Here is a 57,744-nt window from a genome sequence, read left to right as displayed (position 1 = left end):
AAATATGTGCTCTCTGTTCTGCTCTCTCCTCCAGTTGCCTCTTTGGTGTTTTGTAACGCTACTAGATATCAAGCTGATGTTTCAGGGGAATTGCATATCATAACCTCATTATTATGTTCTGATGGCAATTGAGAAGCTGTCTTCTTACATGCAGTGTTAGCATAATTTTTCCCCTGTAATGAGTTTCATTTGCTGTTTGATCACCCAGGTCTTTGTGCAGTTCTTTGTAGTTGGACCTAAATGAATAGCTACTGACTGAGTTGTATCCCACCCAGAATTCTTTTCTGAAGGTCTGCAAATCTGAGTTAGTTGTTTCATCACAGGATCATAGGAGAGGAATTTTACATCAAAATGCTCATGAGCAGGGTAACTGAGCACCTGAGAGTGTATAGCATTTGCTTTCTAATATTTAAGAAGTAAATAATCTGTCCATAAAATACTTTCATAGAATGTTTTTGATCTAGAAAATACCAGCTTACTGGGGGGCGGGGGGGAAGTGTCCTTAGAAATACACAAGTCAGATTTCTGGAAGCCTCCCTTGAATCTTTTCCGGGGGTTCTCAATCTGGAAATTTTCCTGGGAGGTTCTTGAGAACCACTCCCTAAACTCCTGCTTCTGTGGCCTCTCAGGCTTCAAATTCACTAACTAACGTGTTCTGCAACACGTGATACCTTTAACATCATGTTACCCAGTATCAATGTCTCCATGACAAGCTGTCCATTGTCTACCCTTATCTTCAACAGACACTTCAGAGCAGTGAAGGGGGAGCTGGGGAAACAGCCTGAAGTACTAAAATGTCTGTTTCAGATGTTCCAAGTGGATTCAAAAAGCCATTTTACTATGTAGAAAAGTTCATTTTCAACTCTTCATTTTCCATAGTCTGCATTTTCACAAATGCAAATCTCCTGGGGAATGAAATTCCAGGCCCTGCACAGTTGCAAGCAGCATCGTGAGCCTAACGCTGTTATAACATTGTAGCCTCTCCCAGTGAAAGATACAAATGTAATGACAAATAATACAATGACAATTTCCTAAAGTGTGTGGTGTGTTTGTTTTGATGCCCACCTGTTAAAGTAACAGCATTTTGGGTTTTTTTCACCCAAAGACAGAAGTAAGAGGAAGGGGGAGGACACAACAGAAACTCTTGCATAACACTGGTGCTTGTTGCAGGTATGTAGGATGTAAAGCCAAATGACAAGTAACTTAAATGATGCAAGGTGAGCTAGCTGGAGATAGTTCTCTTTTTGAAATGTTACAGGAATTCGGTGTTCAATTAGGCAGTCTTGTAGGTTCCAAATACTTGCCATAGAGGGGTGAGCTAGTTTGAGCTTGCAGATGAGGACCACATCAGGAGCCAGTCAATCACTAAGCATTTTTTTTCTGATTATAAAATCACAGAACCACAGGAGGATTTAGGTTGGAAGAGTCCACTAGAGGTCACCTAGTCCAAACCCCTACCCAAAGCAGCACTGACTTCAAGGTTGGGCCAGTTTGCTCCAAGCTCTGTCCAGGTCACTCTTGAAAATCTTCAAGGACCATCACTGGACAAGCTCTCTAATCCTTAACCATTCTCATGGGGAGGAAGCTTCTCTGTATGTACTCTGGGGAGATCTCCCTGCTGCTACTTCTGCATGTTGGCTGTTGTCACTATACACCTTTGGGGAAAAGTTTGACTTCATCTTCTCTGCAACCAGCTTTTGGGAGGTTAAAGAGAGCAGCTGAAACTGCATGAGAATCCTTTCTCTAGGCTAAACAAACACAGTTCCCTCCTCCCATTCTCATTCATCCTTTGCTGTAGCCTGTTAATCATCTTGGTGGGCCTTCACTAGTGGGCCTCTCCTATTTGGCAGATTTTCTAATGGGGGACCTGTCCTGGACACAGTACAGCAGCCAGCCTCACAAGCAGTGGGTAGAGGGAGTAATCACAGCCCTCAAACCTCCAGCTACTTCCTGACTGTTGTAAATATCAAGAAATGTGTGCTGCTCACTTATTCCAGAATATTCTCAGTGGTTTTTTGTGCTTTATAACTTCAAACTCTAATTTTTCAAATTGCTTTTCTTTTGACACAAAAAAATCTGTGCAGCTGTGCAAAATGTGCTGCTTTACTGAACAGCAAGAAGATCTAACTAGCTTTGTGCAAACTGCTCTTGAATACAAAGAGAGAAAATGAAATGCAAAGATTTCTTTTTTTCCCCATTTGGTGGCGTGCTCCTGATGATAACGTACATTATTTCAAATGGTGATTTAAAAAACAACCCAACACACACCATATTTAATGTATGGATCATCTTTAATGCAAAGATAAATACCTTCAACTCAAAATACATACATCTTCATGTAGAAAGAGACTGAAACTTGTGGGAATGCCTCATGATCGCCACGCTGTACACCAATAAATTATGCTTGAAGTATGGGTTACAGAGACAGCAAATGTTTCTCAGCTTTGCCTGCAGTACAGAAGAAGGCCAAAGGGCATGACTACATCATGGTAAAAAACCCCAAAAAGAACAGCTAGAAGCTCTCAGCTTCATTCACTGCCTACACACATATGTCCTGCAGGCAGAGTGTTTGAGCACTTTGAGTTTTGCTTCCTTGGTTGGTGTATAGTGGGCCTGCTTTTGGGGGCAATCTCAAAGTACTGTGAAACAGCAGTGCAAGCTGCTTCTCATCCCCTCACTTGAGGTTGTGCCTGAATTTCTAAGGAGGACTGTCTGCCATAGCTTGAAATCTTCTTAAACCTGGAAGTTAGGATTTTAGATAATGGCATTTCTGACCCCAAGGAGGTTGAATCCAACCAGCTTCTTCCCACACCTAGAAAAATCAGCTGAAAGGGTAATGATGAAAAAAGGAAGGATGGAAGATAATGTACTCAGCAGAGCCAAGGTTTGGTCTGTTGCTAAGAGGCCTCTAGGTGACCAGGGTGGCCAGAGAGCATGCACAATTTTGTGTGAGGATCTCACAAAGCTAGCAGGTTTCTCTGTAACAGGTTACCTATCACACTGATCAAAACATTCTCTAAATACAGAGCAAAAGGAGCTTTTTTCAAAAGTCTCTGAACTTTTCCCACAGATAACAGTGGGGGGCTGAGTGTTAGTGACTCACAATAAGAGATCCACATTTTCAGAAGAAACCTCCCTATGTTTTCTAGAATGTAATTTCTTAGTTCCTGTAGGATCTTAAGCACGAATCCATGGAAACAATGATTGACACCTTCCTGAATGGCTGTTTACAGGGACAAAAAGAAACCAAACCTCCGCTTTCCAAAATGGTTGAGCATTGCTGTTACTCTTGTGCAACTTCAATTGCTCCTATGGACATTTTAACACCATGTCAAATTTTGCAGTCTCAACCGGTTTGTTCTCCAATTTCAAGCCTGTCATTTGTATAAGCACAGACCTTGTGTTGTTTATAGTAAACTTTTTCCCCCCAATATGTTTCAATATCCTAGCATTTTCTAGAGTTAAAAAAAATTTAGAGGGACAGATGCACTCATAGATTAATAAAATGGTTTATGGTTGGAAGGGACATTGAAGATCATTTAGTTCAAATCCCCCTGCCATGGGCAGGTACACCTTGCACTAGACCAGGTTGCTCAAGGCCTCATCCAGCTTGGCCTTGAACACTTCCAGGGAGGGGACATTCATGACCTCCCTGGGCAACCTGTTCCAATGTCTTGCCACCCTCACTGTAAAGAATTTCTTCCTAATACCTAGTCTGAATCTACCCTCTTCAAGCTTAAAGCCATTCCCTCTTGTCCTATCACTACAAGTCCTTGTAAAAAAAAAATTCTTTGATGGCTTTCTTGTAGTCCCCCCTTTAGTTACTGGGAGGCTGCTACAAAGTCTCTCTGGAACCTTCTTTTCTCCATGCTGAACAGCCCCAACTCTTGGAACCTGTCCCCATAGGGCAGGTATTCTAGCCCTCTGATAATATTCTTGGCCCTCCTCTGGACCTGTTTGAGCAGTTCAATGCTCCTCTTATGCTGAAGGCACCAGAACTGGACGCACTACTCCAGGGCAGAAGAGGGGAATCACTTCTCATTCTGGTGGTCACAGTTCATCTGAAATCACTCAATTTGGCTGAAGTTCATCTGTATTCTTTCACCCCTTAGTAATTTTTTTCCCCTGCAAAGTAATCTGAAATTATCAGGATTTATATATTTTATTATGGCAAAAATAATGTAGAGCTTGTGAAAGGTACCAGATTGAGACCCTAGAAGTTAAGATGATTGCTCCATTATTCCCCAGCTCACATAACTCCGTTTTTCAGATGTGTCTGAGAATGAGAGCTACTCGTCTAGGTATCCTTATATGATCCTTAGCAGGCTTATCGATCTTGAAGATGTCTAACTTCTGCCATTAGAGAGTAATGAAATAAGTTAGACCTATCTCATTCTTTCTCTGGTCCCTGAGACCTTTTCAGTGATATTATGTGTATAAACAGCTTCAGCTCTTTAAAGGGATAGTTCATCTTTTTAGATAGATTCATCACTATTTAGAGAGCACAGATTCAAAAGTAGTAATAGGCAATCCAGCTTGAAACCATCTGCTCATTCCTTTCCCCTGAATACGTTAATCAGTGTTCTCTTTGGGCCATTCAACAAGGTAAGAACAACACACAGAGAATGATCTCTTGTTATCCTGTAATTCTCTTGCTAAATTGAATCTCATTTTGCACATATTTCTTCCTTAAATGCACATTCTTTTACATTCACTTAAGCAAACAGAAGAATCTTTCACTCTTGAGTCCTTTTTTCAGCTTAGAAGTCCACCAGTGAATGATCACCAACATGGTTAGAAGCCTAGATCTCATGTCCTGTGAAGAAATGCTGGGAGGGGTAGGTTTGTTCAGCCTAGAGAAGAAATGATAGATGAGATCTAGTTGCTATCTTCCAGTAAATAACAGTGGCTATAAGAAAAGACAAAAGCCACTTTTCAAGGCAGAGTGGCAGAAGGGATTTACTGCAAAGAATGAAGATGCAACACGGGAGACTTCAGTTGGACATGAAGAAAAAAAAAATATTCCCTGCAAGAGACAGAGTGCTGGGGCAGGTTGCCCAGAGAAATGATGGATCACTATCCCTGGTGATCTTCAGGACTTTGCCGAGTGAGGCCCTGAGCAAGCTGAACTAGCCAGGAAGCTAGCCTTGCTTTGAGAAGGGGGTTGGACCTGCTAACCTCTGGACCTGATTGAAGACTTAATCTTTTTTCCAATTCTAGGATTGCTTCCTGGATGAATGCCTTACATGATGTACAGACACAGCCCTCAGACTCTCCTGCTCAATACACCTTCAGCTACCATATAGCTATTGAGACACTGAAGTATCACATTTAGGGATTTGGGAAGCACATGCATGTTCAGCTCAGGGTAAAACAGAGTAATGGTTTAAACAAGAAAATCATTGGATCCCCTCTACTGACTCAGTGTAGTACTTCACTATTGCTAGTTTCATTTATGGTAATTCAAGTTAATTCAGTGGAATCTGCCAACACATCATAGGAATAACTTGATTGTTAATTCAATTATATCATAATTCAGATCATTAAAGAGGACAGAATTGAAACTGCTAAAATTGTTGACTGCTGTGGTAGAAGTGAGCTTCCCCTTTGGCCTTTTGTATCACCACACTGTACTCTTACTTCAATAAGACCACAGAAGCAACAAGGCTGGTGAATTGTGTCCTGTGTTTCAAAAAGCTGCATTCCTAGGTGGAAGCAGCTGTGGTACACGAGTAACGAGAGGCATCTACAGATCTGAATTGTTTCTTTATTCATTAAGTCATATGTCCATCTATAAATGTTACATTTTCTCTAGAGGCAGACGATGCATTGTACATAATGACTATGAATTTCAGATAGAAAGGGCAAATATAAGCAATTTTGGAACAATTTCATTTCCTGAAAAAAAAAAACCTGAAATGAGGGAATTTATTATCTGGCTAATAGAAAGCCCAGAGAAGTCCATGTTCCCTTTGAGTTCCCAGGATTCTTTTCTTCTTAGAGAAAAGCATTTCCTATCTGTAGTCAGCAGGCCTGGGAGTAGCCCATGATCAAAGAAACCAAAATCCTGCAAATGGCACCAGTCCTGCAACCAGACAGTAACCTGCTGGAAGTTAGATGTTAGGAAGCACTTCCTCACAGTAAAGGTGATTAGGCACTGGAATGGACTGCCCAGGGAGGTGGTGGAGTCAGTGTCCCTGGAGGTCTTTAAGAAAAGATTGGATGTGACACTTGGTGGCATGGTTTAGCTGATGTTGTGGTCTTAGATCATAGGCTGGACTTGATGATCATGGAGGTCTTTTCCAGCCTCAACAATTCTGTCATTCCACAACATTTCTAATAAATTTTAATTTGGAAACAGAAAGAAGAATACTAACTTATACAGCTGTACAATAGAACAAATAATCGCTCTTTGCTTGTGGTATTGAATTTCCACTTACTCCATTTTCAGCTACTCCTCCAACCCCAGACTTGGTAGTTGGGTGCTAGATTTCCAACTGAAACAATTATATGATTCTATTATAACAAGTCCAAACCATTTCTTATCTTACCACAGGATGTTAGGAGTTGGAAGGGACCTCCAGAGACCATTGAGTCCAACCTCCCTGCCAGAGCAGGAGCATAGAGTCTAGTGCAGGTCACACAGGAATGCATCCAGAGGAGTCTTGAGAGTCTCCAAAGAGACTCCACAACCTCTCTGGGGAGCCTGTTCCAGTGCTCCATGAGCCTTACAGTAAGGAAGTTCATCCTCATGTTGAGATGGAAGTTCCTGTCCTGTAGTTCATAACTCAAACTGTTCCATCCCAAATTATCCATCTCCAAGCTGTGCAAGAAGCATTGATGAAATGTTTGAAAGAAAAAGAGAGCAGCTTGGGCTCTGCAAGGAGACTTGTGACTGAAAACCTCAGCTGTCACTTTGAAGAGATGCTAGAATACAACCCCCCAGCCCTTCCACATGGGTACAAACTCTGAACTGCAGCTGCAGAAAGGCCAGAAACACAAATTTGTAGTGATAAAATAGTTCTTATTATATCACAATGCATGTTTCATTGTGACCTCACTGAGAAGAGCTGCTAAAAAGGAGGCAAGTTAAGTAATTGTTCTTTTTTACATATTCACCTTTATTTCTTACAAAGGCACAGCAGAATTCAACAAGTTGTTCATTTACAAAGGCAGTTACCATTTTTCCAGCTCAGAAGCCAAACTTGATTTTTGAGGTACTATGAAGGCTTGTAAAGGAAATCTGTTTAAATATCAGACTGAAAATTTTGAGGTCAGCTGATGAAATAATCACCTTTAAAATATTACATCAGTAGACACAAGAAAATTTATTTCCATATATTTCAATGTGTTTGGAAGCAAGCTAGCTATTAACAAATACCTGTCACAGAATCAGGAACTGGAAGGGATTGGAAAGGACCTCTGAAGATCATCTAGCCCAACTCTCCTAGAGTATCCTTCCTACCCTTTTTCTAAATCAAAATTTATTGAGTCCGGCTGCACAATTAGGCATGGATTATGGAATTTTCTTTCTGGAATGACATAATATATTGGGTAAGAAAGAATTTGTCTTTCAGTTATGAACTTACTTCAGCGTTTCCACTATCTACACTTCAGACAAAGACTAACTTTTGCTGAGCAATAATATTGAAATAGCCAAACCCTTTCCACAAATTCTGGGGGATTTTAAATGGTTCTTATGCACTCTTGAATTTCACATAATCATTTATTTTATTATGTCAGCATAGAGAAGACCTTATTTTCAAAATAAGGTAGCTTCCAATCCAAAATCCACCAGTTCATCATAGCCACCATATTAGCTTTTGATTTCTCAAGAGTGGGAAAAAAAAAGCCCTTAAAGATGCTGACTTGGTCTAGTGAAAGGTGTCCCTGCCCATGGCAAGGGGCTTGGAACTAGATCATAGAGTCATGGAATCACCAGAGTTGGAAGTAGCATCTAAGGGCCATCTAGTTTAACATCCCCCTACCTCCCCCACTACAAGCCTTCATCTTCCCAAAGCAGTCCCTGCTCCCCCTACACCATCCTCCACCCTGCCTCAACAGCTCCTGCTCCACCACCACCATTTTTGTGCCCATCCCAGAGCCAGAGGCAAGACCCTCAACCAACCAAGATACCACACAGCAGAGTTCAGCCCCAGTAAGGAGGCCCATCCAGCAGCTATGAATGATATTGGAGTAGTCATCAACCCTATTCCTAACAGCCGGGGGGCCACCAGGCCCCCCGGCCTTTGTAGTCACCACCACCATCACCCAGTGTGCACCATAGGAACTCACCAGTGATGAGAGGAGGATCCTCAGCCCATAATGGGCTCAGCTTGGGGCTTCTGCCTTCCCTGGTGGGGATTAAATAGGGGAGTGGGTGGGGAGGGCAAAGTGGCCACACCTGGGGTGGGAGGAGACTCCAACAGAGCCCAGGTGCTCTGGGATTTGATGGGAAAAAGGGGAAATGGGGCAGGTGGGGTGGTAAAGGGGCAGATATGGTGAGAAAGGGGAGGTGGTGGTGGAAGGAGGGGATTTTGAAATAACATTATTTTCCATAAATCTTTCCTAATGCACAATTGTAGTTCATAGTTTGCTTTGCCTCCATGCAAGAACAAACCTATCAATACTTCATTAAAATAAAGCACAATGGTGGCTAAGGTCCATGCTTAGCACTCCTTGTGTCTTTCTTTCTTGCAGCATCATTCTTCACAATCATAGAATCATAGAAACATAGAATGGTCTGGGTTGGAGGGGACCTCCAAAGGTCATCCAGTCCAACCAGCAGGAACATCCTCCACTAGATCAGGTTGCCCAGAGCCCTGTCAAGACTCGCCTTGAATATCTCCAGTGATGGGGCCCCAACCACCTCCCCAGGCAAATTGTTCCAGTGTTCCACTACCCTCAGAGTGCAGAATTTTGTTCCTAACATCCAGTCTTAATCTGCTCTTCTCTACTTTGAAGCTGTTGCCTCTTGTCCTCATTTTGAGGTGGATCTTCCTGTGTGCCAGCTTATACCCATTGTTCCTTGTGCTATTACTGTGCACCACCACAAAGAACCTGGCATCTTCATCCTGACACCCACCCCTCAGATACTTCAAGACATTCATAAGATCCCCTTGTAGCAGGGGAGAATTAATAGGAGTTTGATTAGAAACAGCCAGCTGCCAAGGGCTGCCTGGGAATAATTGGTGTTTGTGCCCAGCTGCCCGGGGGTGTCTGGGAACACTTAGTGGGAGCCCAGAAGCTCCCAGGTGCCTGATAAGGGTAAGGGATAACATGTGTCTGTAGGCCCCTTTGTTTTTGAAACTGAGGGGAGATAGGAATGTGTTGACATCCTGGGATGACTGCAAAAGACATTCAAGCTCTTGCTTGACCACTTATAGACCTGAGGGAGATGAAGATGAGGAAGGCTAGTGCTGGGCAGGGGGAATGCAGCCCCCTGAGTGGGCTGTGCACATGAGCAGTAGGGTGAGGAGTTACATAATACAATTGCAAAATACAGGTGGGGCTTTTGCTCTCCTGTGACATCCTGGCCCAGCGTCACAGGACACAGGAGCCTTAAAAATCCTGACAATTGCTCCTGGGGGGGCTGCTGCTGCTCTGATCCAGTGAGACAAGATTTGGTCTCACGGGGACACCTGCCTGGATGGCAGATGGTCAGCTCCGACACTGCACCATCTTTGCAACCGCTGTGTTTCTTCTAGGGTGCTTAGGGTAAGTTAGCTGCACTTAGCTGGGAACCAGGCTCTGCTTTTGGGTTTCGTGGGTAACTCAGGGGATTGTGCCTTGCTCTGGGGTTTGTGCTTTACAGCGCTGTGGCGCAGCCTCATCCACCTTTTATATTAAATAAAGCTGTACCTATCGGCATCTGTGGTATGTGTAATTCATTAATTCCTCATCGAAACAGGCTCATTGGAACACCCCTCTCAGCCTCCCCTTCTCCAGACTAAACAGCTACAGGGCTCTCAGTCTTTCTTCACAGGAGAGATGTTCAAGTCCCTTCATCATCCTTGTAGCTTTCCACTGGACTCTTTCCAGTAGGTGCCTGTAGAATTCATCACTTCCCTGGGGAAACTATTCCAATGGCTGATTGTCATTAAATAATATTCCTCTTGTGTCCAGCTGGAATCTCCACAGGATTCCTGTGCCTGTTACCTCTCTTATTTTCCATGTGAATCATTGTAAAAAAGAAGCCTCCAGTTTTTCCATTCCTGTGCCTAATCACCCTGAACCAATCTGAAAGCAGAAATGAGCATCATGAAGACACAGTATTGCAGATGTGGCCTCACCAGGGCAGAGTAGAGGGGGAGGAGAACCTCTATCGACCTACTAACCACAGAGTCAACTTGGAGGCCTGTGGCCAGTGGTGTTCCCCAGGGATCGGTATGGGGTCCAGTTTTGTTCAGTACCTTTATCAACAACCTGGATGAGGGGATTGAGAGTACCCTCAGCAAGTTTGCTGATGATACAAAACTGGGGGGGTTGGCTGACACCCCATCAGGCTGTGCAGCCATCCGGTGAGATCTGGAGAGCTGGGTGCAGGCAAACCTCATGAAGTTTAATAAGTACAAGTGCAGAGTCCTGCATCTGGGGAGGAATAACAACAGGGACCAGTAGAGGTTAGGGGCTGCCCTGGTGGAAAGCAGCTCCACAGAGAAAGACCTTGGAGTGCTGGTGAACAGCAAATTCTCCATGGAACAACAATGTGCCCTTGTGGCCAAGAGAGCCAATGGTATCCTGGGGTGCATCAAGAAAAGTGTGTCCAGCAGGTCTAGGAAAGTTCTTCTACCTCTCTACTCCGCCCTAGTGAGACCACACCTGGAATACTGCATCCAGTTTTGATCTCCCCAGTTCAAGAGAGACAGAGAACTGCTAGAGAGAATCCAATGGAGAGTCATGAGGATGATTAGGGGCCTTGAGCATCTCCCCTATGAAGAGAGACTGAGATCCCTGGGGCTGTTTAGTCTTGAGAAGAGAAGACTGAGAGGGGATCTCATCAATGTGTATAAATATCTGAGGGGAGGGTGCCAAGTGGATGGGGCCAAGATCTTTTTAGTGGTGTACAATAATAAGACAAGAAACAATGGGTACAAGCTTGAACATGGAAGATTTCCCCTCAACATGAGAAGAAATTTGTTTACAGTGAGGGTGATGGAGCACTGGAACAGGCTGCCTGGAGAGGTTGTGGAGTCTCTTTCTCTGGATACATTCAAAACCCACCTGGATGCATTCCTGTGTGGACTACCCTGGATGATCGTGCTTTGGCAGAGGGGTTGGACCCATTGATCTCTGGAGGTCCCTTCCAACCTCTAATGTACTTTGATATTGTGATGCTGTGAATCTTACTTCCCTTTGGGTGAGGCTTTGGTATGTGGCTATATTTGGCTAATGTCAGAAACAATTTAATTAATCTGAGTTTTCTTTCTGGGAAAAAAAAAAGGAAGTTGTTTGTTGCTTTTTTAGCTAAGCCTTCTGAAGTAACACTGATATGCTTTGCATGGAAAAAACAAGTGAGCTGAAAATGTATGAGAAAAGTTGTGTCAAATAACAAAAGCAGTCATCACAACTGACAAACAATTTATTTACTTCCTATGGAGAATCCAGTTATTCTATATTTCACATCCAAAGAGGGCTTGCATCCACATCCAGTGTTCAGAAAAACATGCAATACCTCACTCAAAAAACTCAAATAAGAACTCTTTAATATTTCCTGTGACAAGTTGCAGCAGATCATGGAAGTGACATCCTTTATTAAGAACTGATGTCATACCAAAGGGTTTGCTGGGTTAAAACAATGAAATCTCTGATCATGCTATTACAGAGACTGTGCTGTTCCCTCTGAGAAGAAATAGGAGGGATAATGTCATACTAATGGTGAAAAATGTTTTTTTGCTTTGTTTTTCCTGGGGAATCTGAGCACAGGGCAGAACACTAACATTTTATACTTTGGTTTGCAATAACAAGGTAATGCTGTTGACCTCTCTGAACTACATTGAAAGGAGATCTGAACTTAGCCTAATCCCTTCCTGAAATTCGTAGAAAAACATGTTAAATGAGATTTAGCCTGAAAAGGTAAACATCATGAAACAGGTATTTGCCCTGGTATATTCTTTGTAGCCTGCCAGCCATCTATGAAAAGCTGATGTAATTTTCCATCTCTCTAGATTAATTTCCAGACTATGCTCTGAGGAAAACAAGGCTGTTTCAAATCACTATAAGGATAGCTACAAGGCTATCCACTAAGCCAAGAACACAGGACCGTAGAAACAGTAGAACAAGTTTGGCTGGAAGGGTTTTGGGGAGGTTATTCACTGCAATTCCCTGTACCACAAAGGGCCAGATTCAGTGCTGGAGCTGGTTCCTCAGGGTCCAGGCAGGTCTCAGGAATGTTCCAGGGCAAAGGGTCCATAGCTTTTCTGGGCACCTACTCCAGTGCTTACCCACTCCTGTAGGGAAGGCATTCAGCAAAACATAGCTAGACAAAAATCAGATGGCCCTTTACAAAGCTGTACTGAAATACTGTATTGCCCTGAAATACTTAACACTGTATCAGGTTTGGCTGAGCTGAAGTTAATTCTCCTCAGAGCATCTTTCTAGTGCTGTGTTTTGCAGTGCTGTAGCTGGGTGTTGATAACACACCAGTGTCTTGGCTACTGCTGAATGAGCACTCAGGTTGTGCATTTCACTGCCCCAAGAGTACGCTGAGGGGTGAGCAAGATCTTGGGGAGGGACACAGCTGGCCCAGCAGACCCAAGTTGGCTGAAGGGGTATTCCATGCCATATGATGTCAGCCCAGATATAAGAACTAAGTGAAAGAAGCAAGTGTGGGATATTCATCCGCAGCATCTGTCCTCCAGAGCAACTGTTACATGTGTTAGAACCCTGCTTCCTGAGAGTGACCAAACATCATCTGCTGATGGGAAGCAGAGAGTAACATCTCTCTTTGCTTTTGCTTCTGCACACAGTCTTTGCTGGTGTTTTGCATTATTAAATTGCTTCTACCTTATTACTGGCCTTTTGTTATATTTTCCCTCTCCCCTGTCCATCTAAGAAGGGGAGTGATAGAGTGGCTTTGGTGGGCATTTGGCCTCCAGCCAGGGTCAAACCACCACAAACACATACAACCCCCCTCCACCCCCCCAAGATGCTCATGACATGGAAGAACAGAGAGATCTCAACAGGAACTGAGTGGTTACCAACAAACTGCCATTGATTTACAGAGAGAATGTACAGAGATTTATGTGAATGATACCTTTTGTTAGGCTAACTGCTACAACTGCCAATGGAAGGGCCTTACCATGCCCTTCCAGCAGATGATGATATTTAAAAGAAGCGAAAATCTCAAACAGCTGGTAAGGACACTTGAATTTATGGCTTGTAGCATCAAGCAAAGCTGTCAACTGTTGTTTCCAAGCAAGATCTGGGGACAGGAATCTATCAAATGCATCATGATTATTTGAAACCCACTGTATTTACCCCCAGACCCCCCAAGCGAGCTTAAAGGTCACAGACAGAAAGATTTGCTCTAACTCCAGAGCTGTTTGACCTTTATGTGTGGAAGATGGTGCAAGAAATTGCTCTCACATGACACACATTAAGAGGCAGCCTAGAAACAACCTGTCAAAAGAAGCTGAAGCATATGCAGTCTGTGATAACAGCTCCGCAAGTTCTCATTATATAATCATTCTTTTAAGGGGGGTTTGCTCAGAAACACGCTCTCCCTGCACACCTGAAGGATGTAGGATGGGCTTATAGGAACCAAGGAGGATGAAGAAGCACTACAGAGTGGAGAAGCGTGTACCAGCAATGCTTCCTCAGAGGTAGGCAAGCGGAACAATTGCAAACACTGAAAAAAGGGCCACTTCCTCCCTTAGGAGCCCCTGAAGAGCTTTTCTGGCTTAGAAACCTGACTGTGAACATGCTCTAGTCTTACCACTCTTGTACTGAAGAACTTTTTCATTTTCCTTCACTATAAAACCATTCCCCTCAGTCCTGTCACTAGATACTCTTATGAAAAGTCCCTCTCCTGCTTATCTGTAGGTTCCCTTCAGGTATTGGAAGGCAGCTACAATGACAATTACTAACAATAGCAACAATACTAATAAAATAAAACAAAATAAAAATAAGAAATTGTAGCTGGCTGTGGATGAGAGGCATGTAAGAAGGATTTAGAATCTGAAATATCCCGTGTTAGAAGGAAAAGATGTATCTGGGGGCATTATGTATGCCTAGCAGTAAAAGAATGGCTTCCCAGGAGTGAACAACACTTTAAGCACTTACTGGTTCCAGCTCCTGGGGGGAAATGTGTCCACACAGGAGCTGATGTCTTGAGTGCATAAAGGGAGCACTTAAGCAAGCCGGATGATTTCCTAATGGCAACTGCCTTTGCAGATAATGTCAAAGACAGGACACTTCTGGGCTTGGGATTCATAATGAAATCTTATGAAGACAGGAAGTATGAGAAGAAACTGGTGAACAAACTAATAGGTACCAAACCAACAGGCCCAGCTGCTGTGTGTTCAGAAGCTTGGAAAGGACGTAAGCTTGACACTGAAGAACTTCAAGTAAAATTATAATATATAACACATTATAAATATCAATTCAAACTCTTTATTCAATGTTTATTCAACAGATATGCTAAAATTAACTTGATAAGATTGTGTTAAATGATATGTCTCATGTAAGATGGCCAAGGATAAGGCAAGGGAAGTCTTTCTTCCTCTGTACAGACCTGTGTTTTAGCTGTGAAAGAACTGTCCTGGGAGGTCCATCAAGTCAAAAAGAATGTGTTCTACTTCCTGCTTGTATGGTCCTATATTTCAGCCATGAGGTACTTCCCTGTCCAAGGGAAAAAATCTGGGAGGTATACACCATGGTGTAGCCTGTAGTTCCACTTACGTGACTATGGGGAGGACATGAGGAAGTGGGATGGAAAGGCCACTTCAGTCCTAGCTGCATGAATACATGAATTACAAGGAAATTCTCTTTGGAAAAACACAGCACCAGTTTCCAGTTGAAAGCCACCCAAATGACTTTTGTCTCTGGAAATGGACAACAAAGTGAAACTTTCTTGTAAGTATTTTATCAGGTGCATTCAATGTGCTACACTGCTGAGGAAGGAGAGTGATGTATGAAGAGAGGGTGACATTATTTCCTATGAGCTGAGTCTCTTACAGATTTTTTTTGTTACTGATAGAAAGTGGCAGTGACAGTACAGGAGTGACATGAAAGTGGTTGTTTGTTTCAGCTGAGTTTATTTTCATTTCAGATGATTTTCTGAATTTGCTCCTTTTTGGCTAGATTGGTAACACCTTTGCTGTTCTCTGTGTTAATTTTGGTTTCCTTTCCTCCTCCCTTACCCTGCCCTACTCTCCTCCCGTCACTTCTATCCCACCACAAGGAATCCATTAGGCATCAGCAGATGATTCAGATGGAGAAGTCAGGGGGAAAATTGTGGGGAAAACAAATTAAAAGTCAATCTTTTCAACGCATAGCCTGTAGACAAAGAGACCTCTCCTGTAGAGGGGCTGTGAAATAAAGAGTAGTTTCCTATTGCTTATTTCATCCTGAGGTTGAGAAGGTAAGACTTCCTATTTTCTTACAAAGAGGTGAATTCCATCAAGGATACCTGAATGCTTCTCTTCCACATTGAAAGAAAAATAATTTAATTGAAATAATGCATACAAAGGATTTTGACTAATTGCTTGAATCAAAGAGGACGATCTCTTACTTTACTGGCATCAACTAAACTTTACTGATGTTGTCATCTGCTGAGCAATGGTATTCCTGGTTTGGCCAAGTCTGCCAGGGAACCAGTGGCAGGACAGGTATGTGTAAGCCAACAGCAATGCACTGTGGCAGTGTGGGGGGGTCTGTTTAAAAAAAAAGTGTTTGCCCTTAGTGTAAACCTAGTCATTGTAAAAAAAAAGGACATTCCTAAGGATCCTTTGAAGACATTTTTTCATCTGGAAACAAGGAGGTCCTACCCTTTTATTAGGTTTTTCTTATATAGAGAAAAGTCCATCCAAACATTTAAAACCACTTTGGTACCCCACCCTGTTCGGCTGAAGCTGGATATGCCAGCTGTTTAACTTCACAAATCAATGGTTGTACCTAAGCTTTCATCATTTGTTTTATTGCATCAGTATCAGAGGACAAAGGGATGTAGACAATGAGAAATTAAACACTGCTTCAATTTCTCTATTACATTAGAGCTACTGTTACATGTGATGTGACAGAATCTCAGATCACTCGAAATAGTGTCCTGGAGATAGAATTTATTTCATGAAAGTAATCTCAGTGATAGAGACCACATTCCCTGGTTTTGTTGGGACAGAATCCTAGGCCGGGCAAGATTTGCAGTGTATGTGGCATATAGGGGTGGGGAGAGGTCAGTGGATCTGCCTCCTACTTGGGCTCCTGCTCAGGCTTCTACTGACCCTGCTCAGGCTTCTACTGACCCTGCTCCTCTTCCATCTCCTGAGGACTGCTTTCCTGTTTATTGTGACCATCATACTTCTCTGCTAGGGAGGCGTCACTGAGTGACAGAGCAACTGCTATAGTTTAGCCCCAGATATGGGCTAAATGTAGACACAATGATACAAACCAGGGCTGTCTACTCTTGGATTCATACATTTGCTCTAATAGCAGATAGCTGTCCTGACCAAGCAGATCATAATTTTTAACCACTAAAAGGTAGCAACAATTTTCATTTGTGCCCATTAAACTAAGCACACACTTCAATTTACTTGTTGCACTGGCAACTTCCCACTTTCTTTCCACTTGGTACATTGCACAAAACTTACCCCAAACCATATCAATTTGGTTACAGCCCTGCCAAGTAGATATGAGTCATGCAAGTTACAGATGCCTGCTAGCTGAGGACAGAGGGAATACACAGACATTTAAAAGGGACATTAAAGAACATATGGTTCCAACCTCCTCACTGTGGGCAGGGACACCTTCTACTAGGACAGCTTGCTCAAAGCCCCATCCCAGCCTGGTCTTGAGTATTTCCAGGGAGGGGACATCCACAGCTTCTCTGGGCAACATGTTCAAGTGCCTCACTACCCTCATGGTGAGAAATATCTTCATAGTATCTAATCTAAATCTATCCTCATTCAGTTTAAAACCATTACCCCATGTCCTATCTCTACTCTTCCCAATAAAGAGCCTTTCCCTGTCTTTTGTGTAGTCTCTCTGTGTGCTGCAAAGTTGCTCTAAGATCTCTCCAGAGCCTCTTCTTCTCTAGGCTAAACAACCACAACTGTCTCAGCTTGTCCTCATACAGGAGGTGCTCCAGACCTCTGATCATCTTTGTGACTCTCCTCTGGATGTGCTCAACCAGGCCAATGTCTTCCTTATGTCAAGGGCCTCAGAGCTGTATGCACTATTCCTGATGGGGTCTCACCAGAAGAGAGTAAAGGGGCAAAATCACCTCCCTGAACATGCTGGCCACACTTCTTTTGTTGCAGCCCAGAATGTGGCTGGCTTTCTGGGCTGCAGACACACGTTGCTGGCTCATAATTAGTGTTTTATCTGCCAATGCCCCCAAGTCCTTCTCAAACTATTCATCACCCAGCCTGTGTTTGTGCTTGGGTACCATGGGTACTATGGGCAGTGTCCAGCTGTCTCTTTCTGACAGATGGTGCATGAAGCTCTCAGATAGCTCTAACTAGAAAGCAGATCGTGTCAGCTGCCCATAAAATTCATGTAAAGAAATACATTCTCTCTTCAGGTCACTTCCAATGGGGAAGGATCTTTGAATTTATTACTGCCAGCAGAGCAAGAGCAGCACAAATGGCCTTGAGATAAAGTTCTCATTTATATCCCAAGTGATACAGAGTATGTGTATGTAGATATGCTCCAGGTTTGAAAGCCTTATGGGTGTTATGGTGGAAATAATACCATGGCAGTCTGTTTCAGCTTTAGTCTTGACTTGGGTCCAAGTTTTCCTGTACATATATTTTATATATATACATCTAAGTATATATAATGTATATTATATATTACATATATTAGATGTGTATATGCATGCATATATATGTACATATAAAATAAAATACATTTAAAAATAGAAAATACAGATGGTGAGGCCAAGAGACAGATTTTTTTCTGCTTAGTAATGGAGGAGTGGTGTCACGCAACTCAACACCTTCTTTGCCAGACCCTGCAAAGGTTGGGCACCATTTGTGCTCACTGAAAGCTGCAAAACTCCTCTTGCAATACTTAACATTCAAACCAACTGCTCTTCCAGCGTTACTCCATTTTGGCTGTGCAGAGGATCCGGGAGCTGAATCACATCACTATTGGCTGCTGCAATGTTAACAGCTGTGCTCTAGTGCTACTCACTTTGTACACATTAGTCCCTTTGTTAGATCCCTTTGTTTTTTCCAAGTGCTCTGACTGTGTTTGTGAGGGAAGGGTACTTGACAACACAACTTTATTTCAGAAATGGGGTCAAAATAAGTACAATCGGAGAAGGCTTTCCTGTCCAGAAACAGTGATCCAAAGCCTAACAGGGAGCAGGGAGGGAAAGAAAAACCGAGGTTCTTACATTGTGCATCTTTGCCTCTACTAAGTGGACTGGGGAAATATGTGTATTGACCAGACTGGCATATATTGTGCAGCAGACATCAAACACGAGCAGAACAACTGTACTGAGATATATTCCAGATATATAAATGCCACCAAAATCCTTTTGGTGAAAGGATTTCAATCATGAAATGATTGCAGTGTGAGACTTCAATCACACCTACATCCATGAAGTTAAGTTAAAGCATAGGGTGATTGAAGGAAGCACTTTACACTAAGCACAGTCATGATCTGCTGGCCCTTCTTGAGGTTATCAGCTTTATGTTATGAAGGGTAGAGCTTCACAGGCATATTTTTGCCATGGTGTTTGTTTCCCCAATACTTATGAACAGCAAAATTTGTAATATTAATAATATAATAGAATCACAGGAATATTTAGTTTGGAGCAGACTTATGGAGATCTCTACTCCGAACTCCTGCTTCAGTTTCAAAGCTGGATCAGGGCATTATCAAGCCGAGTCACCCATGATGAGGTTCCATTATTTCCGAGCAACTTACTCTAGTGCTTGCCTGCTCACATGATGAAGAGGTTCTTACCTCCATCCAGCTAGGATCTTGCTTGCTGCACCTTCTGTCTGCTGTCTCTTGCTCTTTAGCTCTTCAGAGGAGAGTAAGGGTCCATTTTCTCTGTAATGCATTTCTAGGAAGGACTGTTTAAAAGGGTTTCTAGCAACAGGCCAAGGGGCAATGGTTTTAAATTGGATCAGGGTAGATTTAGATGAGGCTTGAGGAGGAAGTTCTTCGCAATCAGAGCGGTAAAATACTGGAACATGTTGCCCAGGGATGTGGTTGAGGCCCTGTCCCAGGAGACATTCAAAATCAGGCTTGATGTAGCCACGGGCAGCCTGATCTAGTTGGGAGGTATCCCTGCTGACTGCACAGGGCTTGGAGAAGATGCCCTTTGAGGGTCCCTTCCAACCTGATACAATCTGTGAATCTGTGAAACAAGGGCACACTGTGAATCCTTTGTAAATGTGCTGTCCACCTGGGCCTCCCAAGTCTAACCAGACCTGAGTCTGCACTGATGAACTGGGTGACTCCATTCAAACTACAGGGCTTAGCATCTGCCATTGCCAAATTTCATGAAGTTCCTGTTGGCTCATTCCTTTGGCTTGTCCAGGTCCCCCTGCCTTCCAGGATATTGATCACTCCTCCCAGTTTGGTGGGATTATCATAAATCCTTAATCAGTAATTAAATAATTTGAACAATCTCATTCTGTACAAGCCATTTCCTGTGTTTGTCTTGTTACCGTACATGCTCAAAACTAAACGATGCTGTCATAAATGAAGAAATTGTTTTAGTTTCTCTTAAGGATCATTTGATTTCATTCCCAGGATGTGTGCTAAGCCATATGAGCATGGATTTTGTGCTAAGTTTGAGGTCTTAGTTTTCTTGAGGAACTTCAGAAGGGGGATCTTCAGTAAAAGTCTACAGATCTTGTCAATGCAAATGGCAAATAAAGAACTCTAAATCACACAGACAACTAGCTTTGGTTCAGTTACACTTCACTGATTTTGCTAAGAGGACCTGCAGCATGCTTCAATGTTTTGTTAGTAAACCACAAACACTTTAAAGCACGTGAGGTCACTGAATAAGGAAACACAGAATATTTGACAGCAAAAGATAAATGAATGCTAAGTGTGGTAGAAAACACTAAGTATAAAATGTAAAGTTTTCAGAGTGTGAGGAGTTATCTCTGAATTCCCATTTGGTGAAACACTGCAATGAATATTCATTGCCACCTTATTTTGCAGCACGAACAAAAGGAATAAATAAACAACACTATGACAGTTTCACTGCCTTTAGCTTGATGTTCTTGTCTGAAGTCAATCAAACTGAAAGACAAAGCAATTAGGGAAAAGACTAAGTCAAAGGTCCAAATTACACAGTTTCCATTTTCATGTTAACTACCATCATCACTGATTTGTCCAAGACTCACTAGTGTGAAGAAGCTTTTGGTGAAATTTGGGGGATTTTGGTGAAATTTGACAGGAGTCAGTGTGGCATTTGCATGCTTCTAGATTGAAATGCAGGCTTTAAGCATAGTTTTACATTACTTAAGGTTTCTTTAGCATATCAGTAAAACTTTGAAGTGAAATTGGGGGAGGGCGGGGCAGGAATTTACAAAGCAGAGCGATGTATGTTTAGGAAGATGCAATTAAGTAATCAGTAATGTGAAGGGGAGCTCTGACTTCACAAGTTCTTGCAATGTCCTACTGTCCTCTTGCTGCAGTATCTCACCTCTACCCTTTGATGTACAAACTAAATCATCTCTCCAGTGCAGCTGTGCTGATAATAGCAGATGACTCACTTTCAACCTATTTGTCCTCAGACCCAGTTTGTCAGTCACTTAGTTCTTCAAAGTGAGCAAAGAAAACTTTAAATGTGTCACTAACTCACACAAAAATCTCCAGTACATATTTAGTTGCCATCTGCTCTGCAAATCTGAACTCAGGTCAGAGATTTGCTGAACCCTTTGACTCAATCCAAGTAATACACACATTTGTAAAGAACTGGCATGATCAATATATGAATACAAGACAGGATGCACATTGCTTAGGTCAGCTCAGAGGCTTATCGTCACTAGCTTCCCCCCATCTGGCACTTTGCAGGGCAGTGCATACTCTTAGAGTACATGCACAGCCCTCTCAGCCTCTCTCATTTATTTAGGTCAGGGCTGCATCTTTCCCTGAGAAATACACTGAAAAGGCTGGAGGAAATGTATAGTTTTTCTTCAGCATCTCTGCTAACATTATCTGAAACATGATGTCTGTAGCAGACTAATACAGGTTGGTGTTTGTCATGGAGGGGATATATAACTGGCACATTACATTGTACCAGCAGGCTGACCTGCTTCATTCCATCTTTACTGTTCATAACTCTCAAACGGTAGTTTGTGAGGAACCTGCTCCACCACGAATTACCTGTTGACTCTGTGCAAATGCTTCCCCATGTGAATTTAGCTAAGCTTTCAGATGCCTAAGCATGCGTTAAATCTGCCCATGTTATGCTAAAAAGTGAATCTTCAGTACACCAAGCCAAGCTCCACATCCAGATGTTCAGCTGGAAGACAGTTATCCTCTGAAAATTTTGCTAACAAGTACGCTTATAATCAACCACCTTATTGGTGTCATGTAGATAACCACGCTGACCACTATGCTAGTTTAAAACAGAGAGACTACGGTTCTGTGTCTGTGCCTGACAATCTTAGGGGAGGGTGGTAAAATACGGTGAAAAAACCCCTGAGATTTAAAGCCCAAACACCAGTTAGTTGTACATGATTTTCGCTATACAGTCAGCCTACCAAGAATAGATTTCTCTCTCCTACAAGTTCCTGTGGAATGGAAAGTACAGAAACATCAGACCGCTGCCATCGCAGAGCTCACGACTTGGCAGCTGCGACTCTAAATGGCTTTCTAAATGAGTTTTCCAAAAGTATACGTATTACACAGGTCACATGTATTTGTTATACTGGAAAGGCTTTGTCCCAGCCCTGCTATTTGTGCAAGAAGCTCCATTTTAGGATTTTATGTACTACTTTGTATAAGGAGAATGAAGTGAGTCTCCTTTTTATATAGTACAGTGTCACAGCACCAAACAAACAGACCATACCTATTATCTTTCTTTGGAAACTAAACTTTAGTTTGAAATGAAGGAGATGTGCTGCCTTTGGGAGACAAAACAAGGCAAATTTAGGAATATCTTTGACTACTGAGTTTTTGGTTGTTGAAATTTGAGGACCAATTCCTAATGACACAGAAATACATTCCTATATAAATCATCAGCTCTGTTCTCTGCGGGTAGATATTCAGAGACAGATTTCTTCCTTTGTCCTAAGCTTTATTTGTTCAGTGCCTGTATTCAGTCACGTAGCTTTACCAAAGAAAAAAAATCAGGAAGCAACTTCCCAATAAAATTCACACCTCCCCAGATGCTAGTTTCAAATTAATAATCGGTTCTGGGGACAGCAGATGTAAAATATTGCTGATAAAATGAGCCTAATGAGAGCTGGAGATGACTGCTGATTTTACAAGTGTTAAGGAGATTTTTGAGTGGATAAAGGGGGAATATTGATGTTTACTTTCTAAAAAGAAAGTCTTCCCAGTTCTTTAATATTATGGAACTCTGACAAAGCAGACAACCGATCAGTCTATTTTGATCTTGGTGTTCTTGAGCTTAGGGTCTGCCAACGACACTTGGCTTTCATTCTCAGTCACAGTAGTGAAGCGATGGCCTGATTTGAGTTTCACACTACAGCTTCAAATATTAACATCCTTCCCAGCTGCTAGGAGAGTAAGGAGGAAACACATACCACTTTCTAGGACACAAACAAAAGGACATTTTATGACCTTTTTCACTGAAGCTTCCTCAACAAAAAGGCACCTGTAGCAGCTCTGCAACCAGCTCCTATCTAAATTGCTGTTCTTCAGCCCTCCTTGTTGCTTTTTCTGGTATTGCGTTGTTCTTTGATCTCTCATTTTATACCCTTTTATCATCCCGTTTTAGCTGTTGAGTTATATCCTCACCAGCCCATACCTCTCCCTCTCTCAGGTCTTGTCCTTTCCTTTCCTCCTACTGACCTTTCCTTTGCCAATTCAGATTTTCTCACTGTTTTTTTTTTTGTAGGCTTGTCTGTTGCAGAGGAAGTAGAACCTGTCTAGCATTTAGCTAGACAAAGCCCCATGAACTAATTTCCCCTAAAATAGATCAATGCTTTTAAAAAATCTCTTAATGAACTACACTCCTAGCCACTCTGACATTCCCTGGTCAGAAGCACAATGCTTCTGTGTTCCCTGCTGTTCCCTTTTCCCCGCATCTTGCCTAGCACAAGCTGATCCTGCTATAGCTGTTTCAATAGCAGCAGTCTTATTTTTGGTGCAGTAGGAACTTCATCCTGCCCTAGTTCAGGCAGTGTACTTTTCCTCCTTTTTTCCTTGCGTGATTTCTTGCTACAGCTTATCGCACATGCTTTGCTCCCCTTCTGCTACAGCTTCAAAGCACTCCAGATTTTTTGATTTGACTCTCCTACTGCTCCAAGACAGAGAACCTCCTACAGCCAGAAAGTAACTGTGATTTTTAGCGATGATGTTTGCTCTAACTATTTAAAGCACACTTAAGAAGACACGTAATAAGTAGGTTTGAGGAAAGTGGTAGCAATCCACCCACTAGGCTCCTTTTAGCTAACCCTTTAATTAAATATTAAAGATACGGTTCTCAGGAAGATTTAAAATAACCCAGTGACAGAAAAAGAGGCAGGTTAAAAAACAACAAAGAAAGAAGTAAGTCACTCCAAAGATTTACCACACTTTCACACTGCTTTTAATGTAACTTTGCAGTGTTGACGAGGGAAGACCTTTTCCAAAGGGAAGTAAAAAACCTCATGCTTTACAGTGCTAGATTCCTCTATATGTTCTCAGGGAATTCCACTAAGGATTGCCAATTATTTGACCATAGAGTCACGTAATTGTTTCAGTTGGAAAGACCTGTAAGATCATCAAGTCCAACTGTCTACCTAACACCACCATGATCAGTAAACCATACCCTGTAGTGCCATCTCTACACAGTTTTTGAACACCTCCTAGGGACTGTGACTCTACCACCTCCCTAGACAACATATTCCAATGCCTCTTTACTCTTTCAGTAAATAAATGATTCCCAATATCCAATGTACACCTCCTCTGGCCCAATTTCAGGCCATTTCCTCTCATCCTATCACTTGATACTATGGAGATCGACTCCCACCTCACTACAACCCCCTTCACATAGTTGTAGGGAGCAATGAAGTGTCATCTCAGCCTTCCCTTCTCCAGACTAAACAATCACAGTTCCCCTAGCTGCTCCTCTTGAGATTTGTTCTCTTGACTCTTCACCAGCTTCACTGACCTTCTTTGGACAAGCTCCCACAATTCAATGACCTTCTTGAAGTTTGTGGCTCAAAAGTGAACACATTATTCAAGGTGTGGCCTCAGCAGTGCCAAGTATAGGGACACGATCATTTCCCTACTCCGGTTGGCCACACTATTCCTGATACAGGTCAGGATGCTGTTGGCCACCTTGGTCACCTGAGCACACTGCTGGCTCATGTTCAGATGGCTGTCAAACAGCACCTCCAGGCCCTTTTCTCCTGGGCAATTTTCTAGCCACTCTGCCTCAAGCCTGTAGTGTTGCATGGGGTTGTTGTGAGCCAAGCACAACACCTGGCACTTGGCTTTGTTAAACCTCATACAACTGACCATGGCCCATTGACCCAGACTGTCCTTTGCAGAGCCTTCCTCCTCAATCAGATCAATACTCCCACCCAGTTTAGTGTCATCCGCAAACTTACTGAGAGTCCTCTCAATTCCCTTGTCCAGACTATTGATAAAGATATTAAAGAGAACTGGCCCCAGTACTGAGCCCTAGAGAACACCACTAGTGACTTGCCACCAACTGGATTTAACTCCATTCACCATCAGTCTTTGGGCCCAACGATCCAACCAGTTTTTAAACCAAGGAAGCATCCATCCATTCAATTTATGTGCAACTAGTTTTTCCAGGAGGATGCTATGAGAGACAGTATTAAAAGATTTAGTGAAGTCCATATAAACAACATCCACAGCCTTTCCCTCATTCACTGAGCAGGTCACCTTTGTCATAGGAGGAGATCAGATTCATCAAGCCTTCAAGAACCCATGCTGCCTGATCACCTTGTTACCCTGCACATGCTGCATAATGACACTCAAGACCTGCTTCATGACCTTCCCCAGCACTAAGGTCAGACTGACAGGTCTCCAGTTCCCCAGGTCCTCATTCTGGCCCTTCCTGTAGATGGTGTCCTGTTTGCCAATCTCCAGTCTGCTGGGACCTCCCCAGTTAGTCAGGACTGCTGGTAAATGATGCCTAACGAAACATACTAGTTTCCGGCTTCATAAAAGACAGCAATAAAATGTTTATAAAACCAAGCAAATAAATTACTTGAAATGTTATTCCTCCCTTAGAAGACACATTCTGCTGCTGGATGCAAAGAACTGATACACAGTTCGAGGAAAAGTATATGTGCATTGATTACAGCATTGGCTCCAAGTATAAAACAGCGTGAGATAAATCACAGCAAGATCTCTGCAGAGTTGTTGTATGAAGCATTTCCATTTATAACTGAGATAAGGCACAGCAGGTGGTTACCACAAATGGTCAGAGAAAGAGAAGAGGCAGCTGGTGGAGATGAGGAGAAATGTAAGAAACCAGCTATCTTCATGAAACTGAGTGGCTCTGACCTACGTAACCATTTTGGTGAAGGCTTTATTTTCCCCCTTAGCTAGCCAAGGAACAGCTACACTGGCAAAGCTATGTAGATAATCTGATCAGTGTTTTTGCACAAATATCTCCTGTGCAGATTCCTTTGTCCTTCATTACTCTTCTCCACTGTGTGTAGTTTTAAATCAAACTCCAAACATCAAAACTCACAGCACAGTGTCCACTGTTGCTGTACAACAATGGAAACTAGTCAACAATTTTGATTTGGTCTTGCATTAGCCAGAGAGTAGAAAGCATTTTCAAAATCATAATTTTCCCCCCTCTCCATATCAGCCTTACAGTGGATACTGTCCTGCTTTCAATGAAAAGATCACCACAATAGATGTATCTACAAGGTGCCTATAATTTCACAGTACAAAATCTTATTCGGGAAACAAAAGTTGACCAAAATGATTGAATTCCTGAGGCAACAGAAATGATACTTGTGATTTTATTCAGCATGTGTCCAATACCATTTTCCATTCAGAATCCACATTTTGTAATGCTTTTCTTATACCATTCTAAACATTACCTCTGACTTTCATGGAGGCCCTTAGAAAGGTTTTGTTTTTTTTCAATTTGATTACCAGAAAACTTAAATCTTAATGATTAAATAATAGGACATTTATATACAGTACCTACAATGCCTATTGAGTGGAAAACAAAAAAAAAGGAAATAAAGAAAATTCCAGTCATGCAAATCATCTTACAAACCAAGTCCCATTTGCCTTGAAAATTTGTACTTGGTAACTGGCATATCATTTTAAAATTAAGCAGATAATTTTGGAAGATTGCTTTGTCCATTTCCATTTGCTTGTTTTGCCATTTTGGAGAACTGACAGGCCACATGCTACTGCAGAAGGTACTGACAGGGCAGTGGTTCTGCTACCACCAAACACTCCAAGCCCTGGTGTGGATGTCTTTTAAAAAAACCACCTAACCTTCAGCTAACTGCACTGGTTTATTTCTGAACAGCACATCACAAAATCAGCATAGATAGCACATTGTAACTGGTTGGGTAATTCCACTTAATTTTTCAACACTAGGACCTTTCAGCATTTTAATTCTGGTTTCACTTATGAATTAAAGGTCATATATAGAGCACAAATGAGGTCTAAATTTAGTCACAGCAGACCACAGTTCCACATAAAGACAAATCTTCAAGTTATGTTGACCTGCTAGGAGACAAAGATAAACAGCACAGCAAACATGTACCTGCAATGCACTGCTTCCCTATTAAATAGTAACTGTTTCGTTTACATTTAAATGAACTGAGCAGTAACGGATAGACTTTTCAGTACTGCTGTTTGGTGCTGCTGTCATGGAAAGAAGCTGAAGACAATGTGGGCTGTATGGGGGCAAATGACGCAATCTCAGCATCCGCTCACCACGTGACTTCAATGATGACCATTCTCCAGTCTTGAAATGTGATCCTACACAGCTTTTTTTTTTGCCTTTTTTTTTTTTTTACTCTCCCTCTGTAAACACATCCGTTCATAAATAACTTAGATGTCTCCTTGACATTCATGGTACGCAACTGAAGCTGAAGTAGAAAAAGATGGGCGGACTACAGCACTGAGGAGATGTCACAGTACTTTTGTTCAGCATTTTTGTCAAGTGCAGGTTGCTAACATCAGCCATCAGAGACGGGTGGGGTGACCCACCCATATTTTTCATGGGTCTTCACCAAACTCTTAAATGTTGCTTCTGCCTCCTTTCGACTGAAGGACTTTTTTGATTTGCCAGCTTTTCTGCAGATACGGCCCTGCACCAAACGAAAAAGAGAAAACCTTCATTAAACATGGGAACACACAGCTGGAAATCACAGCCTAACTTTTCAAGGCATCAGGCCAAGAGACATTCACTTACAGGTACCAGAAGCAGAGTTCCCAAACTGGAGTAGACAAATACATTATTGGAGAAAAATTATATGCAGTTACGGACAGAATTTAAAAAACCCTACCAAGCTATTTCCCCCATAGCTCCTGTACTGGCACCCTGGCCTGCATGCAGCCACCACAGCTGCAGCTGCAGACATGCCACAGGGCTTGCTCCTGCTCCATTGCATGGGGACCCCTGTAAACAAGGGAAGGGACCTCTATCATAAAGCATTTGGGGTGCAGACCCTCAAGCCCATTCTGTATGATTGGGCATGCAGCCCTAAACAGACAGGGACTGTGGTAAGCCACAAAAACAGCACCTCAGCTTCCCACCAGCTCCTGGGGATAGGTGGGTTTTGTAAGCATCCTCCACATCTCTTTTCAGTTGCAAGAGAGGGAGAGGCTCCTCATCACCTGCCCTGGTCCCCCAGGGCCAGTGGCTGTGGGTGGAGAAGAACACAGGCTGCTACAAGTAGTGCTGAGATATCAGCCGAGGGCTGAGGAGACAGTAACAGGTTTCAAATCAGTGTGGATGCTTCACTTGCAATTCAGTTGGAGGTGTGAGTATCACAGAGTCAACAACCCTGGAGAACCATCATAAAAGTTAGAGTGTTTCAGAGCCTACCTTAAGTAAAGACTAGGAACAACCTCTAATTCTCACCCTGGTTTATTCACAGGCAATTTATACCATTTTCACAAAAATACAGCTTTTTTACCTTTTGATGTTTTTCCTTGCCTTTCTCCCTCGTCACCATTTACAGACTAGCAACGTATTTCCTCTTTCAATACCCCTTGACAGACTAAGCAGCAAAACACCTTTCCCATCCTCATGCTAATCAGGCAATTAACATTTCCCAAATATGGTTTATCTGAATGGTACTTGATTTAACCCAGCTAAGAAGTGTTCTTCGAAGATGGTCCTTTTCAGCTATGACAAAAGGACTAATTAAATAAATCTAGGTAACATAGCTTTAAAATCTCATTGACTAATTATCTTGCATACCCTGCAGGAGTATTTTTGTTGTTACAAAACATGTTTTGCATTTTCTTCCTAATCTGTTTTTATTGGAAGTATACTTAGAGAAACACAGAAAAAGATAAAGCGAAGTGCAACAGAGGATTAGATCAGCATAGGAAATGCTTTCCTCAAACCTCCCCAATGAAATATTTTTGAAAATAAACTCACTCTACTGTTCAGTTTCTGGGTTAGTTCCATTTGCCAGCTCTTGTCTTATACACATTATTTTATCATTAAAGGCTTTGATGTCTTTTCGAATTGTGTGCATAGCACCTAACACAGTACGATCTATGTCTTCCCCAGCTTCATTTAAGTATTAAAACTAACCTGTACCTAGAAATAGGATCTTTTTTTGTTGAGAAAGGTACTGCTCATATTCAGTGTCAGCTACACAATGCAGTGAGGATCATCACATCATCTAAAATGCCACTGGAGACACGGCACATGAAACAAACATCATTCCATGCATTTATTCTCATATTTGTTTGTTATTAATGTACCAGATCATTAAATCCACTTCTAAAATGCATTCTGGTACCATATGCAAGCTGTATGTAAAATGCATCATCAAAGATGAGCTAATTCCACCCCACTGCAGTCTGTGCATTTCCTATGTTAATGCAGATACTATGAGTGGCATGGTTAGGACTCTCTCGTATTAACCAGTATCCTGCCAGGTATTTATAATTTGGATAAAATTTAACCTTGCAAACTGAAAGTTTCCCTTTTTTGGTGCCTCAGGTAAACCCAAGGTAGACGAAAAGAATGGAATTCCAGTCAAGACAGTTCAGATGCTTTTGAGTTTGTACTTGGGTGGTATCTACTGTCTAAATGTTTTCTAGCTTTTTGCTACTCCCACAAAGCTCCTCCCAAGTTTAACTAAGAAATGGCATTTTGGATGCAATTACATAAAGTGTCAAACATTTCAATGGGCACTGTTACCAGCTCTGGCTACAGTTTATTTTCAGTCATTTGCAGTCATTTTTACTCTGGTCAGGAGACTATGAGCTGCTGCATTCTGTAAAGATGATAAAAATAGTAGATAAGGCATGCAACAACAGTTATGTAAATGCAGTCCAACAGGCCATAGTTAAATTGTGCACAACAACATTTTGACCGCTCTTTAACCCACATGTCACTACTGCCACTGTAAGGCATCGATCACTTGCACAGCAAGTATCGTGATGCGTTCAGCACCAAATCAAGAAAATACATCAAACTGTATCTGAACAAGATTAAAGCATTCTATGAAAGACTAAAACAATTAAGCCTTTAATAAAGATGCTAATGTCAACTTTAACCCTGAGAAGTTGCACCAGGAGCTGATTTGAATACTTGCAATGCTTTCAGACACTCACCGAGTGCTTTTTGTAAATGGGTAATTGAAAACCTAATTAAAATAAAGAGTTAGAAAGAACATTTTGGATTTGGCCATCTGCTGTGACTTCATGTACTTATCAGGATATAATTTTAACAATCTAGAAACATCTGAAAGGTGAAAATAATGCCACAGCATCCAACTGGTTTACACAGCCATGCTGGAACACAGGGCAACATGTGCTTCTCTTAGCCTCCTCACACACTCGTGCTCCTGCTGCACCTGGTTTGCACGGCACAGTGAGCAACTCCATGTCACCCATCTGCATTTGCCCAGGCTAAGGAATTTTGTTCAAACACCAGATAAGGATCCTGTCTATATCCATAACAACTGCTAGGAGGAAGACCTCCAGGAGCACTGACTGCTGCAGGTGGCCTTCTCAAGACCCTGGCCGTACCTAGGGACCACTCTGTCCCACCTAATGCAGCAAAAGACCAAAGATAAATCTCATACTGGCCTGTATCAGGTATAGTGTGGCCAGCAGGAGCAGGGAGGTCATTCTGCCCCTGTACTCAGCACTGGTTAGGCCACACCTTGAGTCCTGTGTTCAGTTCTGGACCTCTCAGTTTAGGAAAGATGTTGAGTTTCTGGAACATGTCCAGAGAAGGGCAACAAAGCTGGGGAGGGGTCTGGAGCACAAGCCCTATGAGGAGAGGCTGAGGGAGCTGGGGTTGCTTAGCCTGGAGAAGAGGAGGCTCGGGGGAGACCTTGTTGCTGTTGACAGCTACCTGAAAGGAGGTTGTAGCCAGGTGGAGGTTGGTCTCTTCTCCCAGGCAAGCAGCACCAGAACAAAAGGACACAGTCTCAAGCTGCACCAGGGGAGGTTTATGCTGGATGTCAGGAAGAAATTCTTCACAGAAAGAGTGATTTGCCATTGGAATGGGCTGCCCAGGCAGGTGGTGGAGTCACTGTCACTGGAAGTGTTTAAGATTGGATGAGGCACTTGGTGCCATGGTTTAGTTGATTAGATGGTGTTGGGTGATAGGTTGCACTCGATGATCTCGAAGGTCTTTTCCAACCTGGTTAATTCTGTATTCTGTATTCTCATATGTGACTTGGCACCCACTTACAGACCACTGTGGGCAAATCTTGGTGCTTCTCTACTTCTCATTGATGCTGCACCAGTCTCCATGTTTTTCCGCAATCACAAAGACATCAGCACATTTCCCCCCTTAAGAACACTGACACTGAAGTGCATCCATAAAAATGTACAACTTAACATCTAGTAGCTCTTTAAAGTCCCTCTGTATAATAGTAATAATCAGCACTGTGCTTTCCCAACAAAATCATGCCATGAAGTAGTCCAAAGACAAAGTTAAATCCTGTGCAGAGATACCAAATATGAAGCCCGAAGCTCTTTAGCTATGTAATCCCACTACAACTACATATCTGCCCATGCCTGGCCTATGTCTCATAATAACAGTCCTGACATTTCTTCTCCTATGTCCAGAATCAGAATGGCCTCATGGGGATTTCTTTGGCAGCAATGAAGAGATCAAACCAACTATAGTAGCTCCCAGACCAAAACTCGATGGTTTGGCATAGCACACAGCATCAGCTGTGCTTCCACGTTGTAGCACTTTTGCTGCTACCTGGAAGGACAAGACTATATAATAGCGACCAGCCTTTCTCAGGATCATGCTATTGCCTAAGTGCTGGCTCAAATACACCTGTGAAGGTCTCCAAGTCAAGCTTAGATAAACTCCCAAGACAGATCAGCTGTTGCACTGTGTAGCCAGCTCCTGAATCCTTCAAAGTCCCTTTGCTATTTGGTCTCAGATTTTCAGAGATTTATTGTATGAAGTCATCAGATCTTACAGGATGGAGGTTATTCTGGAAATAGCATAAGCCCCTGCGCTACACATCTTTGGAATGCCACAATAAAACTTTCAGGTATAATCCAGACTTTTCTTCCTAGACTGGTTAACAAAAAGTAGTATTAATAGTAAACGCTACACAGCTAACAGACTCAGAAGTAGGTAAGCCTTCATGTTAACGCTAGTCTTAGTGCAAACTCCTCAGGCATGCATTCCTTTCATTAATCCTGGATACGCAACTCAAGGTTGGTCTTCCAAGGACAAATCAAACCAGCCTTCCACACATGGGGCTGACTGCAGCCATCATTTAAATCAGCATAAAGGTGCATGGATATAATTTCATTTTTCCCCTTAATCTCTTAGGAGTTCTTTACAGCAGACTCTAGTGACTCACTTCTAGGTAAACACCAGGAGACAGAAAATGAGCTACTGTTTAGAGATCTACAAAAGGCTGTAGGAGGGCATCATGCATCTATGATGATCTCTTCAAGGAAAGGAAAGAGACCCACAGGAATATGCCCATTTGCCAAGTCTGTTGTCCCAGGCTTCTCCATGGATGATGGAAGAACTGTGCATTTTATAAGACCTGGAGTACACTATGAGTCTCTAGCCTACTAATGCGCCAGTGACTAGTGGCTTTGGGCCTCAACTGTTCAAACACATGTGCTATGCAAACATACTCAAATCCTTTCTGATAAGTAACAGAGGAATAGAGTGGTTAGGCCTGAACCAGTCTTACTCTAGAGTAATTTTTAAAGTTTTCAGGGAAATATATTTTGACTGGCTTGTATTGGATTTGGCTGAGCTGGAGTTAGCCCTCCTCAAGCATCCTTCCAGTGCTGTGTTTTACAGCAGCAGTTGATAACACAGCAGTGTTTTGGCTACTGCTGAACAAGTATCCAGGCCCCCGAGACTATGCTGGGGGGTGGGCAAGATCTTGGGAGTGGACACAGCTGAGCCAGCTGACCCAAACTGGCCAAAGGGGTATTCCTTGCCATGGCATCAGCTCAGATATAAGAATGAAGTGAAGGAAGGACATGGGGGGATTCATCCATGGTGCCTGTTCTCCAAAGGAACCACGAAGTATAGAGAGCCCTGCTTCCCAAATCGGACCACTGTCCTTGCTGGTGGGAAGTAGAGACCAACATCTCTCTTTGCTTTCAATTCCATGTGGTCTATTGCTTGTGCCTATCATTATTATTAAACTGCTTCTATCTTTTTACTGGCTTTTGTTATATTTTCCCCTCTCCATTTAAGAAGAGGAGTGACAAAGCAGCTTTGGTGGGCATTTGGCCCCGAGCCAGTGCCAAAACACCACATGGCACTACAGAAGCATTCAAAAGTAGAGCAATGCTAGAGTGAGCTACTGTCATATTCTCAATGCAATGATTGCAGTGTGTCACAACATCACTGTAAGAGAGCAATATGTACAGTCTCTCCTACCAATTACATAGCTTATAATTTTTTTCCTTCATGTACTGATAAGGCACATTTAATCATGTCTCAAAAACCGCACACAATTTACATTGCACTATATAGGTAATTATTATCTATAGCTAAAGCAAAGCAGTATAGAAAATGATGCAGACAAATACTGGTAATGTTGTCACGTAAGTGAACTAAAAATGTGATCTTTTCCTGCAAATGTGTAATTTCTGAAGCTATGTTTCCACAGCTTTTTTGGGCCCTCTTTAAGAATAATCCATTCAAAGAAGTGAAAACCCATCAAGTTCTGGTTTTGCAGCATCCTATAGACTGTTCTTTGTCCAGGAAATAGAAATCTGAGTTACAGCTGAGTAATTACTAACTCTCACTCATCTGTGTGCAAGTAGCTCCAGCCCCTGTTTAAGATACACCTTCCTTGCCCTTCCTTACAGTCAGTGGGGTCAGATGCCTGATTGCAGTACTGATGAGGGTTAACAAACTCCCTTCCTGAATTTTACAGGTGGAACAAACTCTGTGTCAGCAAAAGAACAAGAAAAATTTGGGAGCTAACTACATTCTTGGAAGGCAACTCTAGCATCAACAGGGCCAAAGGAGCTGTTTTACAACACGGTTCAGATTCTGTCAAAAGAGATGGTTCTTGTCCCCTGCCATCAAATGGGCACCTGCTAGTCTATGTAACAGAGACATTTTCTCCCAGTATTCTGATGAGCATCCTGGACTACATTTCTGTGGAAAATAGTACAAGTAGAGTCAGCACAAGCCCAGATGGCAGCATGAAAGCCCCTCTTTGCATCAGCCCAGAGGTCCTCTACATCAAGAACCTGAAGTTACCAAAGTTTAACACAGCCACAGGTGTAAACCCAACCAAAGCAAAGCAAATCATCCTTTATGACAGGTTATAAAGATGAAGAAGTTACAGTCAGGACAACATGTCTATTTCCACATTTCCCCTAAAAAAAACCCCCAGATACTAAAAGCAGATTACCTCTGGGAACATTTAATTGAGTCAAGACCAAATGCAGTAAGATAACGAGTCACAGGCTGATGTGTCTTTTCCCCTGCTATTTATACAATTTCTTGACTTTGATATGTTCCATACTAATGAACATGGACATCTATTCAAAGCTCCCACTTCTGAGTGCTTTAAGTATGTATGCCCAAAAGACCTTCAGAAAGTGGATTATCCATACTTCCTGGGTGGTAAAGAGGAACATAGCAAAGTTAAATCATTTACCCATGACTGCACTTGAAGTCTGTGGCAAAACCTGCAAGCTAAACTCAGACCACCTCTCCCCAGCCTAAGTGTTATAGCTGTGAAATACCCTCCTCCCTCCAATAATTATAAAACTCTCCAGTCCTTGTGAAATTCACAGAAAATTTTACATTTACAGAAATTGACAGAAATGTTGAAAAATCAGTAACATCAATTTCTTTCTTTTTTTTTTTTTTAATGGGCACACATTATGGAAATAAGCTCTACACTTCTTACTGCAGCTGAGGGCCTGTTACCATTAGTAACACAAATTTAGAAAGAAAAACATCTAGTCATTCCACAGCTCCTAAAGCCTGACTAGGAGAAGCATCTGAGCTCTGAGTCATTTCACAACACAGGCTTACTCTTCCTTCTTCAGATTTATTTTCACTCATCCTTGAATGTAGATTTGGGATTGCAACTGACTTGTACCTCTTATCAAAGAGTCACTGCAGAGGTTCCAGGGGTTTTGGAGAGGCCACACAGAAGAGGATTAAATCAGTGAGGATCGTTGACTTTAACAACAGGCAGAAAATTATGAAGCAGATAAAAAGACATTTTCCAAGGACAGACTCTGCAGATGCCTGCAATGGGAAGTAACTGCCACACATGGCTGAGGACAGGTACACATGCTGTACCTCAGTTTAAATTGGAATGGGGCAAATCAGACTAACACCTTGAGTGTGTTTCATGTGAATGTCTTAAATATGCTGCCCACTTATATGTTTCACGCAGACCAAGAGGAATCACATGAATATCTTGAGTGGTGCCTGCTTACACCGTTTGTGCAAATTGATTTTCATCAAAGCACATGGCTCTCTCTATGTGTCTCTTCCAATTCCCAGCACAGTGCTGGTTTCACTTACGATCAGGGTAGGTGACAGTACAGGATCTACTCAGTTACCACTGTTTCCAGACAGAGTGAAAGATCAACACTGTGAAGTGCTCAGTACTCAGCAGAAATGACCCTGTGGTGCATGACTCAAGCCAGCTGAAAGCCACATACTTTTGAAAAATATGAAGAAACTTGGTATTCCACTTGCAGGTGAGACATTCAATTTAAGACATATTTTGAGGCATTCAGACAGCATAATCACTGCAGCTCCTTAAGATTTCTCCATTTAAGTATGGAGTAATTGTGCCTGGCAATCCTCCCACCTCGCTTCATGCCTAATGTCAGCATTACCTTTTTTGATAGTTACAGAGAAGATAATTTGTAAATTGGAAACTACATGTGAAGGTATGACTACGTCAAGGAAAAGAAGAGATCAGCACTTCAGCACAAAGAAGCTTAGATAGGAAAAACAAATGCAGCTAGTATTGCGTTACTTAGCCAACAACCTACTTTGTGAGAACAGATGCCCACTCGGGTGACACACCTCAAATCATGCCTGGCAATAAGAGTCCTGTGATATGAAGACAGAATTATTGTGGAGTTACAAATCTTCGATCTCTAAGTCATGCATGGAAATCCCTGGGCATGTGTAGATGGTAGGGAAAAAATGTGTTTTCAAGACTAAGGTGTACAAGGAAATGTTCCTCACAACAGACAGTGAGGCATCCACATTACTCCTCCAGGGAGACACAACATCACCCATCAGGACTAGGATTTCTGCGTTTGAAAAAAATTACACTTTTTCAACAAATTAACTGACAAAAGAACCAAATGTGACATGGTTCTTTGAACACCTTCACTTAAGAAAACTAGGACTTCTTTTATAATTCAGGAAAGAAGAATCTTGCTCTTTTGAGCAAATTCAACTTCCCTGTGACTCAAAGTGGCAATTATTTTAAATTCTTATTTAGGAGATCAGTCAAGTATTGCCAGGAAGAATTAGTTCTGCTTGCCATAAAAGCACATTTTGAAATAAGCAGTTTGTTTCAATTTAGTGATTTAGCTTTCTTAATGACTATTTTAACACTGAGGATGATACCTGAAAGTGGTTTAAAATTTTCCTTTTTTATGATTTGAAGAGGTAAAAGGGAGATTATGTTTCCCCTGCTTTTTGAAAGAATTAAACCAGCTTCCTACTACAATGACCTGGAATCCCTATGTCTTTTTTCCTCACAGTAGAATACATTTGCGTAATAGAAGCAGATAGTCGGAACAGCAATATATGAGAGAACAAATAAACAGTATTTTTCCAACCCTTTCATCAATTCCAGCATCTCAACACAGAAATTACATATGCTCCCACTTCAGCTTGAAAATCCTATTTTTCTCAGCTGCAACAGAAAACTTAGAAGGTCAATACATCTGATTATCCTCTGTAGCTGAAGAATAGTCTGTTACCTCTTTGGCCCAGTAGTCATACTTGTTCATGAGTAACAAGCCCCATAATACATTCTTTGTCTCCTCTGATGTCTTTGTATACAAGTTCCTGTGCTGTTCAACCATGGACCTAAAGCAACATTTCTTGCCTTAATGATAAACTGTCATCCTTTGCTCAGGCAACTAACTGAAAGACAAAATAAAACCAGCTTGCTTTTTGAAGGCTCTAATACAATACAATGGCATAAAATAATTGAGAGACATAATTGTGTTCTCTATACATTTCTGCAGCCTTTAAGATTAGCTGATTTACTCATGGCTACATTCTTCAAACCCAGCATCTGGAGCATAAAACCCAATGGATTTGCAATTAACTTCTGTAAGACCTGGACTCCGCAGACCTTCTGGACACCGTGCAAGTCCCATCTGCTATATGCTCACTCATACTTCTGTTTGAAAGGATGAAGAGGAAGTAACTTAGACTATGATTAACAGCTACCTTCTGTATCTGTTTTTTTAAGAAATAAACCCATGTCTCCTTTTTCAATCTGGCAGAAGTCAGATGGCATACTTGTATTTTTTAAATGGAAAAGATGGACCAGCCCAATAGTCATATAGGGCACACACCTCGAGGCAAACTAATAGGATTCAACTGAGGTATTTCTGAAGTTACAACATGAGGGATCAACATATATTTGAATTCAGGAAATTTTCTAATAGAAAAACAAACCTTACTTACAAACTGTATTTTGTTTTTTATTTAAAACATTACACAGAAGCTCACCACAGGAAGAATACTTGTAACTAGGGGTTCCCTAGTCCTATTTCAGTATCTCATAACAAATTTTTTATGCTCCTTCTAGTTACTGATGGGAGAATAAGGGAGTATTTTCATCAAAATAAAGAACTTTTTGCATGACAATCTGCAGAGTCATGCAGTTACCTGACAGCAGTCTTTGGCTGGCAGTCCTGTCCCCAGACTCCATGGAGAGAACAAGGGGCCAATAAAAAGGAGGACACGGCAGCCACTGGTTAGCCCTGAAAGCTTAAGCTCAAGACATGAGGTGCAGTTGTGTTAGCTGGTCCAAAAAAGAAAAATTCTGATGCACTATATGGACACTGGCATACATGGCTCTGTTCTCTTTTAACATTCACTAAACCAGTGTCAAATCATTCCTCTCCAGTAAGAAACAACATGCCTATCAGAAGACACAAAAATAACCTTCTTCCTTTGGACAAAGCCTGCTCCTTTTCATTTGGGACTGTAGCATCCACCATGTTTTCAAACAATAGAGAGAGGATTCTTCCCTGAGACAGATGCTGGCCTCAGCCTTGTGCATTAGTCAAGGAAAGCCACTACGAACCTCCCACCGTTTTACCACTCAGCTACGACCTGGCACTGTTCCCCCTTCCTTTCTTCAGTTATTAATCCTATTGTGAAAATGTCATTGTTATCAGGAAGCAGAGAGTAACGGATTCATTTTAAAAATCTTTCCCTGAAATTATCGACAAAATATTTTAAGGAGTGCTGCTAAGAAGGAATAAGACTCGGCAGGCCAGCTCCACAGCCTGGATAGACAGAAAAGAGAGGTTCTGCCTAGACAAGGGATGTGGAACAGCTGCCTCCACAACAACCAACTTGTATTCAAATTACTTTGTTAGCACCACCCCACCTTTTTCTCTGACACTCCAACTCCACAGTGGCTCACAGCTACCATTTCACTGGTTCGGCAGGGCCAAGCTTTCACCTATGATGACAAGAGCCAGCAAGCAGCTGACTGTGCAGGAAGCAAGCACAAAGTCATCCTCATAAAACAAAGGCTACAGTTGAGTTAAGGGCAACAAGTATTTTAAAGTAAGATTCTGAATCCCAGACAGAGAAACAGTCTTAGGCCTTTGATGTACTGAGAATTCCCCTCAAGATACTGACTAGAGCTGTGTGAATAATTGATTTTCTCAGCTGAATAGCTTAAGCAACCAACCAAACAAACCCTAACTTGTTTGTTAATTAACTCTTTTTTTCTCTCCTTGAATTGTTTCATTCAAACAGAAATTTGTTCTTTTCCATTTTTTTTCCAGACACAACATAACTAAAAATGCAATACTAGATTTACAATGAGAAGGAAGGGCATGCATCCCTTTCAAGCACAGTCACCTGAGGCATATGGTTCTGATTAATGAAATCTGGGGAAACAGCCATCCTGAGAGACTGTTCCACCCCCTGGGAGACATGTACAGGTTTGGGAACCTAGAGGCAGATTTCTCTGCTTACAACAATAATGCTGAAAAGTAATAGAAATGTGCTACTTCTTAATTTCTGTATTGCACACTGATGTCTCCTTACAGGCAGAACTCATGAGTGAAATATTTCACCTTTGACGTATCAGAGCAACTTCTCTCTCTTTTTCTTTTACTCTGCTAAAAGGTCTGTGAAAAAAAAAATAGTCTGGATTTGTCAAGGATCCTGACTGCCCTCCAAAAATGTATTTCCAGTGTTAATCTGCTTTTTGATCACTTAAAAAACCAAAAAGATTACATTAGTTCGTAGACTACTATTAGTTCTGACAAAACAACAGGCAAAGAAGTGCTGCATTTCTCCCCAGAGAACCAGCAGAGAACAGCAGCATTACAGCTAGCTCAGCAAAATGGAACTGATGAGAAATGTTGAATGAAATCAGCCACCTCAGTTTTATCACAGGAATTGCCAAAAGGAGTGCACACTGGCGGGAAGTTCAGTCCTGCCTACTCACACCAGCGCCCACGCCAGCAAGGCATGCTTTTGGGTGCGTCACCAGCTTGAGTATTCGCAACGATTTCATGCGACATCACGGTGCTGCTAACTGATGACATTTCCCTGGAAGGTCCCATTTACCCGCAGCACCTCATCTCCCACTCTGCCTCATGGCTGCCGCCATTTGCTCATGCAGGGCTGTTCTGACGCAGTGTAGAATGGACCTCACTGGTCCAGCCTTTCTGAATAGCAAGTGTGTTGAGTATTTCATTGTATTGCAGGGGGCAAGCTGCTTACAGGAATTACACAATTAACCTGGTGTAAGCCATCGCAGTTTTCTCAAGACAGCTCCTCAAAGGCACAGAGACTACCTACAGCAGGGCAAGAGTTACCCAAAACCAGCCCTGCAGCTCTGGGGAATGCAGGGCCTCAGCTCTCAACATTTCAGTGGCTCCATTTTAATTTAAAGAAAAATACTATCTAAGGTAGATTACCTGTATATTGAAAAATGAAATGAGGGTAGGGGAGGGCCTGTTGTATTTTGAGCCCTATTATGCAATGGAGTCAAAATTACATAACAAGGGGAGTGTGATTACAGAAATGTGGCTCCTATGACACAGAGCCCGGCTCTGATGACAGGCTGGCAACCCATCACAGGCTACATCTCTGTAACCTGCAAGTTAAATTTATTGTCAGCATTACCCATTAATCTTTCCACTTGGAATGAACGATCCAGGATGCTGAAATATACATGTTATACCTACTCAACTACTACATGACTGTCAGCAATTTATTTCTGCTTCTCTTGTACCACACACACATTCTCATTTTTTATAATTAACTTCATAACCTTCTGAAAGAATGTTATTAAAAACCTTGTGTTTTAAATGTGTTTATTAATTACATGCATATAAACACAAGGTACTACTACTTTCTGGAAATCTAAGGGGCCTAGAGAAGAAAACTGTCAAATTACATAGCTTAATATCTATCACTAATAAAACAATTCAGTGCTTTACTTCACTAGGCCATTTTATCATCCCAGTAAATATTAATTTAACCCTTTTAGATTCAACATTCAATATTGAAAAAAAGTTACTGAATTGTAAAAAATAAAAAAGAAAAAAGGGAATTTAGCATTCTTCTTTTAAATCCTTGTTTAAAATAATAAAAAGACAAGATATTAAAGTGTGGCACAGAACTTTAAGATATCCCAAGCTCAATTTTTTTCTGGTAGATGTTTTTTATATCCCAAGGTGACCTAGGAAACTTGAACTCTTCAAAAAAGAGCAGAGACAAATACTACCCGATTAAAAAAAGAAGCAGTAGACTCAGAGCAGAAGGAGGAAAAGCCACTATAAAAGCCTATTAAATAACCAAAATTAATTTTCAGTCTTCAGAGAAATCAAGCCTTTACTTCTGCTCACAGAAGAAGTTCCAGAGAGGCAAACAGGAGTAATCTCTTTATCAAGCAAATAAAAAAACGTTATTGACTCTTTCTCCCCTTCTTTTTCAAGATACGAATTTCAGAAGTCATTTGGTGTAATTTTACTGACAAATGTGCCGCTGTACATGTCCCCTAGGTTCAAGGGGACATAAAGTGAACAGGAAAATCACACAGTCACAGTCGTGTATACTGTCCACTACAATAACCATAAAGAAGGACTGCCTATGAGTTTCACCATCGATATTTACCCATTTACTAAGCCAGGTAATGAAGTATTTCTATGAATATTCGTCGGGGGTGGGGGGGAGAAAGCATACAATGCACTGATTCCCCTCCGATGAGATCCTCTGCCGGGGGAGGGAACAAGGGAACCTCCCCCGGAGAGGAGAGCTGGCAGCAACCATTTAACTGCTGCAACTGCAGCACATACCCGAAATTACTTGTTCCGTTCAAGGCGGTGAGATTTTAAACTGGCGCAACTTTACCGGCATCTCAGGCAACAATTCCAGGCGTGACCTCGTGCCACAATTTTGCCCTCTGTGCCAAGCCCCTAACCTGGCATAAACATCTTGTCCCCGGAGGGATGCTGTGCAGGACAGCACCAGACAAAGACCTGGGGGCAGCAGCTATAGCGTTGCACCCTACGCCAGCGGCTGCACTTCACGCAGGAGACCAGCAAGCATGGCCGACTAGCTGATGAAAGGCAGGAGGCACTGGACTCGAATCCCAAACCCCACTGGGGCATGAAAGAGTCCTTTCTGTTTTGGAGTGATGGACGTGCCCCTCAGGGGCAAACGGGCACGACATCTTGGTGCCACACGCAGTCTGCCAAGCATAAGGACAAAAGGCATGCAGGAGGACAGTATGGACGCTTGTGCTCCTTGCCTCTCCAAGCTGCCCCCTCTGCATACCTCTGCTGCACCTGCCTGAGAAGGGACCCCAGAGCAAAACACCTATGTCCTTGTCTCCTTCCCACCTATGACGCCAGGTCCTCAAGGAAGCCCTGTCACCCAGGCCTGGCCAAGGTCAGTCACAGCCGAGGCTTGACCCACTGTCCTTTGGGGTTCCTATCCAAACAAACGCACAGATTTACTCCCACCCCATCGCACGCACACAGAGCGAGAGTCCATGGAGCCCCTACCTGCCCCTTGACCAAGCTGGCTGCAAACTGCCTCATGACGGCCTCTACGGTGTAGGCGCTGGACCAGCCGCGAGGGGTGAGCAGCTCCATGCAGATGGCTCCACCGTCGAGAACATAGCCATTCTCCAGGCGGGGGCTGAGCACCCTCATGAAGGGCGGCGAGAAGGGGAAGTTGTCGGGGAAGGTGAGGTTGAGCAGGATGTACTCCGTATTGGTCTCCTTCATGTCCTGCCACAGTACCGAGTCCTTGTCCACCTGGTGTAGCTTCACGTTCCAGTCGAAGAGGCTCTCGTCCACCAGCTCCACCGAAATGAAGCGGTCGCTGAGCCGCGCGATGTCCTGCAGCTCCTTCATCAGCCGCCGGGTCCGCACCTGCGTGCAGTGCTGCTGCCGGCCCGCGGGCGCCAGTGGCCCAGACCCCGACGGCAGCGGCACCAGCGGAGCCGGCCCCGACCCGCACCCGGGCCGCTGCGCCGTCTCCTTACCGGCGCCGGGCTCCTTGGCCGCCTCCCGCGGCTTCTCCTTGCCGCCCCCCGAGCGCAGCTGTGCAGGCTGCTTGGCGAGCTCCGGTGCCTTCTTGTTCTTGTGGCCCCCGGGGCTGCTCTCGCTGCTGCTGCTGCAGCCGCCGCCGCCCGCGGGAGGGCCTTGCGGCTGCGGCTTGTTGCTGCTGTTCTTCTGGTTGCCCCTGCCTCTCAACGAGGAGCCCTGCTGGCTGCTGCTGCGGTGGTGGTGGTGCTTGGGGTCCTCCGTGTCCCGGTTGTGCAGGCGGATCAGCCCGATTTTCCGCAGCAGAGTGGCCATGTTGTGCGCGGTTCTGCTCTCCCTCTCCCCTTTATGGGTCGGTGGGGTTTCAGTATTAATTTACAGCCTTACTCGGCGGAATTGCTGGTGGCAGGCAGGGGGCACGGCCCTGGGCGGGCGGCGAGGCCCCTCTCCCGCCGGTCTGGGCGCACGGCGGGGAGAGAAAGGCGGCGGCGCTGCCGCGGGGAGGATGTACGGCCGCGGCCGCCGCTCAAACGCCTCCCCTCGCTAGGGCTGCTGCGGGCAGCATTGCAGCACTGGTGCTGTTCCCAGAGACATCACGGCCCTACTGCCGTGGCCATGATCCCATGAAAAGGGGAAAGAGAAAAACAATAAAAAAAGAGGTTGAATAAAACTCGAAATGACCCACAAGGGCAAGAGCCCCCCTTCACCCTCACGCACAGCGGGCGAAATCGCCTGCGCCGCAGATGGCTTCCCCCAGCACCTTCGACTCGCACCCGGCCGAGCCAATCCCCGGCGGCTTCCCCGCGGGCCGGTCCCCGCGCACCGCCGGGCACCTCCCCCTGGGAGGTGGAGAGAGTCCGGCAGCGGCAGCCGCTGCCTCCGCAGTCTTCCCGCAGCGGCGGAGCGTTCTGCGGTACTTTGTTCGGCGCTGCCCGCAGACGGGCCAAAGCGGCTCCGGCGGGAGAAGAGGGGCCGTTCAGGGCGGCCCTGCCGCAGTCCTTGCGCCCGCCCCGCCGCGTTGCACACCCCGCGCTGCCTACGCGCCCGTTGGTGCCGCTGCTGCGGGCCTCGGTGGGGCTGGCCGGTAGGCAGCAGACGGCGAGGGGCCAGTTCCACAGCGCCGCCGCCCGACCACTCCACCTCGCGCTGCGGCAGTCCGGCCAAGCTTGGCCCTGTCACGGACGGGGGCCGGGGGCGGTGAGGAGGGGCGGCCGCGGGTGGAGGGCTGGGGCCCTGGCAGCCACCACCCTGGGGAAGACTCACTGGTGTGTAGGCAGGTATTGCACAGGTACGTGTGTGCATTGCTGGCACGCCTACAAAGTTGTTGTATTTGGAGTTTAGGGCACGTATATATAGCACGATCTAATGCAGATGTATAAAAACCTCTATGTTCGTGTACGGACATAATTGCATTTATCTGTGTCTATTTCTGTATCTATTTCTTTACATCTAGTGACATGAATGTACCCTGAGTGCACCCACAGCTAGTTTACCAACGACACCAAGCAGTGTGGTGCAGTTGACAGGCTGGATGGAAGGGATGCCATTCAGAGGGACTTTGACAGACAAAAGAGGTGGGCCCATGAAGTTCAACAATGCCAAGTGCAAGGTCCTGCACCTGGGTCAGGGCAATCCCAACCACAAATATAGGCTGGGTTGTGGCTGGATTGAGAAGGGATCTGATCAATGTCTATAAATATCTGAGGGGTGGGTGTCAAGTGGATGAAGCCAATCTTTTTTGGTGGTGCACAGGAATAAGACAAGGAACAATGAATACAAGCTTGAATACAAGCTTGAACATAGAAGGTTTCACCTCAACATGAGGAGAAATTTCTTTACAGTGAGGGTGATGGAGCACTGGAACAGGTTGCCCAGGGGGGTTGTGAAAGCCTTTTCTAGAGGCTTTCAAAACCCACCTGGGTGCATTCCTGTGCAGACTACTCTAGACGATCCTGCTTTAGGCAGGGGAGTTGGACTCAATGATCTCTCTGGCGGTCCCTTCCAAGCTCTTAACATTCTGTGATTCTGTATGACTTGGGGGTGTTGGTTGATGAGAAGCTCAACATGGCTCAACAATGTGTACTTGCAATGGGTAGAGTGTGCATATATAGCAGCATTCATTGTATTCCATAACATCTTTCCCAATACCAAGAGTGGCCTAAAACACTGTCTTTTGTAGTTTTGAATAGTGGCTTGTGCTGGAAAAGGACTGCTGCACTTCTCTGAAGATCTCAGAAAAATATCTGAGTGTCTTGAAAGCTATCTACAAGGCACATCATTTCCATTAAAAACCTGGGTAACTGACTCAATCCCCCCCTGCCAAAATAAAATATTTGGGTCAATTCAGACTTTCCCCCTTTCTTCTTTGTATTATTTAAATCGCTTAGTTTTACCAGTGGGTTGATGTTCAGCAGGTAACCATTCACCAGTGACCATTATGTCAAACTAGGTAGTGTGAAGCATAGTCTTTTTTGCCAGGCTTTACAAATGGACCCAAATGATAGATCAGTCTGATTTACCATGGATTAAAGAGCTTGCTGGTTTAAAAATCAGGATCTTGTAATTATATTTCTTTTTCAAGCATGGTGTTATTGAAGGGTCAAATTCATCTTGGCAAAACTGTTGAGAAACTATCTTACTACAAGGCTTTACATAATTTAATTTATTTTCTCACTTTGTGCAAAGCATACTAAGCACAGAAGTATTTATTTTAAGATCTTAATAATGCAGGAAGAAAATTCACTGTACAGAAACTGTATTTGAGGTGACTGTAACAAATGTAAACTGAATTATGTGCCACATCGCATAAACAAGGATGCATGATTCCATGGCCCAGGCAGGCCCACACTGCCATCAGCTGCACCTTAATACTGTGGGACTGTCAGGGTGTAGAGGACTTGGAGGCCAACTACTTTTGATCTCAGAAGACCCTGTAGAGAAAGGTCAGCAGAGTTGACCCACATATGATACCTGGTACATCTCTCATTAGTCTGTTTTAAACAGAAAGAAGATGAAGATCTCTGAGGTAACTGTAAATGATGGCCCAACAAGCACAGATGCCACATGCCTGCCCTCCATGCTATTGACCTGCCAAGTCCAGCCTGACAGTGTGATAAACATTGGGGTTGCTTTGATTCTTTTCTATATGCAGATACCCAGGGTCAGTTGTAGGATGTGTTTGATACATTTCCTACCCTGAGAAGATCTGCATGTGAAATACTGTTGACAGACTGTTTCCCCAGGAGGTCATAAATTCTGGAGAATGTAAGGTGGGTGGGCTGAAGAGTATGGGAATGTTCTGTCCATCTCATGTTCCTTTTCTACGTTCCTTCCTTGCCTGTGGAAGTGAGGAACTTTTAGTTTATAGGATAAGAGAAAGTATGCCTAAACCTTTCAATAGAAGCCTTTTGGAGTGCCAGACATGCTGCCTGAGCTAGTGATGACCCATCCATGGAGCTGGGAAATTTCAGGAGCGTAGACAAACTGCAGGCAAACATTACACGGTACATGATGCTTCCAGGAAACAAGTAATCTGTGTTTTGATGGGAAAATGAGTCAAGCAGGACACAGAAGGACAAGCTGAGGCACAAAAGGAAATTTCTATTCCTTTTGTTATCAGACAGAGCAAGGCAGAGAGAAACGTCATGAGACAAGTCTGGAGGCTGCTTCTGCTCTGGAGCAAAAGCTCAAAGTCACAAAAACTTCACCTGCAGCTTCATCTGGCAGGTGGTCATGCAGAACAAGGTATTCAATGGTTGTCTGTGGTTGAATATTGAGCACAAGATGGCGGGGCACATATGCTGAATGGTACTAGAATGCTGATTAGTAACTTGAGCCCTTGCGTTGGCTACATGAATGTTTTAAACTGAAAGGTCTCTGAATGGTCTTCCTATGACAGTTGGCTGAAGGAGCCAGTATCATAAATTTAACATGAAGAAAGTTGTTTACTTGTCTTATATAACTGCTGAAGTATCTATCCAGCAGTGGAGCCACAAAAAAGAGCAAGGTCTTTGCAAAGGGAGACCAAGCAGCCCCTCTGTGGCCTTGCACCATTGTCTTGTAAAACGGTACAAGATTAACAATGGAAGTGATGAGAGCACTGTTTCAGCAATCTAGAAGGTGTAAGAGGTATGTCCAGCCAAATAGTATTCTGCTGTGACAAGGGAGTGCTCTGATCATGCTGGAAGCAGTAAAACCTAGTACCATCTGCAGGGTAAAAAGCTGAAGTGATGTAGTCAACTCTTCTTTTTCATGCCCAGTTAGTCTAGGATTGACTCGGGATGGTTGCAAATCTAGGGCCACACATTCACTGACTGACAAAAAACTGTGAACAAATTTGGTCTCTAATCTCTCTTTCTCTCCGATTCCTCAATTCTTCCATAGTAGAAACATATCTATTAACTCAGTTCACTGTTTACATTCTTACCACTTTGCCAGGTGTGGGAGTCAAACTGAACTAGCCTACAATTGCCTATCCTTGCCTTGGAGCAGGACTGGTTGATCCATTTATGGTACATAAAGACATCCTAGAGCGATGCAGACTAGAATCAGGGAGGTAAAACAGCATCTGGATATGAAAAGCAGCCTGACCTCTGACAGATATTTCTCCTACCTATTTATTTGGAGAGCTGCTTTCAGGCTCAGCCACAGTACACCGATTAGTGAAACCAGACAATGTTCAGAGCTCAGGTCTCACAGTAGCCCTCCATGGCAAGCAGAATACAGCTGATGAAGGGCACCTCAGACTCTTCACCACTCTTTTTCTAGTAGGGTAATATTTGCCACTGATTTTCCTGAGTTTGCAAAAAGGAGTTACCTGCGGTTCAGCAAAAATCTCAGATACATATTGTTCACTTCCACGTAAATGCAGGAGAATTTTAAGGCCTGAGTGTGTTCAAAAATGTTATGTAAATTGAAGGAGTACAAAGAAGCATTTCCAGGATGTTTAGGGGAAACAAATGCACATATTCTTAGGAGAGTTAAAAGATCTTGTCATGTTTAGTATAGCCCAGCAAAAACTGAATGGGGACATGGTAACACTTTATAAATACATTTGGGAAGTAAATGTCAGAAAGGGATATTGACTTCATCACATGATCAAATGGTTGTACAGTGACTAATCATGAATACATTTGGACTGGAAATCTAAAGCCTTCCAGACCTCTGAGGAATGGATAGCTCTCCCAAGCACTGGAGAGAGACCAAGCAAGGACAGTAACTTTCAGTCTTGTAGGATGCTGCCTGAGAAGCTTATTGTGCTGGTTTGAGCTTTGCCCAGGATCTAAAAGCCCAAATGGTAACAGATTGAGATTCCTCCCCTCTCCCTTTCCTGGTAAAGTAAAAACAAATTAGGTAGGGGAAAGGGGAGGTAAAGTCACGAAAGAAATGGTCTGGAATCAGTATATATATCTCAGTAACAGGGAGGGTTACAAAAGTATCATAGTATCAGTCAGGGTTGGAAGGGACCACAAGGATCATCTAGTTCCAACCACCCTGCCATGGGCAGGGACACCCCACACTAGATCAGGCTGGCCAGAGCCTCATCCAGCCTGGGCTTAAACACCTCCAGGGATGGGGCCTCAACCACCTCCCTGGACAGCCCATTCTCAACTGAAGTGACAGAAACGTGATAAAGTTCAGTAGTACAAAGTCATGTGCTGAGGGACCAGTGATAAGGAATTTACATAAATCTAGAGAAGTGGACAAAGAAAAGATAGAAGAAGAGTGTGTAAGTAAAAGTGATAAAAATTATGGCAGAGGATGCATCTTTAAAAAAATTAAAAAGCTGATATGACTGAGTGATGATGGCACTCAGTGAGGTACTTTTAGTAAAGATGGGGAAATATTAGAACCTTTGTATAAGGCAAGATCACATTTAGATACCAGAACAACACACTCTCATCTTTGATACCTGCTAAACATTTTTGCTTTGACTCCACTCAATCCTTCCTTCTCTTAAATCTTACCATATTCTATCATGTTCCTCTTTACACCACGTAGCCATAACAAAGATCAGTTGCAACACATTTATGAGTAATGAACTCTTCCTCCTGCTTCTCCTAAGATCTTAACATCAGCATTATTGTCACAATAGTAAGGGACGTGCTTTAGCTTCCTCAATGCTAATTATAAATCTCAAGCGTTGGAACTGTGGAAAAAGTTCAAAAAGGGTGACAAAGGATTAGAGAAGCTAAATTATTTTTAAAATAGATTAGTTGCAAGACTACTGGCAATGGCTCCGCTCCTTTGAAGTGAGGAACATGGATTTACATACACTGTCGTGCACTGTCACCAGGAACTCTATCCACATCCTGATCACAGAATGTATCTTGAGGAAGCTGCTGCTGCCACCAGCTGGTAATTGACGGTTCCTTGGGTGGAGAGATGGGTGTCTAGATTACTCAAAGAAGTCCCAGGAAGATAGGTAGGCCCTGAAGGAGATCATATCTACAGACAGTTACAGAAACATTGCTTCAGATCAAAGTTCGGTTTAGGATTTGGCAAAAAGACACCACCTATATTATGTTAACAGGATCAGCCAATGCAGCACTCACAGTCATCAGTTAGCCATAGGCATGGCTAGAAGACCAAGTATACTAAATTCACAACACCAAACATGCAACACTGGTCCTTCTTACATTTAGATGGCATTCATGTGCTTCATCACTGTATTGGCTCAGCCGGAGTTAATTCTCCCCAGTGCATCTTTACAGTGCTGTGTTTTGCAGTGCTGGTTTTGCTGGGTATTGGTAACACACCAGTGTTTTGGCTACTGCTGAGCCAGGCACCAAGGCTGTGCTTTACCAGTATTTTCTCCCCCCAGCAGTAGGCTGAGGGATGGGCAAGATCTTGGGAGGAGACACAGCCCAGCCAGCTGACCCAAACTTCTCCAGTCTGTCCAAGTCCCTGGATGGCATCCTGTCCTTCAGTCTTACCAGTTGCATCACTTGCCTTGGTATCATCTGCAAACCCACTAAGGTTGCACTCAGTCTCTCTGTATGAAAATACTGAACAGCACTGGTCCCAATACAGACCATTGAAGGACACAATTTTTCACCCATCTCCATCTGGACACTGAGCCATTGACCACTACCCTTTGCATGTGATCATCTAATCAGTTCCTTATCCGCTGAACTGTCCACCCATCAAATCCATATCTCTCTGGTTTAGAGAGAAGGATGTTGTGAGAGACTGTCAAAGGCTTTGCAAAAGTCCAGATAGATGACATCTCTTGGTCTTTCCTTGTTCACTGACGTAGTTACACCATTGTAGAAAACCACTACATTGGTCAGGCAGGACTTCCCCTTGGCAAAGCCATGCTGGCTGTCTTGAATCACCTCCCTGTCCTCCATATACTTTAGTACAGCTTCTAGGAGGATCTGTTCCATGATCTTCCCAGGCACAGAGGCGAGGCTTTCAAGTTGATGATTTTCAGGGCCCTCCTTTCTACCCTTTGTAGATACAAATGTAATGTTTCCTTCTTCCAGTCTCCAGGGACTTCACATGACTGCCAGGACCTTTCCCATGGGGTTCTACTAACTAACTCTTTAAGGAGCTGGAAGTTTGCCTTCCTAAAATTTAAGAGTCCTGGCTATACTCCTTGCCTGTTTGCAAACTCCACCACTACATAATCACTGCAGCCCAGGCTGTCCCCAGTCTTGCCATCACTGATAAATCTATTTGCATTCGTGGCCATCGGGTTCAGTATTGCATTCCCTCAGGTAGGGCTGTCTATTACCTGGCTCTAGAACTTACCATTGAGGCACTGCAGGAATCTCCTCAATTGCCTACAGCTTGTTGTGCTACTTTTCCAGCAAATGTCAGGGTAGTTGAAGTCCCCCAGCAGGACAAGAGCCTGCAAGCACAAAGCCTCCTGTTGTCATCAGTGGGCTTTCCTTAATCAGGTGGCCTGTAGTAGATGCTAACCACAAAGTTCCCTTTGTTTCCTTAGTCCCTAATTCTTACCCACAAGCTTTTCACCTGTTCATGGAAATTCTTCAGGGACAATTCTTCACACTCTATCAATGACCTGACACAGAGGGTAACACCTCCACTCCTCCTTCTGCACCTGTCCCTTCTAAACAGCCTGTAGCCATCAACAGCCACACTCCACTCATAGGATGCATCCCACCAAGTTTCAGTTATGGCAATCAGGCCATAGTTTTGTAGCTGCGCAGTAGCTTCCAACTTCTCCTGTTTGTTGCCCATGCTGTGTGTGTTTGTGTAGGGACACTTCAGCTTGGCTGCTGGCTGCAGCACTTTCTTAGCAGAGCTCCCCTTGATTCCCTTGAGGTGTTTTGTGAGTTTCCTTTCTGGCTTCTACTGTCTTGGGAGTCCCCAGTGAGTCAACGATCTGTCACAGGCAGGCCTGATTTCTTCTCCCTCCCACTTCAGATCTAGTTTAAAGCCCTGTCAAGGAGTCCTGCCAGTTCCTGGGCAAAGACCCTCCTTCCCCTTTGAGAAAGGTGTCTCCCATCTAATGCCAGCATGCCTGGTGCTGTGTAGGCTAACCCATTGTGAAAGAATCCAAAATTGTGTTGTTACACCAGCCACAGAGGCATGTATTAATGGAATGTATTTGCCTGTTCCTTCCAGTGTCTCTGCCCACCACTGGAAGGAGAGAGGAAAGGATAACCTGCACCCCAGATTCTCTCACTAACCATCTTGAGGCCCTAAAGTAATTGCCTTTGGGCTATGTACTGCAGCTTCTCCACTCACATGGAAGTGCAACTGGGTCTTAGGGCCTCACCAGGCTTGGGAGTTTCCTAGTGATATCCTCAACCTGGCTTCCTGGAAGGCAACAGACTTCCTTATGAGAAGGGTCTGCCTGGCATATCAGACTCTCTGTTCTTTTCAGAAGTGAGTCACTTACAACTATGACTCTTCTCCTTTGTGGAGGTAGCAATACTATGGGGAGGTAGCTCCTTTTGATGTTTGTGACTCCTCTGGTGTGAATGAAACAGCACCCACATTATCCACTGATTGGTTCTCCACATCTACAGCCTCATATGTATTGTGTACCTGGGGAGGCACAGTGGGCAAGGAGAGGGTTCGCTTGCCTTCCCTAATGAGGACTTGCTTCCACTCGCTACTTGCTTTTGGGACCCTACCTACATCCTGGTGGGGGAAGAATGCAGGAACCCTTTGATTCTGAGTTTTTTGTGGTGGCTGTTCCTGTCTCAGTGCACAATGTGGTTCTGCAACTCCCTAGTATTCCTTAGCCTGTCTGCTTCCTCTCTTAGCTCTACCACCAGGTTGAGTATAGTTTACCTGCTCACATCTCACACAACCATTTTCCCTATTTCCATCTGATTCCAGGGAAGGGCTATGGCACTCACTCACCCTCTCAGTCTTCTCTTTTCCAGGGTAAAAAGCCCCAGGTCTCTCAACATCTCCTCATTAAGAGAGATGCTCCCAATCCCCTTGTCATCTTTGTGGCCCTCTCTTGGACATCGTCCAAGTAGTTCCTTGTATCTCTTGAACTGGGGAGCCCAGAACTGGACACAATACTTCAGGTGCATCCTTACCAGGGTAGAGTAGCACCTCCCTCAACCTGCTGGCCACACTCTTCTTAATGCACCCCAGAATACTGTTTGCCTTCTTGGCCACAATGCCACTTTAGTGGCTCGTGGTGAACTACTTGTCCATCGGGGTTCCCAGGTCCTTCTCTGCAGACCAGCTCGCCAGCAGGACAGCTGCTAGCCTGTAGCGGTGCACGTCCAGCACGCCACAGCAATTGGTAGTAACTTTTCAAAGCTCACCATTGGATGCCATGCGCAGACACCGCTGCCCGCCGCTACCCTGCGCCTCCTTCTTCCCGCCTGGCACCGGCGAGAGGCGGGACGCGAAGGGAAGATCGGGGGTACACGCGGTGCGGATGGAGCGCGGCCGCGTTGGCCACATGGGGCGTGGCCTCCACAAGGGAGGGGCGTGGCCTCTTGCGAGCAGCGTTTGACACGGGGCTCACCCTGCCGCTTCCGCTCACCCGCCTCCGCGAATACGGCCGGAAGTGACGACGGGAAGCGCCGTGGCCATGGCGGAGAAGTTCGACTCTCTGGAGGAGCACCTGGAGAAGTTTGTGGAGAACATTCGGCAGCTCGGCATTATCGTCAGCGATTTCCAGCCCAGCAGCCAGACTGGGCTCAACCAGAAATTGTGAGTGGGCCCGTCGTTCCGTCATGCCTCTTTCCCGGGCCAGGCCAGGCCAGGCCGCGAGGCTCCTGCCGCCTACCCCACTCCCTAGCTTGGTGCCTCAGGGAGCCGCAAGGGTTGGCCGGCGGATCTGTCACCCTTCTGCCCTAGCGAAACGTGGGAGGAGCGATAGGGGGTTTCGCTCTTTCCCCCCTGCCCCCGGGTTTCATGTCGTGGGCCCTCATGTCGCTGGCCCTGCAGTCAGGTTTACGGTTAGCCGAGTATGCCTCCTTTTGTCTAAAGACGATACGTTTTCTTCTTGCAGGAATTTCATGGTAACAGGCTTGCAGGATATCGACAAATGCCGTCAGCAGCTTCACGATATCAGCGTGCCTTTGGAAGTTTTTGAGTAAGTAACTTTGTACGTAGAAGGTGCAGTAGGTGAGATTTGAGGTACTTGGTCTTTGCAGCATGGATTATTTTCGCTGAGGACTGCTTGTTTCTTAAACTCCAGCTTTTCAAGGCCTCACAAGAGTGTGAGCAGGCAGGTAAGAAGTGCCTGTGAGAAAGAAGGCAGAAGGGTAAGACAGATGATAAATTATACATCTGTTTTCAGATCATCAGTTTTGTTTTTCTTGGTTTGGTTTTTAATTTGTATTGACTTTATGTATGCAGGCTGTAATACATTTTTTTTTTTCCAAAACTAGTGTTCTAGTGAGTAGGCTTTCATTTTGGACATGTACTTTTACACTGAGTTACTTACTAGTCCTAATTAAGCTGCTTTATGGTTAGTGCCCTTTCAGTTGCTTGGAAAAGGACTGCTTTTAATCATGTATACTTAATTGCTTGAGAGGAGCTGGGTAGTTATATTTTTTTGTTTGATTTTAATACATTTTTCAAAGCTTCAGGCTTCTTGGAAACAGATTTAAAACAGCATTCCAGAACAGTTGTATGTTGGCCACAGCCTAGTCCTCCTTGAGCTGTCTTTTGAAATGGCTTGGTTAAATTGTGATTTCAAAATGCATGTTTCAGATAATAGTAGTGACAAAGACACAGCAAGGTGAACAACTCTGTACCTTGGAGAACATTGTAGCAGGAGTTTGATAATTTAGGTAATACCTTTTCTGTTTTCAGATACATAGATCAAGGTCGCAATCCTCAGCTTTACACTAAAGAATGTCTGGAGCGAGCTTTGGCTAAAAATGAGCAAGTCAAAGGAAAAATTGACACAATGAAGGTAAACCAGAAATAATGAAAGTACTAATGTATTTGATAAGTTTTTCCTCTTTTTGTAAAGATGTGGGGGTTTGTCATTTATGCAGTTATTTAATTCCCATATTAGGTGATTTGTATTCAGAATTGCTCTGCATTTCTGTACTTCAATTGATGCCAATGTAGTCTGTTTTGGAAAGGAAACTTGTAATTCATCCCACAGTTACTACTGCTATGGTTTTTTGGGGGGTTTCTTTATTGTTGTTTTGAATACTGGTGAGTACTTCACACTGTTACAGATCTGTAACTATGATGTGTGTAAACTTAGAAATAAGTGAAACAGAAGGGGTATTTTTTTCAGTATTTGAATGGATCTTAGACCATAAAAATGTCGAACATGCTACATAAGCATTTTAGTCTTAAAGTTAATCTTTATAAAATTATTTAATGTATGTTAGTGTTTGGGTTTTTCTGAACTTGTACTTTCATCTAACATTCTGCTGTACTGTAAGTGCTGATAGGAAGTCAAGTGAGATTTGAGGAGTTTTTTGTTCTTCAGAATGTAGTTTGGCTGAACTGGAAAACATTGTGGAGAATGACAGTTTGCTGCAGAATGTAGACTTACTTCTGAATGTTCTAAGTTTGTCTTTATTTTCATGTGCTCTGTGCTTCTGAAAGTTGCAGGAAGAATTATGTATTTCAAAGTGAGATGCGAGTTCCTTTTTGGAGATGGAGGGTCTTCTGTATCAAATCAAGAGGACATGTCCTTTGTCAGCTTTGTTTAAGATCAGTCAGATACTGATGTACCAGAATTTACCAGAGGGGTCCAACCACTTTCTGTTTCTTAGGTGAAGATGCTGGTTAGTTTCTGGGGAAAAGTATTTTAGTTTGTGGAGATTATACATGTGTTTTTGGTTTTTTTTTTCTCTTTCCAGAAATTCAAAAGTCTGTTAATTCAAGAACTGACAAAGGTCTTCCCAGAAGATATGGCAAAATACAAAGCTATTCGAGGAGAAGATCCTCCTCCTTAAGCTGGCTTTAGATAGCTCTAAAAATGTCAAAATGTAAACTGACACCATTCTGAAAACATTGATTGGAGAGAGGGGAAATCCAAGCTGTCAAAACAACTGTGCTAAAAATGGCAGTGATGGACTGTAAAAATTAGCTGTTCAGCAGCTACGATACCCTGCTTCTCTTCAGCAGCCTTCAACTGTATCACTCCCTGTATGGACCATCATGACCAGAACTCAGCAATCTGATGACTTACTCCTCACTTAAGAGCCTTTTTTTGAGGGGGCACAGTTTCTCAGCTGTGGCTAAGGCTGCTGCTGGGGTCATGGCGAGTCTCCCAAACCTAGATTATTTTGATGAGGATCAAGGCCCTTTCCTTGTTAGCCAGTTCTCAGAATAAGATGAAGCACCAGTGTGTCTGGTACAATCTGTTGCTCGCCATTCAGAAGAGAGTTTCTCGATGCAGAAAATCCTTTGAAGCAGAGCTTTTTGGTTTTCCTTGACTGGGCTTTCTAATTCAGTTGGTTGATATAGTAGTACTGCAAGTATTTTATATTGCAATGTTTTTATAAACTGCTTTCTCTGACAAATGCTGTTTGAAAGTCATTGAAAGTGCTCACTGTATGATGCCAATAAAGTTATCCCAGGTACTCTGTAATCTCATTTTTTACTCTCCTATAATCGTAGAAACAGAGAAGAAAAAACATCCAGTCTAGTTCTTGTGCTGAGTGGTCTTTGAGATTTTAACTGGATCAGTTAAGAGCTACTGACTGACCTTGCAGTTTTACTGAAACCTCTTCAAATCAATGTATTTAAAAGGTAAATGATATTATAGAAATACTGTATCAAGTGTGCCGAGTAGAATAAATCAGGTTGGAAGAGACCGTCAAGATCATTGCATCCAACACCATCTAATCAACTAAACCATGTCACCAAGCACCCCATCAAGGCTCCTAAACATCCCCAATGATGGTGATTCCACCACCTCCCCGGGCAGCCCATTCCACTGGGCAATCAATCTCTCTATGAAGAATTTCTGACCTTAGCAGCAAGAAAAGAAATACCACTGCCAAGAATGTTTCTGGATTCTTGTATTTCAACACCAGTAAGTTTGCAGATGACAGTAAGTTGGAAGAAAGTGTTGATCTGCTTGAGGGTAGGAAGGCTTTACAGAGGGACCTGGAGAGATTGGATCAGTGGGCCAAGGCACATTAACAAGGCTAGGTGCCAAGTCCTGTGCTTGGATCACAAGAACTGCGTACAATGCTACAAGCTTGGGGCAGAGTGGCTGGAGAGATGCCTGGCAGAGAAAGACCTGGGGGTGTTGATGCACAGCGGTCTGAATAAAAGGCAGCAGTGTGTCCAGGTGGCCAAGAAGGCCAGCAGCATCTGGGTCTTTGTCAGGAATAGTGTGACCAGCAGGACCAAGGAAGTGATTGTCCCCCTGTACTCAGCACTGGTGGTCCTGCACCTTGAGTACTCTCTTTAGTTTTGGGCCTCTCGCCACCAAGAAAGACACTGAGTTGCTGCAGCATCTGGAGAACAGGTCTTGGGAGGAACAGCTGAGGGCACTGGAGTTGTTTAGTCTTGAGAATAGGAGGTTGAGGGAAAAGCTTACTGCTGTCTACCTGAAAGGAGGTTGTAGTGATGTGGGTGTTTGTCTCTTTTCCCTGCATGAGGTATGTGTGCTTTTTAAGAGTAAACATTAAACTGAGAGGTATAAGACATCCTCCTTTGTCCAGGGATCCTCACATTGTTTTGTCTGAGTCCTCTTGCCACTGATAAAAATTAAGCTTCCTTTGAACACAGCTCAGTAGGCTCATTTTTAATATTGTATCTACTAACTCGCCTCTGCAAATCACCTGGGGACTAGATCAAATTAATTTTGAAGAGGACAGAAAAAGGAATGTCTGTCTCACCGTTCAGACATTTCTTTTTCTTACCTTTTCTGCTCAAGTAACACAGAGATGTTTGTATGAATATGTAGAGGTTCAAAAGGGCATGGCCTGCAGTAGTACAAATAGTTATGTGAATAACCCCTGGTGCATGTTAGCAACTATATGTAAATGCATATTGTGAAATGGTATTTAAAGGTATGCAGTCATCCAACTACACACAAACAGAACATATGTATCTTTCAGATTTTAAAGAGCTAACCTCCATGCTGTACTGAAATTTTCTCATGTCAAAACATACAATGCTATCTTATATAATAATATTTTTATAAATGGATGGATATACTTTGTGCAGTAATACTCCATCAGAAAGGTCTGGCTGTATCATAGCTGCTTTCTTTACTCGGTGCTTTAGTAATTTCATACAGATTAAAGCTATAGCGGAAGAGAGCCATAAAATTGAAGTGAATTATAACAGTTTTGCCAGTCTGTTTTCTGCAAGTAATCTGGTAAACTGAAGATCTAGAAAACCACATAACACTTTCTGTACAATTTTGTCCAGCTAGAATAAGAGGGAGTAGAATACAGTCTTAATAAATTGGATTTGTATTCCCTTCAAAGAAGGCATCCTCAAGACTCATCAATAATTATAAATTGCTATAAATTACTGGTGCTGATTTATCTTCTGGGCATAGCTACAGGAAGTATTGCACAAGCAGCAGTATTTTGGGAAAGGTGATACTGAGTTGAAAGACAG

At 43.4% G+C, this 57,744-nt stretch overlaps 2 protein-coding genes across 2 annotated transcripts; one reads left to right on the top strand and one right to left on the bottom strand.

The window, feature by feature from the left end:
- Positions 1 to 26,432: 26,432 nt before the first annotated feature.
- UBE2QL1 (ubiquitin conjugating enzyme E2 Q family like 1) lies at positions 26,433 to 43,201 on the bottom strand. The gene is made up of 2 exons (XM_009906564.2): positions 42,253 to 43,201; positions 26,433 to 27,635 (listed from the first exon to the last, which is right to left on the bottom strand). Exons 1-2 carry the CDS (start codon positions 43,051 to 43,053, stop codon positions 27,504 to 27,506), a joined length of 933 nt encoding a protein of 310 aa, XP_009904866.1. The 5' UTR covers positions 43,054 to 43,201; the 3' UTR covers positions 26,433 to 27,503.
- Positions 43,202 to 52,730: 9,529 nt separating this feature from the next.
- MED10 (mediator complex subunit 10) lies at positions 52,731 to 55,327 on the top strand. The gene is made up of 4 exons (XM_009906563.2): positions 52,731 to 52,893; positions 53,195 to 53,278; positions 54,004 to 54,106; positions 55,017 to 55,327. The coding sequence occupies exons 1-4, from the start codon at positions 52,772 to 52,774 to the stop codon at positions 55,110 to 55,112; spliced, it is 405 nt and encodes a 134-aa protein (XP_009904865.1). The 5' UTR covers positions 52,731 to 52,771; the 3' UTR covers positions 55,113 to 55,327.
- The last annotated feature ends 2,417 nt before the right edge of the window (positions 55,328 to 57,744 follow it).

The sequence above is a fragment of the Dryobates pubescens genome, chromosome 9 (genome assembly GCF_014839835.1).
Source record: "Dryobates pubescens isolate bDryPub1 chromosome 9, bDryPub1.pri, whole genome shotgun sequence".
Classification (NCBI taxonomy): Eukaryota; Metazoa; Chordata; class Aves; order Piciformes; family Picidae; genus Dryobates; species Dryobates pubescens.
Note: the sequence above shows the minus strand (reverse complement) of the source record. Positions and strands in the feature narration are given on the sequence as shown.

Bases quoted from the DNA above. Each gene is read 5' to 3' on its own strand.
- UBE2QL1 (XM_009906564.2), bottom strand. From the start codon at position 43,053: ATGGCCACTCTGCTGCGGAAAATCGGGCTGATCCGCCTGCACAACCGG. The intron at 27,636-42,252 runs GTAGGGGCTCCA...CGTTTGGTGCAG, and splicing joins CCAGCTTGGTCAAGGGGCAG to GGCCGTATCTGCAGAAAAGC.
- MED10 (XM_009906563.2), top strand. From the start codon at position 52,772: ATGGCGGAGAAGTTCGACTCTCTGGAGGAGCACCTGGAGAAGTTTGTG. The intron at 52,894-53,194 runs GTGAGTGGGCCC...TTCTTCTTGCAG, and splicing joins ACTGGGCTCAACCAGAAATT to GAATTTCATGGTAACAGGCT. The intron at 54,107-55,016 runs GTAAACCAGAAA...TTCTCTTTCCAG, and splicing joins GAAAAATTGACACAATGAAG to AAATTCAAAAGTCTGTTAAT.